The sequence below is a fragment of the Neoarius graeffei genome, chromosome 18 (genome assembly GCF_027579695.1).
Source record: "Neoarius graeffei isolate fNeoGra1 chromosome 18, fNeoGra1.pri, whole genome shotgun sequence".
NCBI lineage: Eukaryota > Metazoa > Chordata > Actinopteri > Siluriformes > Ariidae > Neoarius > Neoarius graeffei.
Window position 1 is genome coordinate 16486941 of NC_083586.1, and position 72089 is coordinate 16559029.

General features: G+C 39.9%; 1 protein-coding gene across 1 annotated transcript; it reads right to left on the reverse strand.

Moving 5' to 3' along the window:
- Window positions 1–8120: 8120 nt before the first annotated feature.
- LOC132866616 (macrophage mannose receptor 1-like) lies at window positions 8121–31347 on the reverse strand. Its single transcript, XM_060899410.1, has 6 exons — window positions 31265–31347; window positions 10548–10589; window positions 9855–10244; window positions 9343–9687; window positions 8797–9168; window positions 8121–8686 (listed from the first exon to the last, which is right to left on the reverse strand). The coding sequence occupies exons 2-5, from the start codon at window positions 10585–10587 to the stop codon at window positions 8798–8800; spliced, it is 1146 nt and encodes a 381-aa protein (XP_060755393.1). The 5' UTR covers window positions 10588–10589; window positions 31265–31347; the 3' UTR covers window positions 8121–8686; window position 8797.
- Between the last annotated feature and the right edge of the window lie 40742 nt (window positions 31348–72089).

Consider the following 72089-nt stretch of genomic DNA (forward strand, 5'->3'; position numbering starts at 1 on the left):
GTAGGGCTGAAGCGAGCTGAGTCGTGCTGCTCTGGGGTAGTCGAAACGCGAGCCGTGTCGGGCTGAAGTGAGCTGAAGTGAGCTGAAGTGAGCTGAAAAAGGGTAGTGGAAAAGGGCCAAAAGTGTCGTCTTTGAGTTTATCCCGATTGTCCTGTTAAATCTTGATGATGGGAGCAAGCAGCTCAAACCGAAGACCCAGGCCCTGAAAAATGAGCTGGGGTAAAGGTGGCAACAGGTTATGTTGTTGAAGGTTAGATTCTGAATGTGTCTTTTGGCTTGCATGTTAAAAGCTGTTAAGTCAGAATACCTCGTGGCCATTTTACTGTTGAGCATCATGTGTCTCTGAATTGCACTACGGCCCCACGCAGTCATTTTCAGTGCAGATTTCTGTGTTTAACCAGGTACTGTGCGATTTATCCGATAGGGAGCTGTTAGTTGTTTGAATTTGTAGTTTTCACTATTGTTCGATTTTATTCTGCTGTTTTTGTGGTTTTCACGTTTTCTTCATGACCATGTGAAAATAACATGGATTTCATTCAGTTATTTTGTTTATTTTTTGTTTCTACAACATGTCTTCTGAACGATGTCATTTTATAGATAATTTCTATTTGTTTAATGAACACTAAAGTGAAATGTTAGTAAGTGGAGAGAAGTGTTGTGAACAAGGATGTGTTTGAACATTGGCATGTCTTGCACTGAATTATAGGTGTTTGGTATTCAACTAAATAAGTTATTTTCAGACCTGGTTGTTTGTATTGTTACTGAAACTTAAAAGGTTTAAGGCAGTTGGTTTCCTTAAATTAACGTGTATCCACAACTAAATTTGAAGTTGTCACAACTAGAATATAGTGGGGCAATATTAATGGTTTGAGTTGAACTCAGGGCGGCACGGTGGTGTAGTGGTTAGCGCTGTCGCCTCACAGCAAGAAGGTCCTGGGTTCAAGCCCCGGGGCCGGCGAGGGCCTTTCTGTGTGGAGTTTGCATGTTCTCCCCGTGTCCGCGTGGGTTTCCTCCGGGTGCTCCGGTTTCCCCCACAGTCCAAAGACATGCAGGTTAGGTTGACTGGTGACTCTAAATTGACCGTAGGTGTGAATGTGAGTGTGAATGGTTGTCTGTGTCTATGTGTCAGCCCTGTGATGACCTGGTGACTTGTCCAGGGTGTACCCCGCCTTTCGCCCATAGTCAGCTGGGATAGGCTCCAGCTTGCCTGCGACCCTGTAGAAGGATAAAGCGGCTAGAGATAATGAGATGAGATGAGATGAGTTGAACTCACTCATCAGATTTTACAGTGTATACTCGCTTTTCAAAGAGGTATACCTAGATAAGTGTGTGTGTGTGTGTCAGAGGGGAACAATCAGTGCCTTCTACACCAGGGGTGGCCAACCAGCCAGGGACTTAGAGACAAATTTTTTACTCTGGTACTGCAAAGAGCCACATTATGTACGCACGCGCACACACACACACACACACACCCTCTCTCTCCCTCATATACGTATATACACACACACACAGAATGAAATATTAACAATTTACCATGTCACAAATGTCACACACCCCTCACTATGAAACAGGAGATTGAAAAAAAAATGGGCTTAAACTCATCCCAAGACTACAGGCTAGACTTTTGCTCAGCCAGATTCACATCACACTGCAAGTCCTGCCTACCAAGACCAGTGGCCAGTTATTTCACTCATTCATTCAATCACTCACTCACTGATATTTATATCAGCAGGACTTGGGCAAGTCCACATATAAATATAAACATTTTCAATAGCATCCAATAAACAGAATGTGTGACGTTTTTTCTTTCTTTTTTTTTACCTTATTGCTGCTTTGAACTCAGTGAGACTTCTGGCATTCTTTGCCTTCAGTAATCCTCCTCAAATCTGGCTTGTATTCCGTTGTGGCCACTCGGAGCAGTTCTTTCACGTGTGTATCAGTCAGAACAGATCGATGCTTTGATTTCACAAGTTTCAGAGTGGAAAACAAGGACTCACAGATGTATGTTGACCCAAACATTGAGAGTAGCTTGAGTGCAGCCTGTTTGACATTTGGGTATTTTTCCACTGGCACATTTTTCCAAAACTGAAGGAGCCCTTCCCTCAGTACAGCTTTCAGTCTATCATCCTCGGATAGTTCAGTCATCTCCATCTCTGTCGCAGCTTCATCAGTGACAAGCGGGGCTTTTAAGCAGTCCGTCTCCACATTAAATGGGTCAATGAGGAACGTGATCTGTGGCTTTTTTCTGCTGTACCGGTAGGTCCTCGAATCGGGCTGTAAAACTTCCCTGAAGTTTTTCAAGCAGCGCTGCGTATCCAGCTGTTGCCATTTTCAGGGTAGCAGCGGTGGCTGCTCCGCTTGCTTTGCGCAGAGTGGGAAAATGCGCTAATTCTCCTTTTCGAAGATGCGTGTTGAAGAGCTTCGGTTTCTTGGTAAACGCAAACACACTTTGCACCAGGTCAGGCAGCATTTTGAATTTCCCCTGCAGATCCAGGTTCAATTTGTCCAGATGTGACAGTATGTCGACCAAAAAGGCCAAATCTATAAGCCACTTGGGGTCTGAAAGTTAAGGATAGTCTCTTTTTTTTTCTCCTCCATAAACATTTTCACCGCATCCAAAAGCTCAAAGAAGCGAGAAAGCACTTTACCTTTAGAAAGCCACCTCACAGTACAGTGGAGCGGCAGGTCACCTGGCAGCTCTTGCTCCAGTTCAGCGATGAGATTCATGAATTGCGTGTGATTAAGAGCATGCGTGTGGATGTACAGTAGTTGACGATTTCCATCACTGGCTTCATGACGTGGTCTAAATTCAGCGTTTTAGACATGAGCAGCTCCCGATGGATGATGCAGTGGAAATTCCAAAACTCAGGAAATGAGTCATCAGCCTTGCAGAGCCCCACAAGTCCATTCATAGATCCAATCATTGAGGGAGCCCCATCCGTGGCTATTGCTGTTAGCTTCTGTAATGGCAGATTGGCTTTCTCAAAAACATCAGACATTTTTTCTTTCACATCAATGCCATGGGTTCTGTCCTTTAATGGTACGATGTCAAGGAGTTCTTCTTTAACCACACAATCTTCTGACACTGACTGTGCAAATATAGCCAACTGCGGCTTGTCTTGACTGTCGCAAGACTCGTCCAATGCCACACTGAAATATGCACATTTTTGAAGATCAGAGTGTAACTCTGATTCAATTGCCGTATTTATGTCAGATATTCTGTGTTCAGCAGTATGGCGTGACAGTTGGAGGTCTTGGATTGAATCTTTCAGTTTTTTATTTTCTGGAGCCAAGGTTTCAATCACGTCAGTGAGGCTCTGTTTAATAAAATTTCCTTCGTCGTATGTTTTTTTAGCACGGGCAATGTTCCACGCCACTTTGTAGGATGCAAGAGTCACTGTCTCAGCATGCTTGGCATATTGTTGGAACATCTGGGTCTGTTTTTTGCCTGACTTTTCAGCGTGTTAATTTGTGCTTGCGAAGTTCAGTACCTTTGGGGAATTCCTTGTCGATGTTTGAATGGAGCTGAAATGGCTTTGAAGTTTTGAAATGTGCTAACGATGTATCACATATCAGACAGAAAGGCTTGCCTTTCCATTCAACAAAAAAGTAAGAGTCCTCCCAGTCCTCGAGAAATGTCCTGTGCTTGTCTTCATATTTGCGTCTAGCTTTGCATTTAGCCATTTTTGTGAATGAATCACAGCTTGCCGGGAAAACGTCGGAAAACTTGTGTGCACGCACAGGAGTATGCAGTGCAGGTTGTTTCCCCCCTTCCACTCCCCACCCCAAGATAATTGGTTCCATGGCATGTTTGTGGCTCTTTTAAGCAGTAATAGCCCAATACGCACAAGCATAACAATAATTAAAAGGACAGGGAAGACACACAAAAAATGATGAAAGGTTTTTTTTTTTTTTTAAAGTTGGAGAGCAACATTCTTATTGGCCAAGAGCTGCATGCGGCTCCTGAGCCACGGGTTGGCCACCCCTGTTCTAGATCTTCAGAGAAGGCCCAAACATATTAGCATTTCAAATGTTATATTTCATCTCATCTCATTATCTCTAGCTGCTTTATCCTGTTCTACAGGGTCGCAGGCAAGCTGGAGCCTATCCCAGCTGACTACGGGCGAAAGGCAGGGTACACCCTGGATAAGTCGCCAGGTCATCATAGGGCTGACACATAGACAACCATTCACACTCACATTCACACCTACGGTCAATTTAGAGTCACCAGTTAACCTAACCTGCATGTCTTTGGACTGTGGGGGAAACCGGAGCACCCGGAGGAAACCCACGCGGAGAACATGCAAGCTCTGCACAGAAAGGCCCTCGCCGGCCACGGGGCTCGAACCCAGACCTTCTTGCTGTGAGGCGACAGCGCTAACCACTACACCACCGTGCCGCCCCATGTTATATTTAATTTATTTAATTTATTTCATTATAATCTCATCTCATCTCATTATCTCTAGCCGCTTTATCCTGTCCTACAGGGTCGCAGGCAAGCAAGCCTATCCCAGCTGACTACGGGCGAAAGGCAGGGTACACCCTGGACAAGTCGCCAGGTCATCACAGGGCTGACACATAGACACAGACAATCATTCACACTCACATTCACACCTACGGTCAATTTAGAGTCACCAGTTAACCTAACCTGCATGTCTTTGGACTGTGGGGGAAAACGGAGCACCCGGAGGAAACCCACGCGGACACGGGGAGAACATGCAAACTCCACACAGAAAGGCCCTCGCCGGCCACGGGGCTCGAACCCGGACCTTCTTGCTGTGAGGCGACAGCGCTAACCACTGCACCACCGTGCCGCCTTCATTATAATTATTCTCTAATTTTAATTTGGCCTCATTTAGAAACGAAAGGGTTACTGTCCTGAAAACATTAAAATTGAGGTATCCAATAAGATTTTTTGTTTGTTGTCTCTTGGTTGAGAAGAGTTTAGAGCCAGTTCACTCATCAGTGAGTTCACTGCCGGGACAGAAGGCCAGTGCAGTGCATGTTTATGTAGGAAGTGACAGATGAATTAACCAATCAGATTTTAATTTATTGTGGGAAGGATAAAAAAATTCATTGCCCTTGGCCCTTCTCAAAGGCCAATGCGAGCTTAACCGCGAGTCAGCGTGGCAGTGAAGTCACCTTTCAGCCAGTGTAGCGTTCATCAGTAGTGTAAGCGAATGCTAATAAATCAGTCAAGCCAGTGGTATCAAAAGCAAGTAGCACAGGCTAACAACCGAGAAACTAAGATTTCTGCCTCCAGACTCTTCTTCCACGCACATGTAGCAATGTCATAATTTCATATGTATAAAGATTTCGGGGTTTTTTTGTGAACTTCCCCAAATCGCTCTATTGTAAAATATGTTAATTTGTTGGGTTCTGTTAATGATTCCACTAATGTTTCTGATGGGGCGTTAATTAGTGTAATACACCTGTGGACATTATCGTGCTTGGGATGTCTGGAAAGGGGTAAACTGGCTTCGTGAATCCTGCATGGACAATATTCATGAATACAATATTTATTTTTTCCCCAAGATATGATGTTTATTGTTTGATGTAAGAATGTTTTGACACACATCTGCTGTTTGTATCGGCTCAAATATGTAAACTGGTGTCATAAAATTCCATGTGAAAAAGTGGAGTGTTTATCTGAGTAACAATTTGGCTGGGTGCTAACTGGTGTATTATGCTGTAGGGATGGCAGAATTATTTCCTGTCTCTGTGTGTTGATCGCCCTGTCATTCATTGTTTTCCAGAATAAATGCTAACAGATCAACTCTTCACCTCCTCTGCATCATCTATTAGCCACACAAAGACTTCCAGTTATTATTAGAGTAACTGAGTGGTTACAGTCTGTTACACACACTCTCCCCAGTATTTTTCACTCAGGTTTAAGTATTCATTTCCAGATGTAATTTGCTTAGTGATTTTTAAAATCAACATGGACAACTACACACAACGGAGCTACCTGGCACCCTGCCGCTAATCCCTTGCCCTGTTGCTTTTTTGGTGTGTCTGGCTAAGTTTTGGCTAAGCTGAAGTCCCAGCTCGAATAGTAACAGTTCGCCACTGGTGTGTGCGTGCGCACGTTTGTGCATGTAGACTCACATATTTCTTCATAATAACTGTAGTACTGCTCATTTTCTTTTCCTAAGGAGGAAAAAAATGAGCCATTAATAACACTGAGTCGAGTTTAGCAAGGCATCTCCCTGAAGTCTCAAGTATGACTCCTGTTGCTAATTATCCTCTCTCACCTATTTCTCCTCGTGAATTTTAGGAGAAAAAAATCAGAAAAGGATCATACAAAATAGAAACTAAAATGAGAAGCTCAATTTTGTCTCCCAAGCTGTAGAAGAACAAGCTTTGAGCAGCAAAAGTTCCCTCTGGGCTGGCTTTATTATTTTGGTGCTTTTGTATGTTTTTGAATGTAACATGGATGTGTGTAGCCATCATGTGAACATGCGCACGTCAAGATCTTTCCATAGTTGCCATCGTCTTTTGACCAGTATTTTTGTTATAAAATACCGTCATGATGAACAACCGTCATTTCTTGGAATCCTTTCACTGAGTTCCTGTCATTCGGTGTTTGTTCCATGTGACGGGGAACCACTCAGGATGGATGGTTCAGGCAGTTCCCCTGTCATGGAACTCGAGGCACTTTCTGGCCAAACACTTCCAGAAACTAAAACGCTGGAAAGCTCCCTGAGAACTACTTACCTTCAAGGGTTTTTTTTCTGTTTGCATTCACACCACCAGTACGAACACTGAAGTGACATAATCCGGCTTGCGAGATTGATGTGAGAAGGAAAGAGTAGAGGAGATTTTTATATTTCGTTGAGAAGTGTCAATCATGCTGTAATTCCTCTGTCGTATATACTGTAGACTCAATAAAGCCTGGACTTCACTTTTGGTCCATTTGTCTGTATTTTTCCTTTTTTAATGCTAACATTAAGAGCTGTTGTTTACAAGGCTAATTATTTTAACACAGATTTTTAAAAATGGTGTTTGCCTGTGCTGCACTGGCTCGTGTTTGACCAGTCAACATACACTTACATCACTCATTGTTCCTCTTGTGCTGGAAGAGAACCTACCCTGAAGTAGGAGCCAAAAAAGTCCCTGAAAATGGCGTTCTAAAAATTATGATCGTTCTCGGTTCCTGTAGTGCTGAGTAATTGCAAGCAAGTATGTAGTTTTCAGAGAAATCCATTCCGATTTGACTTCCTGTATGGGCTCGTAAGGGACATCGTGACTCAAAGACAAGTGTGAGTCCCCAGGCTGGATTATTTTTGCAAAATTACAGAGACAACATATCACAAGGTTTTGACTTTGGCATCTGTGCTGTAGATGCTTCACAACCTGTGCTCGGTGTGTACAGCATGGAGTCAAATGGCATTATGGGTAATGTAGGAAACTATTAGCTAAACTGAAAACAGGCTAACATGTTAATGGAATAATTTTAAACTAGTAAACCAATGAAAATAATTCTCAAATAAAATCTTTTCACACAACTGAAGATGCCATTGTTTATAAACGGGTATAAATCTGCTGTAATTGGTTCAGGATGGATTTTTTATGCACATGCTGCTTTAGCACTGGTGTTGGGATTAATGCTTCATTCGGCCCAGTAGTCTGGAGAAAAGTTCAGCTAGTTATACTGCACAGATTGGAACGCACTCTTTCAAGTAGGAACAGAAAGTTTCAGCAATTGATTGGCTGTTTCACCTCAACAAGGTTCTACGATTGGTGCTACAATAAAACAACCAGCTCTGAGGACAAACACCTTCCACTCTCCAAGTATGACGGCTGATTCAGTGGATTTAGATGTTATTTGGTGTTGGAGGCCAAAAGAAACTATGAGGAATTCTAACTAGTAGAAATAATCTCATTTATAAATCATAACCAACACTACCATTATTTCCTTAACCCTAATCTGAACTGTTTATAACAGTGTTTGCAGTATTTACAGAAAATTTAAACAGGTGTAGACAGGTACTTATAAATATTAAATTAAAAAATAAAAACAAACCCCCAACAGAATACTTGAAATTAATTTTATTTGAGAAATTCATTCCAAAAAGACACAACACTCAATATTTTAATGTTAAAAAAATTAAATGATCTGACAGGTATAGAGAAAGTCCAACAAGCCCTGATTAAAAATACAGTTTTAAAGGCACACATTCATCTGTTCGTATATAAAACATAGACTTTTTGAGGTGAATGAATAACAGCGGAGAATCATCCAGTCAATAACAAACTGCATAGCTTTCTTCCAGCAGAAAAATCTCTCATCAAGGTATTTAATTGTAACAAGCGTCCTGTATTTATGGCTTTATGGTGTTTAAGCTGAAATATTACGTAGCTGCTTCGACTTTAATTATCCAGAAAACATAATAAAAGAAACGTATACATCAAATAGACTGTAGTGCAATACAAGTAAATGCCTTCACCTTGATTCCCCTAAAAACCCGATATTACGATGGAAAACATTATCAGAGTGAGTATCATCTGCATGAAGAACATCATGCTTGGAAAATATGAAAGGAGTAAGTGTGCCATAAAGATTACATACAGGACCAAAGATTTTGATAAAAAGAAGAGATTATTTTAAAAGCTGTATGGGAAAAGGAGATGAGGATTCGCTGATGCTGCACACAAATGATGAGAGCCACAGATTGTCTTCAGCCTTCATGTGTGAACGTATACAGGGTATTATAAATGTGTTAGATCAAATATATCCTGTCGAAAATGTCCATGACATCATCAATAACAACAACAAACAGCACACTGACTAACCTTAATACGTTGAGCAGATGAAGTTGAGTGTGTTGCTCTGAGGCAGGCTGATCCACTGCTGCTCTCCTCCAGACTGCACTGCTCCGGTTCTCTCCTCATGGCTGCAGTCTTCGAACCCTGTCCCATTCCCCAGAGCCCAGTCCTGGTAGCACATCATCTCTCCAGTCACCCAGTACCAGAAGCCCAGAGCGCAGGTGTGACGCAGGCCGAGCCACACGTGTTCAGTGGAGGCGTTTTGAGCCACTTCCTTCACCCAGTGCTGCGTCTCTTCAGTGTGCACTGAGACCAGGTCATGATGATGGTTCCTGCAGTATCTCAGAGCTTTTTTCCAGGTCAGATTCTGCTTAACCAGGATGAGATTTTCTGGAAATTCTAGGGAAGAAAAATCATAAAAATATGCATTCCAACATCTTCACAGTCGATAATATACAGTGTGAAATTCTTCAGTCAGTGTTTTATATATATTTAACATCCCTAAAAAGGTTTCAGTTCATCCTGTGTCCTAATAAATAAACATACATGTTGAATAAGTGTAATGTAACTCACTCTCATGACAGATGAATGGGAGTTTTTCTGTGCAGTTCACATCACTCCAGTCGTGTGGCTCAGACACAGACACTGCAGCACAGTTCAAACCTCCACTGGGTTTGTTAGACCTCCAGTATCTGAATGAGGAATTACTCTGATCTGACCATTTCCAGGAGTCATAAAACAGACCAATCCAAGCAGGCTCATTTCCTGAACTTTGAATCTTTCCCCAGATCTCCTCATTCTCAGTTTGGTTCCTCACACTGACCAGGTCGGTGTGATTCTCTCGGCAGTAGGTCTGAGCATCACGCCAGGTCTTTTTCTTATCAATCAATATGTATCTATCAGTGTTTATGTTCTTTTCTGAAAGACATTTAATTTACATCATGAATAACTTGTTCATGACTCAATCAGATTGATATCTTTTCTGCCATCAGATGAAAAATACCATGGAAAGAAAATTAAAAAAATGTATTACTGTAAAGCCATTGATTTTTTTCTTTTATTCACATCTATTTGCAATTTCTTACCTTCATAACACACAAAAGGTAATAGCTTGTCACAGCAGAAATCATTCCACTTGCCATTCCCTTTTATCATGTGAACACAGAACTCATTTTCCTCGGAATTGTCTGGTTGTCCACTTCTCCAGTTTCTGTAAGTGTCTCCGTCTCTGTAGAAAGTTTGGTCTGCCAGAGACCACTGCCATTTCCCAGTGCCATTTCTCTGTAGACCGATCCAAGCTTGCTTTGGAGTTTCCTTCTTCAGTGTGTGATTCAGCTTCATCATCTCTTCCATGTTGTTGATGGAGGCCAAATCAGTGTATTTCTCTCTGCAGTAAGTCTGAGCTTCACTCCAGGTTTTATTCTCATTCACAAAGTGATAGCGGTGAGGAACATCTGCCCTGATACCACACACAACTGTGTACAACATAAAATGGATATAATATTAAAAAAATGAACATTATAGATGGTGTATCATGAAAGAACAAAAGCACAAATGCCAGAAACGTGCATCTCGATTCTCATAAATAAAACACACATTAAATCATAATCACACATGAATATAATTGGATCTAGATGAAACACACGATGTTGGTATGTGCTTCAACAGCTTTATGCACAAACGCCGATTAAACATTGTCTTAAGAACCGAAGAAAACCAGACTGTCAGTCGTGATTCTCTAATAAACACACACAGTTTATAGTGCACACAACACTGACCTGAGAAGAATAGGAGAACAAAAACCCATTCAGGATTCATGCCTGTAAGCAAGTAAATAAATGTATTTACATGTGTAAATCATTATTACTTATTAAAAGTAATACACATGCACCATCACTCATATCGAAAATGTCAATAAAAATTGGTGAGTAGATGTGAAAAGCTCATCAAAATACATTGATTTTTTTCTAAATAAATACCTTTTATTTTAACCCAATTATTTCTGCATGATTATACATTACATATTCATACAGGTTCCGCATTTCACTTTGTCTGACTAAGAATACACACACACACACACACACAAACCAAAAAACAACAACAACAACAACAACATCAGGATGGTTCCATGTGTGCTGGAGATATTTGTGGGGGGGAAAAACAAACCAACAAAGATTGAAGAATAATAACTAGACTGCATTTCCACAGAGAAAATGCAAAGTGTGTGCAGAGGGTCTCCAACAGAAACTGGATCGGACACGAGACCTCACACTCTAAAATCTGCATTTTAAATGGCTGAGCTCACAGTGTCATTGCACCAATGCAGCAAAGTGTTAGCATGCTAACTGCTAATGTGCCAATGCACTAATGCTAACATGCAAACTGCTACCATGCAGGAATATTAACTGCTAGCATGTTAACAGCTAACATGCTAAGGCAAAAATACTAACAGTTAATATGTTATAATGGTATGGCTAACATGCTAACTGTTAGTATGCTAATATGCAAACGGCTAACATGCCAACACCCATCACGTTAAAAGCTAGCATGCTATCATTAACATGTTGACTGTTAGCATGTTAATAGCTACTATGCTAACGGCTAGCATGCTAATATGCTAACAGCAACAATGTTAACAGGTAGCATGCTAACATGTGAACAGTTAACATGCTAATAAGCTTTTTTTAATTTATTCGTATACAATACAATTATACAAAACAATGACAATACAACTACACAAAAAAACAGAATTCAAAACACAACACCGAATTTAAAGTTGAGTGAAAAACCAAAATTAACAGTGAGGAATAATGTGTATATGGAGATGTCCGTGTGTGTGTGTATAAGGAGTAGTACTGATTTACTGTTGGACCGGGGAGATGGAGGCTAGATCGCAGAGAAGGAGGGTTACAAAGGAAATGAGTAATATTAACTTTATGTAGGATAATAATAAGAGAAATAAGAATAGGGATAAGAAGAAGAAAGAATTGATTAACTGACTGATTATAAGGATTGCCTGGGCACCCAAGTATGACCATGGTGTCTTCCCGCCCCTGCACAAGATATACCACAATGAGACGGCAGAGGGAAGGCCCTGTGTGCTAACCAGCCCACGGCCCTTAGCCCAGGGCCCCCAGCACCTCCGCCCCACCACACCTCAACTCCAGACCATCACGCAACATGCCGTATTTGTCCTATATAAGAATGTAAATGGCTATATTGTGGGCTTTCTCTAATGTATTGCATTAAAAGAAGTGTGCGCTCAGGGTGAGTCTCTGCCCAGATTTCGCCCTGCACGCCACAACAACCCTGTGTACTCATGGATATATGCCTCCTCTAAATTGTGTAAGCATTAAAAGAAGCGAGGCATGCAGTGAAACACCTGCAGAGGCATCTGCATGCACGCCTCGCTTGCCCTAGTCTGTTGTTCTTGTTATTGGTAGATGTATGATGTATGCAAACTAATATGTAGAGCTTTTAAAAGAGAATAAGGCATGTTGCGTATTGCCAGGAAGAGGTATGCGTGTGTGCGCAAAGGGCGAGTGCGCGACGGGGGCCCAGAACCCACGAATACCCCACAGCACCGACCAACACTGGTCCCATGTTGCAACCTGACAGGACTGGGTCGCCCAAGCCACCCATGGGGCCCAGGCAGAACAGGGATGAGTGAAGTAGAGAGAGGCAGAGAGAAAGAGAAAGGAGGAAAGGAGAGGGAAAAAATAAACAAAAAAAGGAGGGGGGGAAAGAGAGATTATATAGGCTAGAGATAATGAGATGATATATACACACACAAAAAAATAATAATAGTAAAAATAATAGGACGGCACGGTGGTGTAGTGGTTAGCGCTGTCGCCTCACAGCAAGAAGGTCCAGGTTCGAGCCCTGTGGCTAGCGAGGGCCTTTCTGTGCAGAGTTTGCATGTTGTCCGCGTGGGTTTCCTCCGGGTGCTCCGGTTTCTCCCACAGTCCAAAGACATGCAGGTTAGGTTAACTGGTGACAGGGGCGTATCAAGCTTTCCAAAAGTGGGGGTGTTCTGGAATGGGGAAGCCATATCATTAGAAATCGGTTTATGGTTATATACACGCCCGGCGTGTACACTGTGATGTACTGTCAATGACCGATATGGAACTTTTTCATACCCATGGTCCATGGATGCAAATGAAAGGGAGGACAGCAGAAAGCCTATAAATCCAGTTGACTCCAGCCAAGTTCTGCATTTCATGCAGAGATCTGTCATGTTGGGTTTTGGTGTTGTTACTGCCAGGGCTATGTAATTATTCAGTAAGTGAAGGCAAAAAGTATTGAGTGATAATTCTAGGTAACAGGATACTGTTCTATAACAGAGATGTCAGTATTGCTGCCTACACTGGTATACACTGATATAACCAAAACCAAAAACTTCACATAGCCCAAGAAGTCATACACAGTGTATAGATCATACACCATCATGCATAACAGTTTGGACTGGGATCGCTTTGTGTGAGCAGGAGGCATGGCTAATCAGTTCATGTTGGAGAAGCGCAGCATCCTGGAAGGACCTCTTTTAGTATAGCATTCAAATAAGACGGGGCAGTTCCTGCTTTTAATGTATTTAATTATTCAAATTTGTGTACAAAACTTGTTTGCATCATGCATTACATCAGGTTTAATGCATAAAATTTGAAAATGATGCAATAGACTACACATACAACAAACACTTAATGGCCAAATAACATTACTGTACAACAATTATTGAACATTCATTCGATTTGAAATGCTTTTAAATCTCAATTAACACAATCTTTTAGGGCATGGCACCTGGGACAACTGTTTGAACGACGGCATCGCAAGCGCTTTGAGAAGGGTCTGTCTGCAGAGCCGCAGAGCTAGGCACAGTAAGCACCGCATGCGACGTCAAACCTGGAACGGTGAATCAGGAGCGGTAAAACTGGTGTTGGCTCTGCAGCTCTGCAGACAGATACTGTATTACTGAGCGCTTTCGGCACGCTACGCAAACTGGCTATTATATTCACGCAACTGCTGATTGGTCGGGTGAGAAAAACTGTTTTGAGTCCGTTGCGTGGCTGTTTTTTGTCTAGCGTTATGGCATAGACCACGGAACGCATTTGAACGGGGGGGGCGGCACAATCACAAGAGGGTGTCACCGAAATGTTAGGTCGGACATGATGCATATAGGCTACATTATACACGGACACGCACGTAATGCTATCAGTCATGACAGCCAGCACAGAACCGCGCAGATTAAAATGCACAAGAAAAGCACCTTGGTGGTCGGTGGTAACTCAACTTAAACTGCTTGCTTGTACCAGTACTAAAGCACTATAGAGAGAAACACTGAACACAGAGAAGTGCACTCGGCGGTGCTCGGTCAGAGGAAAGTATGGGAATATGCCTGCAGTTTTGTCAGAGCTGCGTGTGTGTGTGCGCGCGTTTCCACAATATGCCAGCACATAACTGCGCAGAATAAAATGCCAAAACAGCCAACACTAATAACCCCAGCATCAGTTATGACTTTAGTCCACAATATGCCAGCACAGAAGTGCACAAACTGCCAAAACAGCCAACAGCACAGAAGGCTATACATAGATTAATCCATCGGTCATGACTTTAGCCCACAACATGCCAGCACATAACTGCGCAGAATAAAATGCTAAAACAGCCAACAGTACACAACAAAAGCACCTCGGTAGTAGGCTAACTCAACTTAAACAACTTGCTTGTATCAGTACCAATGCAGTCTAGAAACACTGAAAACAGAGGAAGCAATGCACTCGGCGGTGCTAATAGAAGTAACCAATGACTTACGCTTAAAACTTCCCAAAGGCCTGCCTGCGTCTGTCATTGGCCTGCACGAACTCCTTTGCGATGGCTGTCATGTCAGTTTGTTCCAGAATGTCACGGTGAATATGGCAGTTCATCAAGTCATTCAGTCTCTTTTGTGTCATTGTGGATCGGAGGTATGATTTCAGTCGACGAAGTGTGGAAAACGAATGCTCTGCTGATGCCGAGGGCACGAAGGCCAAAAGCCAGGGCACCGAGGCCATAAAATAAAACAATGATTTTAAGTTCATGTCTATAATGAATTTAATTTAAGGACTAATGACTCTTCTGAGGAAGATTGGAGTCCCGGTCAAAACTATCAAGCAGGTAAAGAAACATCTACAATATTATGTCTGAAGATAAGAAAATACTGAACACATCTAAACTTATCAATCCATCACTCACTTCAAAAATTGTAAAACTTATTAAACCTATATCCTCCCATAATTTTTGTTCAATTGACACCGAATGTGCAAGAGCATCTTCAGACTGTACTACTACGCAGATTTTTGATTAATCAAAATTGAGCCTGGAGTTCATCAAAATGTTTGACTGTAAATGGAACATATACTAGCATGCAGGCTACTGATTAACCCATAAGACCGAGTTCTCAATCAAGGAAAATTATTGAGGAAATAAAATGAACCGAATAGACGACAAAGAAAACATCTCTGACCTTTTATTTTTTAAAATAGCACTTTCATGTCTCAAGATCTGAAATATTAAATTGCAAATTTGCAGAACACTGCAACACTATTACACTGTTAACCCAAAAGTTCATTCTATGCAAACAGTTTGAGTAAATACCACTTTTAAAGATTAGTTTTATTGCATTACTTAAACAGTATGAGTATATGAAGAGTATACTGTATGAGACAGTCATTGGGTGTACTCATTTTTGTAATTTAAACAAACTAAAACTATCATGTTTTACCTCAGGCCACAGTGCTGCCCTGTTGTGATTGGCTCAAAACTCAAGACAAGTTGAGTTGACGGCTACAGAGGAAGTTGCGCCATTTTCTAATTTACACAGAGCAATTTAAGGTCTTTGCACTTTTGACAGCAAGCTAATTAGCATTTGTTAGCGGCTACAGTCGGTACTCGGCATGTTAAAAGTGGGTCAACGTTGTTACGACATAACGTTACTGTAGGGTATTAGGCAGAAAAAGAAATTTACCAGTCAAAAATAATATTTTATATAATCCTGATAAGCGCCGCAGGTGCGAAGACGAGCGCCGCAGGCGCGAAGTCCCTCTAGGGGGGTCTGGGGGCATGCCCCCCCAGAAAATTTTTGAAATTTAGACTTCATTTCCTGCATTCTAGGACATTTTCAGGGTGAAATGGCGTGTAATTTTTGATCAGAAATATTGCATATTTTTACTTTGTATTTTTTTCAGTTTCACTCCTAAATGTATCAGATGTATGTATGGTGTTTGATTTGGTAACAAAAGTGAAAAGAAAATAAACAACAATGAATTGTATATAATCTTTTGATCTAGTTACAGTATTTAATAAAAAAAAAACCCAACAGTATTCTATTTTACCATACCCCAATGAACCCCCCTTGTTAATCAATGTATCACACATACCTTTTCTGTCTTTTTGTGGAAAAACGAATCAGTTTTTGTCACATTCAATTTGGGGCGTTTGTTGGGATTCATCTTGATCCAGAAGAGTGAGTCAGCAAAAAAAAATGCGGTTCTCCCGCCAAGAAAGAGGAAACTACAACGCAGGGTGTTTGGCAATTTTCGACCAATCAGAATTCGCGATTTATTCAGTCCTCATGTTACAAGATTCAGTGCGGGCCAAAATGGCGGAAACGATGAAATATTCTGATTTTTCATTTCAAGTTTTCAGTATTTTTCGTATTAAACTGTGTTTCTTACGATTTGTAAATGATGGCGGAACCACACACGGACTGGCCATCGGGAGTAGCGGGAGTTTTCCCGGTGGGCCGGTGGTTCAGTGTGGGCCAGCGGAGAAAAAAAAAAAAAAAAAAAAAACAGTTGCGCGCTGGCCTTTAATATGATAAGCAATGTTAACAGTTTCTTTAAGAAACTGTTAACATTGCTTATCATATTAAAGGCCAGCGCGCAACTGTAATAAGCAATGTTAACAGTTTGTTAAAGAAACTGTTAACATTGCTTATCATATTAAAGGCCAGCGCGCAACTGTTTTTTTTTTTTTCCTCCGCCGGCCCACGCTGAACCACCAGCCCACCGGGAAAACTCCCGCTACTCCCGATGGCCAGTCCGTGTGTGGGCGGAACATAACTGGATTTATCGGATGACATGTGGGAGTATTCATGTGCGAAAATTTTCGGCATTATCGTCCGTTTGAGTATCCGTCTGTGTGTATACTTGCCCGTTGAAATCGGCAATCGCCCGTCAAATTTACGGGTGGACGGGTCTCTGCCTAATACCTTACGTTACTGTACAAGCAATGCTTATTTAACGGTAACAAACTTAAGCCCTATATGTTGAAATTCCTCTCTTATTCGTTCGTTAATTTATCACACAGTCTTACCTCAGTCAACTTCTTCCCTCCTTCTGTGAAAATTCAACGTCTCAGACGCGGACACAAGTGGGCGGGAGATGCGTTTGATTAAGTCTTCTGATTGGCTGGTGATAGATTGGTGGGTGGGGGATGCGTTTGATTAAGTCTCCTGATTGGCTGGTGATAGATTGGTGGGCGGGGAATGCGTTTGATTAAGTCTCCTGATTGGCTGGTGATAGATTGGTGTGATTATAGCACGTCGGAGCGGTTCATGCCAGGCTCGAGTCCGCTCAACATCAAAAAATATTAGTTTAGCCTATTTTTTTAATAATTTTCAAAAAGTTACCCGGTTATGGCAATAGTTTACTTCCTTGTTACACATTTTATAGTAGCTGTATAATTTTCATAATGATGTCATTTTAATCTGACAAAAGTGCGGGGGATGAAATTGTGTTTCAACAAAAGTGGGGGGGATGAAACGTACGCATCCCCCGCGGGTGATACGCCCCTGACTGGTGACTCTAAATTGACCGTAGGTGTGAATGTGAGTGTGAATGGTTGTCTGTGTCTATGTGTCAGCCCTGTGATGACCTGGCGACTTGTCCAGGGTGTACCCCGCCTTTCGCCCGTAGTCAGCTGGGATAGGCTCCAGCTTGCCCGCGACCCTGTAGAACAGGATAAAGCGGCTAGAGATAATGAGATGAGATGAGTAAAAATAATTGTTCCAGCTACCATCCGCCACCCTATTTTATATAGCTATTTACATGTGGATGTAAAGTTGTGAGTTGGATCTCAGGCACAGAGGGTCAGGTCATAACTGTAAGAAGGTGATGAAGGGTGTCCAAGGGGAGGGTGTATCCTGAGTGTTGTTTAAGTTTGGAGTGGATATATTGTCCAATGATATATAATCCGATAACAAATTTTTCCAATGAGTGATGTGTACAGTATTCCTTGATTTCCAGTTCATAAGGATTGTTTTCTTGGCGATAGTCAGCGCTACAGTGTCCAGCAGTATTTTATTCAGTGCCCCCAGGATTCTGCAGGCTTTTTTTGTGATTGTTGCGGGCTAAAATGTCTGATGTTGCGGGGGGTTTTCCAAAAAATTGCGATGAAAGTTGCGGTGTTTTTTAGGTTTTTGTTGCGATTACATTGCAGGAGGAAGTGAAAGTTGCGAGAAATTGTTGCGATTTTCTCTTTTTGTGATTAAAATTGAGTGATATGTTAAATATTAAGTTATTAAGTAAGTAAAAAACTATTAATACTAGTACTGTGTGCAGGCAGTCTCTCCTGAAGACTAAATTAAACAATAATTATAAACTAATAAAATAAATGGCTCAGGCTTCATAGAAGAAAAAAAAAACAATTTGAAAAGAATCTCACAGTATGATGCTGAAGCTGCCTAAACAATGGAAAATAAAATACCATTTTGGCAAAAATGTTGGCATCCATTAATTTCTTGTATTAAGTAAAAAAAAATAATAAAGTGCACACAGTCCTTCACCGTAAACATAACACACTTTCAGTAACAGAATTTAAGCCTATATAAACACTGACTCGCACATGCTGCTTCTCTTGAATGTATACATGGAAGTAAGGCGGAAGGTAGTTTGTCGACGTCACCTCAAGACGACGCCAACGATTGGTCAAATTTGCGGGAAAGTTGCGGTGATTGGATATAATTGCAACACCGCCCTGAATTCGCGGGGATTGGTTGAATTTGTGTCGATATTGCAAATCGCAACATCGCGAAATCCTGGAGGGTCTGTTTATTGCATGAGGTGCTTATATTGATTGTGGTTGTATCAATAAGTATACATAGGGAAGGGGTTGCTGGGATGTGACAGCCAAGAATGGTAGAGAGTGATTCTGTGACACTTATCCAAAACCTGTTGTTTGGAGTGCAATGCCAGACAGCATGAATGTATGTGTCTGGGTTATTTTGCATGCAGTGAGAACACAAATCAGAGTCAAAGCTTATTTTATATAGTTTCTGTGCAGTGAAGTGAAATCTGTGAAGAACCTTCTTCTGTATTAATTGTAGATTGCTATTTTTTGTCATGAGGTTGATGTTTTTACAGATTTGGGTCCAGAAGTCGGCACCAGGAGTAATGGACAAATCTGATTCCCATTTGTGATATGGCAGGCTTAAAGTTTTTTCTAAACGAGATATAATTTTGTATATTTTGGAAATAATTTTTTTGGGGGAGGGAATGTTGATCAACTCCATGATTGGTGAGGGGATGTCTCGGTTAGCTGTCTGGATATTAATTTTAGCTTGTATAGATGATTTAATTTGTAGGTATTCTAAAAAGTGTTTACTTTCAATGACGTGCTTCTGGACCAAACAAGGGAATGAAGCCAGATTTTTGTCTTGAATAATGTGATGAAGTTGAGTGATGCCCTTGCCTATCCATGTGAGAAAACTGAGTGTTTTTTTGTTGACAGTGAAATCGGGGTTATTCCAGATCGGGGTGCGATTTGACGGTGCTACAGGTAAATCAGTGATGTGATAGAATTTCCACCAAGCTGTCAGATTAGATGATATTGTTAGTGCTTTGAAGGATGGATGTTTTTTTAACTGACTGACTACAGAAAGGAAGGTCTGAGATCTGAATATCCTTGCAAATGATTTGTTCTATGTCTAACCAGGTGTTGTCTGAGGGGGTGGGATGTAACCATTTGTATATGTAACGAAGCTGGTTGGGCAGGGCATAATGTTGGAAGTGTGGAGCCTCTAGTCCTCCAAGTATTTTAGGTTTTTGTAGAGTGGTCAGTTTGATTCTTGGTGTCTTATTTTTCCAGTAGAATTTAATAATTGTTGAGTCTAGTGATTTAAATCAGGAAGGGGAGGGCTGTATCAGAATCATTGAGAATAAATAATTTATTTTAAACGAATTTGGCAATCCACAAAAACAATAAAACAGTTCATGAGCGATTTTGGCCTTGTTGATAGTTGGCGGCTTCAGCACCCAGACTCTAAAGGAGCAATTCCAGCGTTATGGATGTGACATTTGGACTCAAAATGGCAACAACTGACCTAGTTAATTTTTATTCCTTTCCAGTATTTTAAAATTTGTTGTATATTTTTAAGACCTCTCATATTGGAGAAGTCATGGGGAAAAAAATAATTCCCATAGTACATTTAGAACTCTAGAAAATGCCAAAAAAGACATGCGTTATGGATGTGACGGAAAAAATACCCCATTTCCAGGGTGACTACACATATTCATCAAACTCTGTGAAACTGCAAACATAATATCCAAATGCAGGCATGCATTTAATAAAGGAGTCTTAGCTGAAAATAAAAAAAAGCCTTTGTTTAAAATATTTTCTATTTCAAGCAGAATCTAGGAAGAAAAAAATCAGCGTTATGGATGTGACATAATTCCGTTATGGATGTGACGCATCTGAAATAGACATGGCATATGTTTAGAAAATCAGCAATTTAACCACCATAACCCTTTGAAAAACACTCTAAATATCAGCTAAAACTATCAAAGTTCTTAAATAATATTTAGGATGGCTATTGTTTTGCTGTTTTTTGGATTTTAGCATACATTTCTGTGGCTTGTGGCAATAATATAGAATTGTACATGATCAAAGTTGATTTTAGCTTGGGTTTTACATTATAAGAAAGAAAGACTGACAGTGACATTAGGTTGGTTACAAATTGGTTCAACTTATTCACATGTGTAAAATACAGGCCTAGGTGAGATCTCTGGGAGTGGTTTTGATGTATTACATGTTGCTTTATTTTTGCATGGTGAGGTTGACATTTACATGGAATTGCCCACAGACTACTCTTTTTTTTCTCACCAGTCCACCACTCTTATTCCCGCATTGACTATTTTCTCACTAGCAATTCTATCATGCCAAATATCTCTGATTCAACAATTCATCCCATAGTCATTAGTGATCATGCCCCTGTAACAATCAAATGGAACAGAACCCCCCCCCGAAATATAGTAATAGATGGCGCTTCAATACTTCCCTCTTGTAAGACCCCAAATTTAACAGTTTTATTAGGAAAGAGTGGGCATACTTTCTAGAAATGATTCAAAAAAATGATTCCTCTGGATCATCTCCTTCCCTTCTGTGGGAAACAGGAAAGGCAGTGCTTAGAGGAAGAATAATCTCATTTTCAGTATACAAAAAAAGAAAGAAAAAGAACAGGAAGTAGAACTAAATAAAATTAAACAATTGGAAGAGATTGACGCAAGTAACCCAACAGAAGAAACACAGATTGAACTAAGGAAATGTAAATTCAAAATCATTGAAATACTTAATAAACAAACTCAATTGATGATCCATCATTTAAGGCAGGGGTCATCAAACTATGGCCCGCGGGCTGACTACGGCCCGCCACCCCCCTTTGACCGGTCTCGATTTATTTGACCTTTATTAAGTGCTGCACACAATTATTATTAATATTAATAATATCAACAGGCCTACCTACAATTTATAATTTTCCACTCACCTTTGCCAGTGTCAATCACCTCAACTAGGCAGATGTTTCTTACCTTGACAGCTTTGTTATTTTTATTAGAAAATAAATAAATGGAATATCTGTGGTATTTCAAATTAAAACAAAGTGTGAAGACTCGATTACTACTTTTGCAAACCACTAGTAAAGATAAACAAATATGTGCCAGGAATCAAGTGTTGATATAGTAGTGTGGGTATAGTAGTGGGGATGGCTGTGCCAGGCTAGTAATCTCTACTACACAATGAGGCCTGCTGGTGGTCATATTTGTCTGGGTCATACAATTCTATGTTATATAGCTGACCCGACCCCAGCCCCCCCATCACAGTCAGGAACGACAATGTGGCCCCCAGAGAAAAAAGTTTGGTGATCCCTGGTTTAAGCCAAGAAAATTTCCACTATAGCAATAAATCAGGTAAATACTTAGCAAACCAAATCAGACGGAACATAGAAAAAGCAACAATCCCAGTCATAAAGAAGTCAGCAAGGAAGCTAACCAGCTTACCTGAAGAAATAAATCAGGTTTTCTACAATTTTTACAATAAACTATACAAGTACTCTTCAGAAATAAACCCCAACCAGGACGCCATTGACTCATTTCTTAACAGCATCAACTTACCACAACTTAATGAAAACTAAACAAATAAACTAGAGTCACCTATAACTCAACAAGAACTGTTCGAGGCTCTTAAGCGTATGCCTAATAACAAAGCACCAGGTCCAGATGGCTTCCCTGCTGAGTTCTACAAACAATTTTGGTCCATTTTGGCTCCACTTTTTATCAGGATGATCAGTGAATCAAAAAAAAAAAAAAAAAGACTTCCAGCTAGTATCACCACAGCGTCAATTTCACTCCTCCTTAAGCCCAATAAGGATCCAACAATGCCATCCAGCTACAGGCCAATCTCCCTACTCAATGATGACAATAAAATAATCACCAAAACATTGGCGCACAGATTAGAAGAGGTCTCCCCATCCATTATCCACCCAGATCAGACTGGCTTCATCAAAGGCAGAATTTCTTCCTCCAACACCCGCAGATTGTTTAACATAATGTATCACTCCTCAACTTTACAAGAAAAAAACATTATAGCAACTCTTGATGCGGAAAAAGCTTTTGATAGGGTCAACTGGAATTTCCTGTTTTCCACATTAGGGTGGTTTGGTTTTGGGGACTCGTTTATTAATTGGATTAAGATTCTCTACACTTCACCCTCAGCCACAGTGATCACCAATGGACTAACATCACACAGTTTCAGTCTGCACCAGGGAACAAGACAGGGATGCCCACTCTCCCCTTTATTGTTTATCATCTTCATTGAGCCTCTAGCTACTGCCATCCGTCAGAACCCCCACATTAAGGGAGTTCAGACTCTAAACATGCATCATAAAATCAGCCTCTATGCCGACAACATCCTACTTTTTCTTCAAGACCCCACAGTATCAGTAAAAGAAACCATTAAACTTATTGACACATTCTCTAATATTTCTGAATACTCAATCAATTGGAATAAGTCTGCAATTCTTCCATTACACTCCAACAGCTGGGATGTGACAGCCCATTCATCACCTATCCCACTATGTACTAATTATATTACATATTTAAGGATAAAGGTTTCCCCCAGGCTGTCAGATTTATTTAGTCTAAATTTTACCCCCCTGCTCAATTCAATAGATGTTGATCTCCAGCGATGGATGAACCTTCCACTATCCATCATGGGCAGGATATCAGTCGTCAAAATGTCAATATTACCCAAAATAAATTATTAATAAACAAAGCAAACATGTTATGACATGTTCACTGTTAGCATGCTAACATGTGAAGACTAATGTGCTAAATGCTAATGGTTAATGTGGTGTATGTGTGTGTGCACACATATTCCTAATAAAGTGGCCACTGAGTTGAAGTGCTTTTAGTTGAAGTGCTTCACACACTAATTATTTTTCCCATATAGAATTTTAAAAGGGCGGCATGGTGGCGTAGTGGTTAGCGCTGTCACCACAGCAAGAAGGTTCGGGTTCGAACCCCGTGGCCGGCGAGGGCCTTTCTGTGCGGAGTTTGCATGTTCTCCCCGTGTCCGCGTGGGTTTCCTCCGGGTGCTCCGGTTTCCCCCACAGTCCAAAGACATGCAGGTTAGGTTAATGGTGACTCTAAATTGACCGTAGGTGTGAATGTGAATGGTTGTCTGTGTCTATGTGTCAGCCCTGTGATGACCTGGCGGCTTGTCCAGGGTGTACCCCGCCTTTCGCCCGTAGTCAGCTGGGATAGGCAAGGCAAGTTTATTTATATAGCACATTTCATACACAGTGGCAGTTCAATGTGCTTTACAGAAGTAAAAGCAAAACAGTAAACAATAGAAAATAAAATTACATAAAATTAATGGGGAAGAAAAATAAGAATTAAACAATAGTAGAAATAAAATAATAAAATGAAGTAAAAGTTCAGTAAAAATAACAGCAGAATAAAATAGAATAAAAGTTAAGTAAAGTTTAAAACATGCAGAGACTGTTAAAGTTAAGAAAGTTTAAAACATGTAAAGATGACAATATTAATCAGTTAGCAGAAAGCATCTGAAAACAGCTTGGTCTTTAGTCTAGATTTGAAGCTGCCAACAGCAGGAGCATTTTTAATGTCCTCTGGGAGTTGGTTCCATAGCTGTACTGCATAGTAGCTAAAAGCTGCTTCACCACACTTTGTTTTAACAACAGGTTTTACCTAGTCTGGCTAACACGACTTCAAAGCTCTACGAGCTATTGGTCTGGCCAAGATATTCAGCCCAACTGTTTCCCAGAGCCCGTGGTTGATCCGTCTCCCTGAAATGCCTCAGTTTGCTACTGGTCGAAGCCAGAAAAGGCTGTGACGAAGCTTAAACCAATCACATCACTCTTTCCTCTGACGTATGTGACGCCACGATAGGATTCTCGCTGAGCCCCATTGATTTGGCTACTAGCGGGGCTAACTGGTAGATTAAACTCTTACCGAAGCCGGTCGGGAGCAAGGCGAAAACGTCCTTCCTTTCAATAAATACCTCCAGGGCTGCTCTTTGCTCCGTTTTCAATGAGAACTTCCCGTTGAATGCTTTCAATACAGCATGATTCTGTAAACAATCTATGGCTTCCGGTCACAGTTCTACTACGTCACTGCCTTGAACACGCCTCTACCCAGGGCCGTTGGAGATGCTCAAAGTTGATTGGCTCCCGATTTTTCCAGAGCTTGGAAGAGCTGGAGATGGCTTGCCTGGCCAGACTAAGCTCGCAACAGGCCCTCGTGTTGCGTCACGCTTAGGATGGGCGGGCCCAGGCTAGGTTTTACCAGTAAATTTTGCTGCTGCGATCTGGTAGATCTGATTGGGTTAGGCCACTGCAACATATCAGAGAGGTAATTGGGCCCTGTACCATTTAGAGATTTGTACACCAGCAGCAATGCTTTAAAGTCAATTCTGTAGCTTACTGGAAGCCAGTGAAGGGACCTTAGAATTGGAATAATGTGCTCTGTTCTTTTTGTTCGTGTGAGAACCCTAGCCGCTGCATTTTGAATCACCTGAAGTCGTTTGATGGTCTTTTTTGGCAGGCCTGTGAAAAGGCCATTGCAGTAATCAACCCTACTAGAGATGAAGGCATGTATAAGTTTTTCCAGATCATTTTTTGACATAAGTCCTCTTAGTTTGGAAATGTTTTTTAGGTGATAAAATGCCGATTTAGTGATTGCTTTCATGTGACTGTCAAAGTTTAGCTCGCTGTCAATGAAAACACCAATATTTTTAACCATATATTTTGTTTTAATCCCCTTTGTGTCAAGAATAGTGGTAATCCTGAGTCTTTCATCTTTTTTCCCCCAAATAGAATTACTTCTGTTTTATCTGTGTTCAGCTGAAGAAAATTTTGTGACATCCAGTTGTTGATTTGGTCGATACACTGGTAGAGACATTCAAGGGGGGCATAATCATTAGGTGATAGAGCAAAATAAATTTGGGTGTCATCTGCATAGCAGTGATACAAAATTGAGTTGTTCTTGATAATTTGTCCAAGTGGGAGCATATAAAGGTTGAATAGTAATGGTCCAAGAATCGACCCCCGGGGGACACCACAGGTCAAAGACATTGATGTTGAGGTACAATTTCCCATGGTAACAAAGAAGCTTCTATCTTTTAAGTATGATTTTAACCAATCGATAACTTTACCAGTCAACCCAACTCAGTGTTCAAGTCGATATAGCAGTATGTTGTGATCAACAGTATCAAAAGCTGCACTGAGGTCCAGTAACACCAGGACCGATGTTTTGCCTGCATCAGTATTAAGACGTATGTCATTTATAACTTTAATCAGCGCTGTTTCAGTGCTATGTCAGTGCTATGTAACTTTCAGTCACGAAATCCTGACTGAAAGTTATCAAAACAGCTGTTTGATATCAAGGCGGCAGTTAATTGATTGAAGACAATTTTTTCAAGGATTTTCCCGATGAATGGTAGATTTGATATTGGCCTGTAGTTCTTCAATACTGAAGCATCCAGATTATTCTTTTTAATTAGGGGCTTTACAACGGCTTTTTTCAGGGACACAGGAAAAATGCCAGTCTCTAGGGATGTATTTATGATCTGAAGCACATCTGTAATTATTAGGTGAAGAACAGACTTAAAAAAGTTGGTGGGCAGAATGTCCAATTCAGATGTTGAGGAACTGAGATTTTGTACAGTTTTTTCAAGAGTCTCGTAATCAATTAAACAAAATTCTGACATTGTGTTGAAATTGTCTGTGTCACTGGTGATTGCAGCTTTTCAATTATTTGCAACTGAGATATATTATGAGCAATATTCTGCCGTATTTTATCAATTTTACCTTTGAAGAAGGATGCAAACTCATTGCATTTATTAACTGAGAGAAGTTCAGGTACTAATTGTGGTGGGGGATTAGTTAGCTTCTCTACTGTTGAAAATAGCACACGGGCATTATTCATATTCCTGTTGATGATGTTGGAGAAGAAAGACTGTCTTGCTTTGTGAATTTCATAATTATATTTACAAAGCATCTCTTTATGGATTTGATAATGGATGTGAAGTTTAGATTTGTGCCATTTTCTTTCAGTCTTTCTACATCCTCTCTTTAACAGTTTAACAGCTGGGTATTGCTTCCATGGTGCTTTCTGCTTGTCATTGACTCTTTTGATTTTGAATGGAGCAATATCATCCATAATTTGGGTCATATTTAAATTAAAAATTTCCAGTAAATCATCTACAGAGTCTGACATTTTGGTTGAGATCCGAGAGAGAGCTTGTTCAAAGAGAACACGTGTTGTCGTTTATGACTCTCCTACCCATAGTCGTTGAGCTGTTCTGAATGTGAGGGGACATAGAAACATCAGAGAAAACACAGAAATGATCAGATAAGGCCAGGTCAACAACAGTAGTAGAAACAGTAAGACCCTTTGCGATAACGAGGTCAAGGGTATGACTACAAGAGTGGGTCGGCCCCTGTACATGTTGTACTAGGTTGAAGTTGTCAATAAGTGCAAGTAGTTCTCTGGAATAAGTGTTTTCAGGATTATCTACATGCAAGTTAAAATCCCCAGATATAATAAGACAGTCAAACTCTAAGCAAATGACTGACAACAGTTCACCAAACTCTTCCAGAAAAACTTTGGCTGAATGTCTCGGAGGCCTGTAAATAGTTAATAACAATATGTTAGGAGAGCATGTAACAAGTGCACATAAGTGTTCAAAGGATGTAAAATCACCAAGTGAAGATAGGCTCCAGCTTGCCTGCGACCCTGTAGAACAGGATAAAGCAGCTAGAAATAATGAGATGAGATGAGAATTTAAAAAAAAAGATAAAGTTATTTTTCCTCACATGTTCAAAAACTGAAGTGTGTGAGTTTGTGCAGGCTGCGTCAGAAAGACTGTCAGACACCATGGGTGCAGCCTGCTGTATAATTGTAACATGTTTCTGAGGCTCTCAGACTGTTCAGAGTCACTAAGGACAACAACACTGAGACTGAACGGTATCCATAGTAACCATCTACCATACCATAGTAATCATGCTGACTATGATAGAGCAAAACAACTGAAATGGAAAATGAATGAAAACAAACTAAATAAAAAAAGTCTTTCCAGCTCTGCACAGTCAGTCAATGATAAAACATCTTTAAATTGTACCAAAAATCTTTACTGTTATAATCGTGCTTTGGAGACCTTTCAGTAAAACGAGGAGACGCACTAAAATTACATTCATATGAAGTCCATGTTTCCAAAACACCACATATTCTCACTTCAGGTTTTTATTATAGCAGTCACAGCTGAGCAGAACTTTCAACATGGTTAAACACTAAAACCGACAGAAAGAGCTTGAAAAACCCTTTAAAATGACACCAAGAACAAGTTTATAAGTTGAGAAATAAAACACTGGTCATTTGAAACTTGCAAATTATCAACATAATTGTCTCATTTGTTTTTCACTGAAATTCAGACAAAAGTTGTGGCCTGAAGAATAAAAATAAGGATTTATTGTCATAACCTTAATTTTTGAGATCCTGACCCACCTAATACACTGCTTTATGTAAGAAAGTGACATTTCTTTGGAAGTTGTGGTGTGAAATGTTCAGGAATCAAATTTCCTTGTAATCTTTCATGATTATTTATGTTCTTGGGCCATGGAACCAAATTTTACAGGCAACAAAACTCATGTGGTCTTCATTCAAATTCACTGAGATTTCGTTCACTTGTAGTTCAGTATATAAGCTAAAAGTCTATTACAGTTTAAAGACTGTTTTTAGTCGCCTTCAGCAAAAACACTGATGATCAGTCCCCCCAGGATTCCGCGGGCCTTTTTTGTGATTGTTGCGGGCTAAAATGTCTGATGTTGCGGGGGTTTTTCCAAAAAACTGCGATGAAAGTTGCGGTGTTTTTTAGGTTTTTGTTGCGATTACATTGCAGGAGGAAGTGAAAGTTGCGAGAAATTGATGCAATTTTCTCTTTTTGTGATTAAAATTGAGTGATATGTTAAATATTAAGTTATTACTGAAAAACTATTGATTAAAAAAAACAAAAAAGACACTGAGAAATGGTCCTATAAACAACTTTACCAATATAAAAGATTACCAGGACTACAAAAATGCAGAAAAATAGGCTTTACTTATCCAAATGCACCTGTTGGTTCAAAAGTTAAAGTGCATAGAACCTCACAGCACAACATGAAGTTACCTTAAAATATAATATAAATGCCTCAGCTTTCATGTAAGAAAAAAAAACTATTAATACTAGTACTGTGTGCAGGCAGTCTCTCCTGAAGAATAACTTAAACAATAATTATAAACTAATAAAATAAATGGCTCAGGTTTCATAGAAGAAAAAAAAGCAATTTGAACATAATCTCACAGTATGATGCTGAAGCTGCCAAACAATGGAAAATAAAATACCATTTTGGCAAAAATGTTGGCATCCATTAATTTCTTGTATTAAGTAAAAAAATAATGTTAAGTGCACACAGTCCTTCACTGTAAACATAATACACTTTCAGTAACAGAATTTAAGCCTACATAAACACTGACTCGCACATGCTGCTTCTCTTGAACGTATACGCGGAAGTAAGCAGTGTTGCCAGATACTGCTGATGTTTTCCCGCCCAAAATATGTTCAAGACCCGCCAAAATGCACTTGAAACCGCCCAATCTGGCAACACTGAAAGTAAGGCAGAAGGTAGTTTGTCGACGTCACCTCAAGACGATGCCAACGATTGGTCAAATTTGCGGGAAAGTTGCGGTGATTGGATATAACCGCCCCGAATTTGCAGGGATTGGTTGAATTTGCAAATCACAACATCACGAAATCCTGGAGGGTCTGGATGATTTTATGAGCCGCAAAACAGGCGGAAAATGAAGCAATCAGCAGAACAGGGCAAAAACCAGAGAAACAAAGGTTTAAAGGATAAATGAAGGTTTGATATGTCAAGCTAAGAGACACTGGAGCGTACTTTACATTGAGTATGGCTTCTGAAAATCCTCAGCTAGAGTTGATGTGAGTGTGTGAACCTGTCCGTGTGTGACAGAGTCCAGGTGGAGGTGATCAGTATGTGACGTGGTCGAGATGTTCCTGGAGGCCATGTTTGTAGGCTGCAATGTGTTCTGCGAAGTTGAGTTTGATGTTGATTCTGGTCCTGACGTGATGGTAAAACACACAATCTCGAGCAAAGCTATTTTTTTTTTAAACAAACGTCTCTATATCCCAGGAGAATTAAACAGACCCTCCAGGATTTCGCGATGTTGCGATTTGCAAATTCAACCAATCCCTGCAAATTCAGGGCGGTGTTGCAATTATATCCAATCACCGCAACTTTCCCGCAAATTTGACCAATCGTTGGCGTCGTCTTGAGGTGACGTCGACAAACTACCTTCTGCCTTACTTCTGTGTATACGTTCAAGAGAAGCAGCATGCGCAAGTCAGTGTTTATATAGGCTTAAATTCTGTTACTGAAAGTGTGTTATGTTTACAGTGAAGGACTGTGTGCACTTTACATTATTTTTTTTTTACTTAATACAAGAAATTAATGGATGCCAACATTTTTGCCAAAATGGTATTTTATTTTCCATTGTTTAGGCAGCTTCAGCATCATACTGTGAGATTCTGTTCAAATTGTTTTTTTTTCTTCTATGAAGCCTGAGCCATTTATTTTATTAGTTTATAATTATTGTTTAATTTAGTCTTCAGGAGAGACTGCCTGCACACAGTACTAGTATTAATAGTTTTTTTTTTTCTTACATGAAAGCTGAGGCATTTATATTATATTTTAAGGTAACTTCATATTGTGCTGTGAGGTTCTATGCACTTTAACTATTGAACCAACAGGTGCATTTGGATAAGTAAAGCCTATTTTTCTGCATTTTTGTAGTCCTGGTAATCTTTTATATTGGTAAAGTTGTTTATAGGACCATTTCTCAGTGTCTTTGTTTTTTTTAATCAATAGTTTTTCCAGTAATAACTTAATATTTAACATATCACTCAATTTTAATCACAAAAAGAGAAAATCGCAACAATTTCTCGCAACTTTCACTTCCTCCTGCAATGTAATCACAACAAAAACCTAAAAAACACCGCAACTTTCATCGCAATTTTTTGGAAAAACCCCTGCAACATCAGACATTTTTGCCCGCAACAATCACAAAAAAGGCCCGCGGAATCCTGGGGGGACTGAATAAAAAGCCCAATCCTGGAGAGTTTTATCTAAATATTATGGTTAGAGTCAGAGAAAGACTGAACTTTTATTAGAGGGGTGAAGATAAACACTCTGCAATCTATGGATGAGAATCACTGATGCCTCTGTGCCTGTGAATATCGAACGGCACACCCCATGGTCCATTCTTACAATGCCTTCATTTGTGACCATGGAAATAGCAAAATCACGCAGATAGGCTTGGACTCTAACATAATCGCAACACACACTCATGCTGGCATGAAAACAAAACCCAAAAACAGCTGTTCTTCGCAAACTCTCTCGAGAAAAGCCGTACAACTGAAATAAGCTGATCCATTTTGGTAAGAAACAATGATTTCAAACAATACTTCACTTATTTGTATAGACTACACATTATTTCTTATGATATGTGTTATAGTTAGAGAGTATTGTACCTCTGATATTATATCGATATTAATGGTACTATTTGATTCTTACTAAACTATACACACAAAAAAAATGATAAGATATCCATACCTGTAATATTTCTGATGGACTTTACTGGAGCAGTGAATACAAATCCTCCCAGGATGCGTGTTAACGTGTGTTCATTTGTCTTCTTCTCACCTTCTGCTCCTGAACTGGACAGATATGTCATTATATCTCTGTCCTCCTTCATTAACCCCACCCATCCCTTTGCCTTCAGGGCTTTATTTTCCATCAGCAACAACATCCACAACATGCAGGCTCTCAGTTCTGGTGAAGAGGAAACACCAAACACTTTGCATAAGCTGGCACCAGATGACAGAAACCTTACTGTTTCAATATCTCAGCAGTGATGAACTCCATTAACCCCTGAAAGTACAGAATATTATGATGTGTGTATTTTATGGTAGGTATCATGAGGAATTTGTTTGCATAAAGTACAGCTATGTGCCATGAAAGTCATTACAGAATGGAGTCTTTTTTCTTCTTTTACTTGTGTTTGCATGTACAACACAGCTTAACAGAGAGAGCTGAATTAATGACATGCAGCTTATCTTCATTTGTAGCAAAGTATCCCAGAAAGTAAATGTACATCAGACTGTACTTCTAAATGTGAATTTACTGAACAATGTACCTCAGAATGGAGCTGCTGGGCCTCTTATATAGTGTATGTAATAACACTCAATTTCGTTGCAACTCTAAAGCTTCGGAGACCTTTCACTAAAAACAATATGTAATCCTAGCTAAATGAAACCACACATGCTCTGAGATGGGAGTGCACGATGGCTGAGCACTGGTGGAAAAAAGACAGACTACATGCATCTTGTGCAATTTTCCTAGAATTCTTGAAACAAAATGAATCCACTGCAAAAAAAATTTCTGGATTAATCTCACACACACACACACACACACACAAAAAAAATAAATAAATAAAAAATAAATAAATAAATAAAATAAATAAATGCTCCTGGACCACCATCAACTCCATCCTCAATCCTTTAATCAATACTTTCCTGGAAGCTTCACCTGACATGTGCGAGTTCTTCATAAATTTCTTCATCAATAAAATCCAGGATATCAGGTAAAGCGTTCCATCTCCATCAGAAGATTATCTGCTCCAATACTACCATTCAGCCACCTTAATCACTTCAAGCTGTCAGGGAAGACTTGGAGATGGATGTAATTGCAGAAGTAGTTTTATTAAGAAAAAGGACACAGGCAAACAATCCAAAATGGCGAGCAGGAATCATAAACATGATAAAAAGTGAATGGTCAAGCAAGGCACAAACAAAGTATCACAGGCAAGGACAAAAGCGTAAACAGGAATCAGGAAACCAGATTGCAAACAAAGAACTAAGGCTTGGTAAAGCATCCGCAATGTAACTCAATACTTCGCAGTGAGCGTGTGTTTCATGGGCGTCGCCACCACTGAATGTGAAGGGGACGTGTCCCCTGGCTAAATGAAACCTGTAAACCAATTACGAGGATAACCAAAAATCTTCCCATGCCTCTACACGAGGATAACCAAAAAAAAAAAAACCTCTTCCCGTGGCTCTTCCACGACGATAACCAAAAAAAAAAATCTTATAAATAGATAACTGGGTTTTTCTGATACTACCAACCAGGCAGAAGTCCCCCCCAACTAATAACTAATCAATTAAAAGAGACCCCTTACCTGATTGGAAGTATCCCCGTACGGGCCACCAAATTGTTAGTTTTTTTTTTTCCATCTCTGGCCCTCACCATCTCGAGATCGGTCCCTTCGTGTCACCCAGATGTCTGGGGGTGAGTCGCAGAAAAAAGAAAGGAACCCCACAATCCAGTTCGCAATCTTTATTCGCAAGTCCCCCAATACAACGAGAGAATACAGGGATTTTTTTATGTGTCTTATCTGTGTGGATGAAATGACATCACTGTTTGTTATCTGTCTATGTGTGTGTGTGTGTGTGTGTGTGGATATGCAGCTATGCTATGTGTGTGTGTTATGTGTGTGCGTCATAGGATGTCAGACTATGACAACAGTGACTAGGTCAGTAAACCTTGGACTGAGCAAAACACATCTTAATAAGCAATATATTTCATATTAGCAGATGTTCTAACAGATATCAACATTTACGCACAACCTTAGGTCAGAGATAGAATGTTCCAAAAGATATCAGTATTATGTCTCGAGCAATGTGTCTAGCTTAGACAGAAGGTCACACAGTAACTTGGTCAAGTTACACAGAATTCAATGCCTTCTAGCTGAAATAGTAAAATAGAACAGAACAATATTAAAAATAAATCCTTACAATTTTGTCACAAAATAAATTACTGCCTTCTTGGTCAAGAATAAATACTTACAATTATTTATCCTTACAAAGGAATTAAACCTTACAATTTCACATTTTATAATTCTTCGTTTGGATCCCCCCATGCTTAACATAAAATATTAGTTCACCCAGCGCCGTTTCTATTGCTTCGTGAAAGAATCCATTCCACTTGATTGATAAGAGAATACACATAGCACTGAAAATCCACTCTGGGTTTTCCGGGCGTTACCTACAACAACTCACCGCATGCAAGTGAAGTGAATCTCAGTGCAAGCAGAGAAATGTTGGTGCAGCTGCTCGAAAGTGGAGGAGGTAACGTCAGCCCCATTGCCACCTCACAATGTCTAGCTTTTGCTAAAACTTTATTCTTTTGTTATATGCCCTGAATGTACATCAGACTGTACCTCTGAATGTGAATTTACTGAACAATGTACCTCAGAATGGAGCTGCTGGGCCTCATATATATTGTATGTAATAACACTCGATTTCGTTGCAACTCTCAAGCTTCAGAGACCTTTTGCTAAAACCAATATGTAATCCTGGCTAAATGAAACCACACATGCTCCGAGATGGGAGTGCACGATGGCTGAGCATTGGTGGAAAAAAGACAGGCTACATGTATCTTATGCAATTTTCCTAGAATTCTTGAAACAAAATGAATCCACTGTAAAGACCATTAAAAAAAAAAACCCACCATCAACTCCATCCTCAAGCCTGTCATCACTACTTTTCTGGAAGCTTCACCTGACACGTGTGAGTTTTTCATAAATTTCTTCATCAGTAAAATCCAGGATATCAGGTCAAGCGTTCCACCTCCATCAAAGATCATCTGCTCCAATACTACCATTCAGTCATCTTAATCACTTCCAGCCAATATCTCTTTCTCAGCTCACTACGATCATTGTTCTATATTTGAAGCCAACAGACTGCACATTGGACACCGTCCCCACATGCCTTTTTATGGAGGTTTTTGCTACAGTTGCTCCCCTGGTTCTAGCCATAATAAACAGTTATTTAATAAATGGTAGTGTACCCCCACATCTCAAAACACACCATCGTCCAACATTTACTCAAGAAGCCCAATCTCAGTCCCTCTGTTCATCATGACTAAAGGCCTATTTCTAACCTCTCATTTCTTTCCAAAGTCATGGAAAATGTTTTCACTCAGCTCTTCTCTTATCTACACTAATTTAACTGAGCACTACTCAGAACTGTTAAAAGTCACAAATGACATTTCAGTGAACACTGATTGTGGTCTATGTGCAGTTTTAGTCCAACTGGATCTCAGTGCGGCATTCAATACTACTGACCAAAACATCTTGCTTTAATGTCATGGTTCTTCTCTGAACTGGTTCACCCCTGACCTCAAGGGCAGAACCTTTTCTGTTAACATTGGCAGTTCCTTCTCATCATCTGCACCCATTTCAAGGTTCCATTTTGAGCTCCCTTTTATATTCCCTTTACATGCTTCCTGTAGGTTCTATCTTTCAGAAATATTGTATTCCTTACCACGGTTAACAATACACGGTTCTACGTCCTTATTAAACTTGACAAAATCTGTGCCATAAGCGACCTGTTAAACTGCCAAATTGACATGAACTGCTGCATGGCAAATAACTTCTTTCAACTGAATGAAAATAAAACAGAAGTCATTATCTTGGACCCTGCACCCTCTCTCACTGTTGTTGGTAATCAGCTTGGTTCACTATCTATCAATCATAAAGACTGTGTCAGAATGACTATCTATTCTACGTTCTTTTATTATTGGTTCACTGTGCAGAACCTTTGGGGCAGCTCTTCTTGTTTGTTAAATGTGCCGTAGAAATCAAGTTTACTTGACAATGTACCTTGGAATATGAAATTACCTCAAAAATGTACCTCAGATTGTAGCTACTTCCCAATGTGAATATACAGTGGGGCAAAAAAGTATTTAGTCAGCCACCAATTGTGCAAGTTCTCCCACTTAAAAAGATGAGAGAGGCCTGTAATTTTCATCATAGGTACACTTCAACTATGAGAGACAGAATGGGGGAAAGAATCCAGGAAATCACATTGTAGGATTTTTAATTAATTAATTGGTAAATTCCTCGGTAAAATAAGTATTTGGTCACCTACAAACAAGCAAGATTTCTGGCTCTCACAGACCTGTAACAACTTCTTTAAGAGGCTCCTCTGTCCTCCACTCGTTACCTGTATTAATGGCACCTGTTTGAACTCGTTATCAGTATAAAAGACACCTGTCCACAACCTCAAACAGTCACACTCCAAACTCCACTATGGCCAAGACCAAAGAGCTGTCAAAGGACACCGGAAACAAAATTGTAGACCTGCACCAGGCTGGGAAGACTGAATCTGCAATAGGTAAGCAGCTTGGTGTGAAGAAATCAATTGTGGGAGCAATTATTAAAAAATGGAAGACATATAAGACCACTGATAATTTCCCTCGATCTGGGGCTCCACACAAGATCTCACCCCGTGGGGTCAAAATGATCACAAGAATGGTGAGCAAAAATCCCAAAACCACACGGGGGGACCTAGTGAATGACCTGCAGAGCTGGGACCAAAGTAACAAAGGCTACCATCAGTAACACACTACGCCGCCAGGGACTCAAATCCTGCAGTGCCAGACGTGTCCCCCTGCTTAAGCCAGTACATGTCCAGGCCCATCTGAAGTTTGCTAGAGAGCATTTGGATGATCCAGAAGAGGATTGGGAGAATGTCATATGGTCAGATGAAACCAAAATAGAACTTTTTGGTAAAAACTCAACTTGTCGTGTTTGGAGGAGAAAGAATGCTGAGTTGCATCCAAAGAACATCATACCTACTGTGAAGCATGGGGTTGGAAACATCATGCTTTGGGGCTGTTTTTCTGCAAAGGGCCAGACGTGTCCCCCTGCTTAAGCCAGTACATGTCCAGGCCCATCTGAAGTTTGCTAGAGAGCATTTGGATGATCCAGAAGAGGATTGGGAGAATGTCATATGGTCAGATGAAACCAAAATAGAACTTTTTGGTAAAAACTCAACTTGTCGTGTTTGGAGGAGAAAGAATGCTGAGTTGCATCCAAAGAACATCATACCTACTGTGAAGCATGGGGTTGGAAACATCATGCTTTGGGGCTGTTTTTCTGCAAAGGGACCAGGACGACTGATCCGTGTAAAGGAAAGAATGAATGGGGCCATGTATCATGAGATTTTGAGTGAAAACCTTCTTCCATCAGCAAGGGCATTGAAGATGAAACGTGGCTGGGTCTTTCAGCATGACAATGATCACAAACACACCGCCTGGGCAACGATGGAGTGGCTTCGTAAGAAGCATTTCAAGGTCCTGGAATGGCCTAGCCAGTCTCCAGATCTCAACCCCATAGAAAATCTTTGGAGGGAGTTGAAAGTCCGTGTTGCCCAGCAACAGCCCCAAAACATCACTGCTCTAGAGGAGATCTGCATGGAGGAATGGGCCAAAATACCAGCAACAGTGTGTGAAAACCTTGTGACTACTTACAGAAAATGTTTAACCTCTGTCATTGCCAACAAAGGGTATATAACAAAGTATTGAGATGAACTTTGTTATTGACCAAATACTTATTTTCCATCGTAATTTGCAAATAAATTCTTTAAAAATCAGACAGACAATGTGATTTTCTGGATTTTTTTTTTCTCATTTTGTCTCTCATAGTCGAGGTATACCTATGATAGAAATTACAGGCCTCTCTCATCTTTTTAAGTACGAGAACTTGCACAATTGGTGACTGACTAAATACTTTTTTGCCCCACTGTACCTAAGCATGTAAATGTACCTTTGAATGTGAATTTAGCTCAAAAACATCCTTCAGAATACACCTCAGATGTAAATATATCTCAGAATGTGAATTTACTTTACAATGCATCTCGGAATATGAACGTGCCTCAGATTATACATGCTTCACAATGTGAATATACGTCAGAATGTACCTCAAAATGTGAATGAATCTTAGTAAAATTTACCAGCAGAAAGCTTACACAAGGCAATTTGGTTAGGATGAGTGATGGGGCCTGGTTTTCCCCCAGCTAATTTAGTCTTATCCTGTGAGTGAAATACTTCAAAAACAAACCAAACCCTTATGCTTGTGTTTAAGTCTTACCAATTTGATATGGAACATAAAGTCTCGTGGGGGCAGCACGGTGGTGTAGTGGTTAGCGCTGTCGCCTCACAGCAAGAAGGTCCTGGGTTCGAGCCCCGGGGCCGGCGAGGGCCTTTCTGTATGGAGTTTGCATGTTCTCCCCGTGTCCGCGTGGGTTTCCTCCTGGTGCTCCGGTTTCCCCCACAGTCCAAAGACATGCAGGTTAGGTTAACTGGTGACTCTAAATTGACCGTAGGTGTGAATGTGAGTGTGAATGGTTGTCTGTGTCTATGTGTCAGCCCTGTGATGACCTGGCGACTTGTCCAGGGTGTACCCTGCCTTTCGCCCGTAGTCAGCTGGGATAGGCTCCAGCTTGCCTGCGACCCTGTAGAAGGATAAAGCAGCTAGAGATAATGAGATGAGACAGAAAGTCTCGTCTGTCTGTGTTGTACTTCCCACATCAATAGTTCAAAATTTGCAAATTAATGCTAATAACTCTCAAACATACGAGTCCTGTTTCATAGCTGCTGCTCCTGACTGCCATCAGCCATGAGGACTGACAATCACACTGTTTATGCCTAGTTTTTTGGAAGTGACTGACACAGAGGCCAAACCTCTCTCATTGTGACTGACAGGTGCAGCAGCCTTGCCTCCTTCACTATGATTAGTAGACACCGAGCCCACGCCTCCTCCACTGGAGCTGACGAACACAGGCTACACCTCCTTCTGTGGGATGGAATGTTCCAGCCAACACAATTTCATTGGATTTCCAATGAATAAAGCTTTAAGAAACACTATAAGCTCTAATTCTGCCTCTCACGCTAATCACAAATTATGAAGTTGCAACATCTATTACTGTCCTCCTATCATCCATCAAAACCATTTTTAATCATTATATTTTCTCAGTACTCCTATTTTATGTACGTAATGAACTGCTTTATAGAAATGATTGTTCAGTTTATCGAATGAAACAGACTGGCCTTGTCAAAATGTTTCAAAGGCACCATTTACTTCACCAAGAAATGTGCTGACAATAAAAGCTCTAAATTTCTCACATGAACCCTCCACTATAACAGGAGCAGCAATAATAAATGACCTCATACATCGTTTCTATCGATTCCGTCATTGCAGGCTTGTAAAATACCCCTTTTCCTTTATTGAATCCTTGTGTTGCAACCCTGGTGACTACACACAGGAGACCCAAACAAAAACTTCAGTGACTGAAAATATTGCAATATTGTATAAGACTACTTTACTTTATTTATGCAGCATTTAGGCATCAGTTTAACTGTAACCCTACATTCACACAAGAAAGTACCAAAATTACTCATGTCACCTGAAGTTTGTCTTTTCATTGTTGCTCTTGCAGGTGTTGGTCAGATGAGTGACAGTTGTAGCTATAGCTTCTAAAAGGAACTAGGGATCAGTGTGAAACCTGGCTGTTTGATTTGAATACTCCATGCTTGGGTTCATACTACCAATGTTGGTAGATTTCCAAAACAACCTGCATTAGCTCCATCCCCTCACCAGAGAAATGCAGTACAGTAGGAGTGAAGGCTCCTTTCAGTGTAGGAGAATGAGAATAATACCTTTGGTGTATGAAATATAAAAAACTTCAATACAGTGAACAGCTTCTCAACATGACACAAGCTTCCTAATACAAGTACCTATTAATACAGATTTTAAAAGTACATTGTTTTACTTCTAAGGCATTCCCAAGGTTATGGATGTTATTTTGAATGTGATGTCATAGTTTGATATATGCTGAAAATTAACAAACTGCTACAACCCAAGATGTCAACACATTTCCTACCTCATGCCACAGTCATGTTTAAAAACCACACACATCTTAACAGCAAGACATTATTGCCCAGTTATGCAATATATATATATATATATATATATATATATATATATTTTTTTTTTTTTTTTTTTTTTTTTTTTTGCTAATGGGCTCCCCCTAGAATTGTGGAGTGTAACTTTTACACTACTGTCCTAATCCCAAATCACGGACAACTGTACACATGCATTTATTGATGAGCTGAAGGATATGCCACCAGCAAAGTTGACATCAGAAGCCAGAGAACATATATTACTCTACCTTGTGAGTCGACATCACAGGATTTTACGCAAATAAGTTTTATTTCATGTAATATCAGAAATGACCACTAACATAAAAAAGAACAGTGTTAGTTTTGCTGAAATACTGTGCTTGCAAGGCAGCTGCATAATATTACTTGCTAGTCCACCAATAAGGTGGCCAGCTCAGGAGCTGTCTTGCATCCTTTTATCTCCTTTAGCTCTCAGCAACAAGTAAAAGCCAGTCCAAGATTTATTCTCAGTTACCCACCCTTTCTTCCAGTTTTGTTCTGACAGCATCTTCTTTGGTCTCTTTGCCTCTGCCATGATATCCGTACTGAGAATACCAAGCTAGCTTCTTCAATGTAGTTGCTGATGTGTTATGTGGTACTGTAAAGCACTACGCAGTTCTCACAAGAGGTCTCTGGGACACTCCACCATAATTACATGGTGGATGGAAGACAAGCCGTTCTCCCTATTACAAGTCAGTGTACCATCAAAATGACTTTAAAGCTGATATTTTAAGGTAAAATTTCTACGTCTTTCATCCAATTTTACGAGGCAAATCATTCTGAGCGAACATGGAGTGTAACAGGAGCTTGTGATTCACAGCGCGTCCCAAAAATTAATACTAAACTCGAGTGAGGTGCAAGATTGTATTTAATCAGGTCTAACCAGTGGCAGATCAGGCTCATAAACTACAACGGAGGAGATCTGGAGTTGTTTAATCAAGTAACATGCTTGAACATGCATATGCATGCTTTCATAATAGGAACTTCAGGGGGTGCAAAGCCAAAACAAGGTATGTAGACTTCTCTTAGACAGATTTAGCCAAATCAGATTTACGGTCAATGAACCAGAGCCATGAAGATGCCTGTGGCTGTAATAATGGAGCCTGCACAACAACCTCCAGGTGTAGAAATATATTAAATGGAGCTTCTTGTACATTTTGTATTTCATCCTAGATTTGTACATTTAATCTCATTTGTAGCTCAGGATTTATAAATAGTTCAAATATCCCAAACCGTTCCTTATTTTGGGGAAAATGCTAAAGAAGAAGGGGGGGGGGGGGGATTGGTTCAGCCAAGCAGTCACATGACAGGGGAAATAAATAAGTTTTAAAAATAAAAAAACGTATTTCTAGGAAAGCCCGCTTGTCCTTTTTTTGCCCTGTTGTCGGAGTGTAAAAGAGCAGGAAATAAACTGCATGTTTTACGCCTGGAGGCAGCTCCATTTCCCTTTCTGATGACAGCAGTTTAATTCCCCATCGTGACATTAATATCACAGATCAGAGCACAGCTTCAGGCAAAATGCTCTGCTTTGGACTGTATAATTTATTTAATGGAAGGGGGAAATGATTATTGTTCATGCTGGGGCTGGATGGATTTCATTACCACAAAATTCCTGTTAATTTTGTTATTCACATTATAAAAATGATCCTCTGATATATAACAAAGATTAATAATTACATCATTTATAATAGTATAAAATAGCATTAAAAATAGTTCTGCTCAACACTGCTTCTTTAGAGATTATTTAAACCTCCGTTTCATTGTCTGTAGTTTAATAAAGCTTAAACTACATTTCAAATGACATTTAAATAAGAACTTGCTTAAAGGTGAACAGACATACTGTGAACAAAACTGCTAAAATGAACGATAAGACCAGGACAGAATCAGTGCTGAGAAAAAAGAAAACCCCCACCCCAACCCAAGGAGAATATACAAAGTATATATAGGTTATATTTTTGAACTAGCAGGCTAGGTCGTGAACATATGCAATATAGCCAAACTAACTTGCCCAGCTTTACCTCTGGGTTAAACTTACACTGATTTGTTAAAAATAATGGGAGCTACAGTATGCTTATTTCAATCAAAATGTAGAAATGAAGAACTGAAAAGTTGAAAAACTTCCTGGGATTGGCTCCAGTTCCACAGCTACCTGAGACAGAATAAAAATGTTACTGAAGATGAATGACTGACTGAATGATGAATAAGAGAGACTGCATATAATACACAAATTGTTCTTATTGTGATACAGTAATAGTGATATTCTTATGCAGTGTTTGAGTCCAAAAGTTACGTCAGGGAAAAGTTCCTCATATTCAGAGTTGGTTTATGCACAACTTAAATCAGCTGCAAGATACAAAATAGAGTTCATGAAAGTGTTGAGTGAGTGTGTGTGTGTGTGTGTGTGTGTGTGTGTGTGAGATGCAGCCAATTTGATGACACTTTTAATAAAGTAGTAAAGAAAACTTTTCCATGTTTTGAAGGATAATCTGATCAAGCACTCATCTGTTACACACAGCTCACTTTAATTCACAACTTTATCCATAAAAAAATTTGACCCATGAGATAAATAGCTTCTCTAATTAAAATGTGTCGCCTCTGTACAAAAGAGAAATGTTAGCAGACTTTATTAATTCATAAACCATCCCTTTAAAGTCATGTTTTTGTATTTGTTTGCTTTGAAAGAGAGTTAAGTGTACTATTTACAGTTAATAAATAAATAAATAAGAAATCCCTGACTTGCCATTTCAAGGGTGTTATTTTTGAAATATTCAAATAAAATTTAATAGCAAGGCTGCGAGTGAAGAATCTGCTCCCAAAACAGTCTCTGAAACCAATATTGAAAAAAGCAGTGTTCTGCTCACTGGCCTGGTAATTACTTACAAGATAAACCTGGATCAATGTGTCATAACTTGAATCAATAATCATTTGCTTGAACAGCATGAGGAGAGGTGTAAAGCAAGAATGTGACATTAGAACTGCACGGTTTTATTTCTACACCCTGTCAATATAATTGACAGAATGAGAATCGGCATTATATTGTAATCTATAATCTTATTAAGGAATGTGCCACAGTGCATCAGAATTTATCATGTGCAACGTTTTATGGAGGTGCTGAAGTGGTCCATGGTTCTCTCTCTGGCTGGCATTCACGTACAACTTATTTGCAGCACTGTAATGTTCTGAGACAAGCTTATGATGTACATGAACGTATCAAATTTTCACACACCAACTTAGTAAGCCACCTTATCAACATAATGAAGATGGGCGTGGTTACATTGTTATTTGGATACGATTAAATGTGCAGTGTGGGAAATGAGGAATTTTAAGCAGACAGTCACCAGACAGACAAGTCTGAAATCATGTCGGTCTGTCCGTCCAAATTTCAGCCTGTCTGAATGACAGGCCAAAGGCCCGGAACAATGTGGCTGGGGGTCCAGGCGCTGAATGGCTTTAGATGCCTGGAGATGGCTTCTCAGTTATTTCCAGGCACATTTTTTGTGATCTTCAAACGGCAAATTACATGAGACATTAATTGCTAATTACGCTACAAATTGAATATAATTTCTAAGAAAATGTCAGAAGATTCAAGAAAGACATGCTTAAAGTTATACCCAAGAAAACAGTAGCACACACAGGTCAGTTCCATGTATACAGTTGGAGAATGAGGGGAAGGAAAAAAAAAAGTATGGGGGGCAAGGATGTTCCAGTTGGTTACAACTTACTGGTACTCATGTATAGGTACTATAATAATAAACACTCGTGAAACATTGTGTCAACAATGACTTATACCATGTTTATAATAAGTCTATAAGAAATTTAGTAATTAACAATACAACTATTCTTACATATGGGTTAAAATTGAGTACGAGATTCCAAGCAACTTTGTAACAAAATTACTTTTAAAATGACTCAAAAATAGACATGGTAATATCATTTGACATTCGGACTAATCTGCTGGACTAGAACTTAGAAAACAGAAGAAAACACCGCGAAAGAGAAACCAATCGAAAACGAAAGCGTGAACGTGATCATCATGCCGTTACCATGTGAAGTCTTTTATGAATGCATAAAGTGGGTGCTCAGTACTCTGACTCTGGTGTGATTAGTAAGGTGGCGAGTTTTAGGTTTCATCCAATTTAGGTAATAAAATATTATACATTATATGAAAAAAGAAGGAATCCAAGGCACTCTTCGTATCCAACTGTTGGATATGAAGAGTGCCTTGGATTCCTTTTTTCAAAGGTTTTTGCATTCCCTATACCAAAGGGCACCTTCAATTTTTTAATTTTTTTTTTTTTTATCAATTTCTGAGCATTTTGGATTTTTTCCTCATTATATATATATATATATATATATATATATATATATATATATATATATATATATATATATATATATATTAGTGCTGTCAAGCGATTAAAATATTTAATCACGATTAATGTCGCGACTGTCATAGTTAACTCGCGATTAATCGCAATTTAATCGCACATTTTTGTCACATAAAAAAACATTGCAATTCTCTTATCAGCGTAAAAAAAAAATAATAGGCTTGCTTTGTACCAATTTTTTTTTTTTATTGCAAAGCATAGCACATCTTGACACAGCCACTGCAAAGTGAAACCTAAGTCGAGCACCGGCGCGGGGCTAGCAAGAGAACCAAGAGTGAAGTGATCTATTGCTTGAGTTAGTCTACAATTCTAATCAGAGAGACAGGTTACACAGTGACGGTAGCCTTGACATGCTTGATTATAATATAAAGTACACTATTATATTAACTTTAAGTTGTTCGTTGATAAATATTGCATTGAATCTGATCTTTACTGTTTCAGCTCACTTAACACATTTTGTACTTTTACACTTTCTGCCTGTTGATGCGTCGCGCTGTCCAATCAGAGGCGGCCAAATTTGCATATTACAGGAAGGATTTCTGGGATAGCATTGAGTTTACAGTTCAGAGGGATCTGGCTTCTTTAGACGCTGTCTTCTTAAAACTGAATAAATATTTAAAAAGAGCCAAATTAGCCAGTCTTTTGAACGGCTCTTTTCAAAGAACGGATCACAAAGATGCGGATCCCATCAAAGAGCCATAAATCCCATCTCTACCTGCCCGCGCTGGTTCTTTGGGGGGAGGGCAGAGGACTCTGGCTGTGTGGGGCGCGGCATTACAGTCTAGCTGCTATCGGTTTTCTAAGCAAAGTCTCTGTTCCAAGTTCCTGGCAGTTTCAAAAGCTTATGAAAAACCTACATCATGTCACAAAGCGTTAATCTCGCGATAAAAAAAATTATCGCCGTTAAAATTGAGTCAAGTTAACGCGTTAATAATGCGACATTTTTGACAGCACTAATATATATATATATATATATATATATATATATATATATATATATACACACACACACACACAGTGGGGCAAAAAAGTATTTAGTCAGTCACCAATTGTGCAAGTTCTCCCACTTAAAAAGATGAGAGAGGCCTGTAATTTTCATCATAGGTACACTTCAACTATGAGAGTCAAAATGAGAAAAAGAATCCAGGAAATCACATTGTCTGATTTTTAAAGAATTTATTTGCAAATTATGGTGGAAAATAAGTATTTGGTCAATAACAAAAGTTCATCTCAATACTTTGTTATATACCCTTTGTTGGCAATGACAGAGGTCAAACGTTTTCTATAAGTCTTCACAAGGTTTTCCCACACTGTTGCTGGTACTTTGGCCCATTCCTCCATGCAGATCTCCTCTAGAGCAGTGATGTTTTGGGGCTGTCGCTGGGGAACACGGACTTTCAACTCCCTCCAAAGATTTTCTATGGGGTTGAGATCTGGAGACTGGCTAGGCCACTCCAGGACCTTGAAATGCTTCTTACAAAGCCACTCCATCGTTGCCCGGGCGGTGTGTTTGGAATCAGTCATGCTGAAAGACCCAGCCACATTTCTTCAATGCCCTTGCTGATGGAAGGAGGGTTTCACTCAATCTCATGATACATGGCCCCATTCATTCTTTCCTTTACACGGATCAGTCGTCCTGGTCCCTTTGCAGAAAAACAGCCCCAAAGCATGATGTTTCCACCCCCATGCTTCACAGTAGGTATGGTGTTCTTTGGATGCAACTCAGCATTCTTTCTCCTCCAAACACGACAAGTTGAGTTTTTACCAAAAAGTTCTATTTTGGTTTCATCTGACCATATGACATTCTCCCAATCCTCTTCTGGATCATCCAAATGCTCTCTAGCAAACTTCAGACAGGCCTGGACATATACTGGCTTAAGCAGGGGGACACGTCTGGCACTGCAGGATTTGAGTCCCTGGCGGCATAGTGTGTTACTGATGGTAGCCTTTGTTACTTTGGTCCCAGCTCTCTGCAGGTCATTCACTAGGTCCCCCCGTGTGGTTCTGGGATTTTTGCTCATCGTTCTTGTGATCATTTTGACCCCACGGGGTGAGATCTTGCATGGAGCCCCAGATCGAGGGAGATTATCAGTGGTCTTGTATGTCTTCAATTTTCTAATAATTGCTCCCACAATTGATTTCTTCACACCAAGCTGCTTACCTATTGCAGATTCAGTCTTCCCAGCCTGGTGCAGGTCTACAATTTTGTTTCCGGTGTCCTTTGACAGCTCTTTGGTCTTGGCCATAGTGGAGTTTGGAGTGTGACTGTTTGAGGTTGTGGACAGGTGTTCTTTTATACTGATAACGAGTTCAAACAGGTGCTATTAATACAGGTAACGAGTGGAGGACAGAGGAGCCTCTTAAAGAAGTTGTTACAGGTCTGTGAGAGCCAGAAATCTTGCTTGTTTGTAGGTAACCAAATACTTATTTTACCGAGGAATTTACCAATTAATTCATTAAAAATCCTACAGTGTGATTTCCTGGATTCTTTCCCCCCCCATTCTGTCTCTCATAGTTGAAGTGTACCTATGATGAAAATTACAGGCCTCTCTCATCTTTTTAAGTGGGAGAACTTGCACAATTGGTGGCTGACTAAATACTTTTTTGCCCCACTGTATGTGTATATATTTGGCAGTGGGCACATAGGAAAGTGTAAAGTTTGTCAATATGTTTATCATGCTTGTATTGACAATGACAGGCCATTTTTTTAAAGCAGTTGTCAGTGTTGTGTAATGCATCAGATTAAAGGGTGTGAAGATCTGAAATGAAAACTTGTTTAATTTTGTAAATGTCTTAAAAAAAAGGGGGATTATGAACATTTGAAAATCCAGTGTTTGATAAAATTTCCAGTTCTGTCTGTTGACCTGGTCACAAACCAGCAATCATTTTCCATTGGTTTAATTTTCCATTCATTGTGGGGGGGGGGGGCCCTCAATCAGAAATTAATCGACCAAAAAGCCAAAAATAGATATTTGGAATCTTGAGTATCAGGGTAAGAATTAAAGAGAAAGGTTTCTTTTTGTATGCCACAATTATGCACCTAGAAGGCTTAAAAGTAATTCATCAGTGAAATTGGTCCATCCTTCATGTTTAAACATAAAAGCCAGAATTTATCGGGTATGTTCACTTTAAATTGTGGACACCAAGCATGACTGATGATGGTGGTGTTCAAATGCGCTGTGTATAAGAGGATCAAACTATTGTTAATTCTCTTCAAAGCAGTATCACCGATTTATCCACCTCGTTTTTTTCTTCATGAAAAACATATGAGGAAAATCACTGATTTTTAGAAAGGATACAAAATTTCAGTGATCGGATCTTTCGCGGGCACTAGATAGCAAAGTGTTCAGCCAATTTTATTGGAAAAATCAAGTCAACATGAGAGCTTCAACCACTAGGTGGGAATCATGAGTTTCAAGCTGATTGAACCAACAGTGAGCAAGCTGGAAGCAACAACAAAAACACACAGACCAGTGACGAATATCTCATCTCATCTCATTATGTCTAGCCGCTTTATCCTTCTGCAGGGTCGCAGGCAAGCTGGAGCCTATCCCAGCTGACTACGGGCGAAAGGCGGGGTACACCCTGGACAAGTCGCCAGGTCATCACAGGGCTGACACATAGACACAGACAACCATTCACATTCACACCTACGGTCAATTTAGAGTCACCAGTTAACCTAACCTGCATGTCTTTGGACTGTGGGGGAAACCGGAGTACCCGGAGGAAACCCACGCGGACACGGGGAGAACATGCAAACTCCACACAGAAAGGCCCTCGCCGGCCCCGGGGCTCGAACCCAGGACCTTCTTGCTGTGAGGCGACAGCGCTAACCACTACACCACCGTGCCGCCCCGTGACGAATATCACTTAAAAAAAAACAAACAAACAAAAACCCCAAGATGGTGGCGCCTAGGAGTTTGGTATATTGCATTACACAACGTTAAAAAATGCTAAAAAGTAAAAACTCCTCACAACAGCGCACAAAATTAACAAATGTATTCCGTAAATGTTATTTATTCTTGACTCAATGCTAGTTTTATGTAGATTAAACACTTAAACATCTTTTAAGGCCAAATAAAAACATGCTGTTCTCCCATACAAATGTATAGGAGGTTCATCAGCACAGCAGCACACCATCAAGCCTACTTGTATAATAAAAACTCAAAGATATTTATCCAAATACATGACCTACTCATTCTAAACCTACCGAGCTTCTCTGGAGAAGCTCTCGACCCCAGAGGGTTAAAATACGATGGAAAAAACGCTTTGTCAGGGTCCAAAACCTGTAGTAGTCCATTTTCTTTTAATGTTAGTGGTAAACCTACCTAGCTGATAACAGCGTTGTGTGATGTCATGCCTGAATGCACTCCTACTCGCTGATGAGAGGCAACTTGTCATTCATCGAGAGTGTCCACGATCGGCCAATCACAGGCCGTGTTACAACAATGTATATTTAGTGCATATTTGGAAGAAAATTAGACCTATATCTTTACAATTTTTCACGGGTCATCCAGTTTGATGCGTTCGAAATACAGACGGACAAATGCAAAAAATTACTGGTCAATGTCCGCTGGTCCATCCTTATTTCCCATACTGATGTGTTATATACATTTACACCACAATACTGTTGCATCTCAGGTTTCTATTAATGCGCTCATTGTAATACATTTGATTCTTAGAATTATGGCAGAATACGACAAACAAATAAATGCTTTGCAGCATACTGTTACAGGAAAATCAACTCCAGAGTGTTATTTAACAGCACAATACTGTTTTATTGCTTACCTACCTCATTTTAAAAACATATAGAGCCACATTTAGGCTCAGCAACTTAAATCAGTATTTACTCAATGAAAGTTACATGTATTCAGAGTCATGTACATGCATAAGTCAATTTAGTCTTTGAACAAATCACCTCAACAGATTTCTACTGAGTAGAAACATTGAAGCATATTCAAAACCCAGAACGTCAAACCCATCTTTCTCTGTTGCTGGGTTGAATATAGCACAAGTTAAAAGAGGATGTATGAGAAAACATTTGTATTTGACAGCAAACATTTGGTTGAGTAATGTGATGGAAACAGATGGTTGAAATGGATATAGTCACACTGATTTGCTCTCCCAGCGTCAGTCTACCCCTCAGGGAATTGAATACAGCATCCTTTCAAAGAAAAGGGTGTTCACCTCAAGAATGATAACAGTGAGTGAATATGCTGGAAACTGAACCTCTCTCTGCAACTTCATCACTCCATTTCCATGAAACAGTCACGCCCAGAACAGCACTGAATCCATCAATGCCATGAGGATGCATCTTTGCTCATAATCATCATTTTAACCACAGATGGAAATGCTGTGTACATCATAAAGAGGCATAATAAAACGGACGAGCCTGCAAACTTGTTCTCACATAAACATCAAGCATATTACATTTGCATGAGACAATAACTGAAATGAGAAAATGGAAAAAAAAAGAGCACAGTTCAGTTTGAGAATTTAACTCAAACTGGAATATATACACATCTAAGGAATGAGATCTCTGAACACTGAATCAGTTCTTGAATGTGGCTCAAAACTCTGAACTATGCACATTTAATTAAAAAAAACTAAAAAAAAAAAAAAAAACCACACAACCCTTTTATGAAGCAAAAAGCTGTTTGGAGTTCCGTGTGTGCCATGAGGATTTAATACTGAAATTGTGCACACCAGTATTCAGACATCAGATATAACAGATTTGAGCACTCTTCAGAGTGTTATACACAGGGTTCCCGCGGGGTCTAAAAAAGTAAAATTCAGAAAGTTAAATTTTAGGCCTTAAAATGTCTAAAAAACACACATTTTCATCCCAGGTCTAAAATTTAATTTATCCAAGTCTAAAATTCTTACATCCGCTCAGTCCGTTCCTAGAAGTGCCTGCAAAACATTAATACAAAATGTGCCGGTTGCGTTGTTGTCTGCCTGCTAAAAAACTTCAATCACCGATGATCGCAGCAAGTATGCAACGGTCCAGTTTGTCCACTACGCCTACCGTAGTTCTACCTTCTAAGTTCCCGCCGAGTTTATGCAGTCTGTGGCAGTCAGAGAAGGTTAGCGGTTGTGTTGGCAGTGCGATGAAGAGTGTGGATAGCGCGTCGAATAATAGTGAGTAAAGAGGTTCGCATACTTTTGCCACTCACAGATATGTAATACTGGATCATTTTCCTCAATAAATAAATGACCAAGTATAATATTTTTGTCTCATTTGTTTAACTGGGTTCTCTTTATCTACTTTTCGGACTTATGTGAAAATCTGATGTTTTAGGTCATATTTATGCAGAAATATAGAAAATTCTAAAGGGTTCACAAACCTTCAAGCACCGCCCTAAGTATGAAAAACGAGAATGTTCTGCGAGCAATAGGCTGAAGCACACTATCGCTAAAAGGAGCTGTGTTGGGCTGGAACGGTGGGTTAAATAGCTGCTCACATTAGCGCAGAGAGCTTTCACACGGTCAGCGGTCTCAAAAGTAGCCGATCACCGGTGGCAAATCGCCGTCTGTGGCTTGTTATGCCACCAGCTATTGTCAGTCGAGTTGCAAAATTTAATATTAAATATTTCTGACGGCAAAAAAAGTTGTGAACGTAAATTACATCCACTATGTCATGCATGTCCGTTGCCGCGTCAACTTTGTTTACATCCTCGACATGAGTGCAGCCATTACTGCCCTGTGTTGCCAGATTGGGCGGTTTTAAGTGTATTTTGGCAGGTTTTGAACATATTTTGGGCTGTAAAACGTCAGCAGTATCTGGCAACATATTTTTTTTTTACTTAATACAAGAAATTAATGGCTGCCAACGTTTTTGCCAAAATGGTATTTTATTTTCCATTGTTTAGGCAGCTTCAGCATCATACTGTGAGATTCTGTTCAAATTGTTTTTTTTTTTCTATGAAGCCTGAGCCATTTATTTTATTAGTTTATAATTTTGTTTAATTTAGTCTTCAGGAGAAACTGCCTGCACACAGTACTAGTATTAATAGTTTTTTTTCTTACATGAAAGCTGAGGCATTTATATTATATTTTAAGGTAACTTCATATTGTGCTGTGAGGTTCTCTGCACTTTAACTTTTGAGCCAACAGGTGCATTTGGATAAGTAAAGCCTATTTTTCTGCATTTTTGTAGTCCTGGTAATCTTTTATATTGGTAAAGTTGTTTATAGGACCATTTCTCAGTGTCTTTGTTTTTTTAATCAATAGTTTTTCAGTAATAACTTAATATTTAACATATCACTCAATTTTAAACAACCCCCCCATGGGCTGACCCCATAGTCTCCAAAATTTCTGTGGGAAACACTGGCGTGCGTAACAACGCTAAATCAAGCTTAAGCTAGATGACCCGCCTCAAATACCCATCCCGGGTAAATGTTATCCCAATTTTAGACGACCTGTTCCAAACCATCCCGCCCCATGAAAAATTCGTACTTGCAGCTCTCTCATATATATATATATATATATATATATATATATATATATCCCTGCACGCTTTGCGTGCATTATGTCTGCCGCTGGCAGACATTTTACCATTTTGCACCCTGCTGTAAATTATTTGTACCCTGCTATTCTCCCAAGCTTTGAAGCCCCTGCACTGTAGACAATCTTAGCATGCACATTACATGTCAACGTTACCATGACATGGAACGCATGAGTCCAGTCAGCGTATTCAGCTTTCTAACAGTGCTCTTTTTTTTTTAAATATATTATTCTCTCCCCAATGGTGTGTCTTTCCTGGCTTTATTATTTCGTATTTATTAATTTTGCATTCATATTTTGCAATGATTACACCTCTGTCTCAAATGGCCCGTTTGCTCCGCTACTGCTTAAAAACCTGCTGTCTCCCTTGTATACCTCTCGCAAGGTATGACTTGATTTCATTGGTAAATCGCTGCCGCCTTGCGTGAGTTTGCTGTTTAACTGGAAGCAAGTGTGCTACGGGGCTACTACGTATGTTTTAACTATTAGTTTTAAAAGATGTGTATGCATTTTTACTGTTAATATGGTTGAAATGGTTGCTACAGCAAGTGGAGGTCTGCGATGCTGTGGTTTGCAGCATGGGGTTCACATGAGCAATCAAGAAAAGTCATCATCTGACAACAGTGCATTATATAATAATGCTGTTTTATTACCAGAACACCACTAATCAAAAGTTTAAATGAGTTCTGTTGCAGTTAGGGGAAAAAAACCAAACCCCTGCAGACTGCATTTACTGCACAAATGCCCTTTATCACTCTATTGTCTTGTACTTTTGTTGCTATGTGACATAATGTACTAATGTTGCCATATGACATAAATAAGCACACAATCAGTTTGTATCCCTGAAAGTCAGTTTATCAATACAAATGACTTTGTTTTGAGAATTGAACTAGATTGTCTTTTTTTGGGAAGGGCGGGGGTAGGGCAGGTTGTAATGCTTCGTGTTGGTCTAAAAAATTTTTCATAATGGTCTTAAAAAGTCTAAAAAAGGTCTAAAATTTAACTTACTGAATCCTGCAAGAACCCTGTATACAAGATCTGCTCGTGTGTCACAGTTTTTTTTTTGTTTTTGGTCATTTGCCAAATCCAGCCACCTCTCTCACATGAAGCCAAACTTTTCAAACTGCTAATCATACTGCGTCACAGGGCAGAGCAACATGCGGAGCATTATTTGCCCCCTTCTACATACAGGAGTTCACAGATGCCCATAATAGGGTAGCGTTGCTGTGATTGATAGGGGAGAGAAAGTAATGCTATCCCTACCTTTGAGAATACAGACAATTTTTGGGTGACTGAAGTTGGGATTACCTGTTCTTACCTCCACCACATCAACAATTGAAGCATGGATAGAACCCTTTAGCATCACGCTACGTACACAAAAGTGTGCCTTTGACATCACTATACTGATGCACGCCGTAATCCTGTGGTTATTAGTGAAACCACATTTGCTTCATCTCTCCAATGCAAAAAATAAACACTTTTACAGGCTTGTTGGACAAATCATGGCCTTCAACGGCCTAACCCGAAAAAGGTGAACGAATGAACAAACAGTCCACGATACAGTTCTGGATATCTCCAGTTCAACAAATGAATGAGAAAATTACCAAAATGTCTAAAAACAAAATGTTCCTCAAAGAAAGATCAGAAGGGATTTGGATATTTCACCCTCTATGGTACGTATCATTAAATGATTCTAGGAATCTGGAGGAATTTCGGTGCATAAGGGAAAAGGCCCAAGCCTAATCTGAACACCCGTGATCTCCAATCCCTCAGACAGCACTGCATCAAGAACCGACATGCATCTATAACTGATAACCACATGGGCTCAGGATTACTTTGGCAAACCTTTGTCAAGCACTACAATACAGAGTTACATCCACAAATACCAGTTAAAACTTTACTGTGGAAAAAAGAAAGCCTATGTTAACTGTGTTCAGAAGCACCATCAACTTCTCTGGGCTCGGAGGCATCTGGGATGGACTAGAGGTCTGCACGGGTCGGATTTTTCAGTCCCGCTCCCGCCCGCATTGTGCAGTCCCACTCCTGCCCGCCCGCGCAAAGAATTATGATTTTCAGTCCCGTTCCTGCCTGCGCCCACAAAAAATTATGATTTTCAGTCCCGCTCCCACCCACGCCTGCCATATTTTGTCCCGCTCCTGCCCGCAAATCCCGCCTGATGCAGACGTTCACGTTATTTCTCAGGAAAGTTCTTGTCTTGACACAGCGTGATGGTGCCCCGCCCCCTACTTTGAGTGGATTTGAGCATAAATATCTACAGCTCATGTTTGTTATTGTTTACCTTGTTTCTGAATTCAGCATGTAGTCTCTCTAATAATAATAATAATTGCTGTCAAGCGATTAAAATATTTAATCGCAAATCACATTTTTATCTCATGAGAAACCATTGTAATTCTCTGATCAGCATAAAAAAAGTGAATGGGCTTGCTTTGTACCAATGTGTTTTTTTTTTTTTTATTGCAAAGCAGAGCTAGTAAGAGAAGTGAATTGATTTACTGCTTGAGTTAGTCTACAACTTTAATCAGAGAGACAGGTTACACAGTGACGGTAGGCTTGACTCAATGCTATCCCAGAAATCCTTCCTGTAATATGCAAATTTGGCCGCCTCTGATTGGACAGCCAAATTTGCATATTACAGGAAGGATTTCTGGGATAGCATTCAGTCAAGCCTACCGTCACTGTGTAACCTGTCTCTCTGATTTAAGTTGTAGACTAATGCAAGCAGTAAATCACTTCACTCATGGTTCTCTTGCTAGCTGGGTGTGAACTGCGAGTCATTAAAGTGATCAAAGGATTTCCCATGGCAAGTTTAAGATGCCATTCCTCACTCAATCTGGCAATCTGACTCTCTCTGCAAATTCAGGCATCTTAAAATGTTTTTATTAATGCCAAATAAAATATCCAGCACAAATTATACATGATAGACATAAATTAATAATTTATACATTTTATTTTAAACACATTTTTAGTTAGCGGGACTGCAGCTTATCACTGCTCCTGCCCGTGCCGCATATGTGCACTTCCAGTCCCGCCCGCGCCCGCAATGAGCTTTCAAAATTTGTCCCGTGCCGCACTGCTTTGCAGCGGGTCCCGCGAGTCCCACAGGACTCCCGCGGGAGTGCAGGGCTCTAGGATGGACCATCACACAGTGGAAACATGTATTGTGGTCAGATGAATCAGTATGCCAGTTTTTTTTTTTTTTAAGAAATGGATGCCATGTGCTCTGGACCAAAGGTGAAAAGGCTCATGCAGACTGTTACCAGGAACAAGTCCAAAAGCCAGGATCTGTCATGGTATGGGGCTATACCATGACATACCTTTGTGCCCTTGACAAAGGTAACTTACACTTCTGTGATGGAGCATTAATGCAGAAAAGTACACTGAGATTTTGGAGCAACATATGCTGCCTTCAAGACGACATCTTTTCCAAGGAGATTTCAACAAGACAACGCAAAACCACATCCTGCACATATTACAAAGGCATGGTTGCGGAAGAAGAGGGCCTGTCCCCTCTGTCCCCAATAGAGAACATGTGGAGAATTTTGAAATGAAAAATATGACAATGACCACCCCGTACTGTTGCACATCTTAACTCTTTACTCCTCAATGACAACATATGACGACTGCGTGTATATCCCATAATGACGACATATGACACCGGCGTGTATGCACCATAATGATATTTGACTACTCTGAATTTGCCTCTACATACCGTACGTAGAGTGAAACAAGCTCTGATTGAAAGTTGCAGCAATCATTTATTGTACACCATTTGACATGAATTCTTCATGTAAAATGTGAAGATTGGTTTTCATACAGGTATTACTCACCTTTCAGACACTACCTGCGAGTTGGTGAATGTTGAAACATAACTGAGTGATTTTTGTATTCTGTCATGCCCTCTTTTCAAAAATGTATGATATGTCATGATTGTTTCAACATAATGGAGAAAACTGATATGAACAAAACCTTGTCTTTAGACTTTTTTTCTTGTAAATATGTTCTAAGGGTGGACAGTATATACACATACTAGTGCATCTCAAAAAATTAGAATACCATGAAAAAGTTCCTTTTTTTCATAATTTAATTCAAAAAGGTAAACTTTCATATAGTCTATATTCATTACATGTAAAGTGAAATATTTAAAGCCTTTTTTGTTTTAATTTTGATGATTATGGCTTATAGCTCATGAAAATCAGAAATCCAGTATCTCAAATTATTAGAATATTCCCTAAGATCAATCAAAAAAAGGATTTACAATACAGAAATGTCCAACTTCTGAAAAGTATATTCATTTATACACTCAATACTTGGTTGGGGCTCCTTTACCATGAATTACTGTATCAATGCAGTGTGGCATGGAGGTGATCAGTCTGTGGCACTGCTGAGGTGTTATTGAAGCCCAGGTTGCTTTAATAGTGGCCTTTAGCGTATCTGTATTTTTGGGTCGGGTGTTTCTCATCTTCCTCTTGACAATACCCCATAGATTCTCTATGGGGTTCAGGTCAGGCAAGTTGGCTGGCCAATCAAACACAGTAATATCATGGTCAGCAAACCATTTGGTAGTAGTTTTGGCACTGTGGGTAGGTGCTAAGTCCTGCTGGAAAAGGAAATCAGCATCTCCAAAAAGCTCGTCAGCAGATGGAAGCATGAAGTGCTCTAAAATCTCCTGGTAGATGGCTGTGTTGACTTTGGACTTGATAAAATACAGTGGACTAACACCAGCAGATGACATGGCACCCCAAATCATCACAGACTGTGGAAACTTCATACTGGGCTTCAAAACACCTTGGATTCTGTGCCTCTCCACTCTTCCTCCAGACTCTAGAACCGTGATTTCCAAATTAAATGCAAAATGTACTTTCATCTGAAAAGAGGACTTTGGACCACTGAGCAACAGTCCATTTCTTTCTCTCCTTAGCCCAGATAAGACACTTCTGACATTGTCTCTGGCTCAGGAGTAGCTTGATATTAGGAATGCGAAAGTTGTATCCCCTTTCTTGAAGATGTCTGTTCGTGATGGGTCTTGATACACTGACACCAGCCTCAGTCCACTCCTTGTGAAGCTCTCCCAAGTTCTTGAATCAACTTTTCTTAACAATCCTCTCAAGACTGCGGCCATCCCTGTTGCTTGTGCACCTTTTCCAGCCACCCTTTTCAGCAATGACCTTTTGTGGCTTACCCTCCTTGTGGAGGGCATCAGTGATCATCTTCTGGACAACAGTCAAGTCAGCAGTCTTCCCCATGATTGTGTGTACTGAACTAGACCGAGAGATACACTGTGTTCATACTGTTTTACTCAAACTCAATGAAATATTCTAATATTTTGAGATTTTTTTATGTTTTTGTACTGTATGCCATAGTGATTAAAATTAAAATAGAAAAATGCTTGAAACATTTTAGTTTATGTGTAATGAGTCTATAATATATAACTTTCACTTTCTTAAATAACTGATGGAAAATATTTAACTTTTTCACAATATTCTAATTTTTTGAGATGCACTAGTACAAGGGTGGCTATAGCAACTGCTTTAAGGGGTAAAGAGTTAAGACCCATTTGCAAGAAGAATGGGACAAAAGAACACATGAAACACTTCATCACTTGGTGTCTTTAATCTCTAAACATCTTAAATGTTTTGACAAGGAATGGCAACGTTACAAAGTGGCAAATGCTTTACCGTTCCAACTTTTTTTGAAAATGTATTGCAAGAATCAGAATTAAAAAATTTTTTCCCCAAAAAACAATAAAATTCATGGAGGTTAAATATCAAATGTCCTGTTGTATTAAGTGTATAATACAGGTCAAAGATTATTTACAAATCATGTTTCATTTAATTATCTATACTGCTTATCCACTGCTGGTGGTGAAGAAGCTGGAGCCAATCCCAGCTGGCATCAGGCAAGAGGCAGGGTACACCAATCCATCGCAGGACCAACACAGACAGACAGCCATTCTCTCTCTCTCACACACACATGCAATTTAGAGGAGCCAATTGAACTAATCTGCATCTCTTTGTTTTGTGGGAGGAAACCCACATACGCACAAGGAAAACACGCAAGGCCCCAGTCAGCCGCGTGCTCGAACCCAGAACCTTCCTGCTGTGAGGTGACAGTGCTAACCACTGCATCACTGTGCCCTTTTGTGCATGAGCAAAAAGGAAGAAATATGCATCTTTCAGACATGTGCATTGTTGAAGTATTTCATTTGCTACCATTTAGAAATGCCAAATGTACCAAAAATTCCCACAGCCTCTAATTTCACAGCTTTAAAGCTGTTAATAATTTTGCTAAGCTTTTCCTAAATTATTTACATAAGCATCCAATTTACACAATTTTCCTGTCAAAATGCGTTCAACTCAGATTACACAGACATTATTTTTCGGCTTATCTGTTCATTAGTCTTTTAATCAAATGAAAAAAAAAACCTGTGGAATATTCTTTTGATTCCATGATCTGTCAGTTTAATTTATTCTGATTAATGAGAACACTCCAGTTTACAAGATCAGTGTCATTACTGATTGATGATTAGGCTACACGTTAATCTCGTCTAGTGTGCTATTTTAAGTATAACGCATTAAACCGATTTTTAAAAAAATAATTAAATGACTGATTAATTAAAGATTTGCTTTGCCAAGATGATGGCTGGTGATTGCATTATGGAAAGAGCTCCATCCATCTGTTATTGGTAACCGCTTATCCTGTGCAGGGTCGCGGGCAAGCTGGAGCCCATGCCAGCTGACTATGGGTGAGAGGTGGGGTACACCCTAGACAAGTCACCAGTTCATCACAGGGCTATGGAAAGTGCTGTTTATTTTAACATCAGCATTAGAAATAACCCTTTCACAAAAAAGTGACGAAATTCATGCATTTACCGTATCAGGAATAATTCAGCACTACATGTGCATTGTTGAAGTATTTCATTTGCTACCATTTAGAAATGCCAAATGTGCCAAGAATTCAGCCCATTCAAACCTTAAACACACTTCTATTGACATCACAATTCCCTGTTTACAGACTCAATAGAACTCACTGCAAAGCCTAATCGTCACAGTGAGTTTTGACTATTCTTTGGTTTCGAGGACTTTGGATAATGTGCAAGACAATAAGTCCTCTGATTCTTTCCTGTGGACTATTATTAAACCTTATGCACATGGATTCTCAAACACCTCCCAAGTCCTGTTCATTAAAACTGTGCATTTCTGTGCTGGAAAGCTGCTGGAATCAACTCGGTGTTATAATCCTGTGCCTACTGCCTTTTAATTAAACCTGATGAGATGGGGGTCTTTAATAAAGCCTGCGTGAAGTGGAATTGGCTTTTAATCACAGTCCAGACCCAAATATCCATAAATCTTCGCCTCCGGGCTAAACACAGGGTGTGGGTATACAGCAGGTGGAAGAGTCGGGGCAAATTCAGGCCTGTCAAAGCAGCAGCTCCAACACACAGACCACTTACATATAGCATAGTTTAATTTATATTATATATTTGTTTATTTATTTGTGTGCGCACATATGGATGGATGCAAAGGGGGGAGAGAAAAAACAAGCATCCCCCCCAAAAAAAAATTGCTTGAGAAGAGATCAAGCCAAAGAACATTCTGTTCGTATTCTGTTCATGCGTACGTGCATATTGATCTACAGGATTATGTTGACATGGTGCTCTGGGGTAGATCTACTACTTCCATCCATATTAGCCACTGGCCATGGACAGACCAAATAATGTCCTGTAGTTCAACACCTCTATGACTTTGCAGGCAGAAACTGCATCATGACATTGTGAGAGGGCGGCACGGTGGTGTAGTGGTTAGCGCTGTCGCCTCACAGCAAGAAGGTCCGGGTTCGAGCCCCATGGCCGACAAGGGCCTTTCTGTGCGGAGTTTGCATGTTCTCTCTGTGTCTGCATGGGTTTCCTCCGGGTGCTCCGGTTTCCCCCACAGTCCAAAGACATGCAGGTTAGGTTAACTGGTGACTCTAAATTGACCATAGGTGTGAATGTGAGTGTGAATGGTTGTCTATGTGTCAGCCCTGTGATGACCTGGCGACTTCTCCAGGGTGTACCCCACCTTTCGCCCGTAGTCAGCTGGGATAGGCTCCAGCTTGCCTGCGACCCTGTAGAACAGGATAAAGCGGCTAGAGATAATGAGATGAGACATTGTGAGATCATGTTACTGTATTTAGTTGTCTAGCACACATTAATACAAAACTTTCTCTTGAAATGAAGTTCCAAAGAGCGTGACCTCACAAGCTGAAGAAAGGGGTGATTATAATGTCAAATGTGGATATAAAACCACGTTATATTCCTGTGTCACAATATCATTTGATGTTGGATGCTGACAAATTTAATCAAAATTATCAAACTATGACGTCAACTTAAAAAAAAAAAAGTGGAAACTCACTCATGTCAATTCCCCCTAGATACAAGAGTTTTATTATTTCAGCAAAGATGTGTTAAATTTACAGCTGTCACCCAGTGAAAGAAACCCTGTCCAAATCAGATTTGTGTTTAAAAATCACTTTCGGGGGGGGGGGGGGGGGGGGGGTCCAAAAAACAAGTTATCAGCACTAGCCAGAAAGAGAGTAACACAAGCAAGTCTCTGCCTGTCTGAGTAACAAATGTGGAACAAAACATGTCACTGCACTGGAACACTGTAATTCTGAGTTACATTTAAATGTAGCATGTGTACCAATAAGGCAAACATGGCACTGAGCAATCCACGAACCATACTCAGAAGTGAAAACTGGGTGTTAGAGCAAGGTTGGACAAGGGGATCGTATGCATATCCAAAAATGTATGTCAAATAGACAAGCATGAGTCAAAACAAAGTAAAGCTTGGAAACAAAAGGCTAAGGAGTTTGCACGTTCTCCCTGTGTCTGCATGGGCTTCCTCCGGGTGCCCCACAGTCCCAAAAACATGCAGTTAGGTTAACATGGGGCAGCCATGGGCTGAAGTGCCCTTAAGCAAGGCACCTAACCCCCAACTGCTCCCCAGGTGCTGTAGCATAGCTGCCCACTGCTCTGGGTATGTGTGTGTGCTCATTACTCAGTTGTGTGCGCGCAGGTGTGTGTTCACTGCTTCAGATGGGTTAAATGCAGAAGACGAATTTCACTGTGCTTGAGTGTGCATGTGACAAAGGCGTCTTCTTCTGCTTCTTCAAAAGGTTAAGAAACGTATGACAACAACTGGCAATACTTTGTAACAACAGAAGCAAACACTAGGGTATAAGCAGACAAACTAATCAAGCACCAACACAAAACGTGCGAAATCAACGTCTGGACATTGGGCAAAAACAAACCCAAAACGGAACAAAAAACAGACACATGGTGCTTGTTGCCATGGGAACAGTGATGAATCTGCAGAATCCATGTCAGGTAATTTCTTTCTTGTTACACACAGATTTGTAATTGTTTAATATGTCAGTACAGACGGTAATAAATCGACATTAATGAATTTCCCTTAAAAAAAATACTTGTTGCAAAAGATTAAAGTAGTTTGGTTAGTGTAGGGTCAACCCTTGTATGAACTTGAAAGAATAAAAGACGTAGTAAAATGGCATGGCTCACCAAGTCATCATTAATTATGAGTTATGGTTTATGTTTCATGAGAAAAATGTCAGCAGCAAATTGTAAGCACTCAAATTCACCTCTTTTTCCTTTAACTGGGGGGGGGGGGGGGGGGGCACACCTACAAAACAGATGATCCGCTGTGCTCATAATAAACATACACAGACTTTTCTCTCTGCCTGAGGCTGAAATATCAGACAAAGATGCTCCTGGTGGACTGCAACAGCAAACAGCATGTTGCAACATCTGTCCTGTTTTTGGTTCAGTGGATCAGCTGAATCTCCTCACATCGGAGTGACAGGTTTCACCTTGCTTCAGCCCGTCTTATACACAATTCTCCTTTTGTTTCCATTTTTTAAAACATCTTTTATATATGAACTGGAGTTTGCACTCACAGCTGCGAACAGCAGCATTTTAAAATGTCGAAGTAGGAGGTTACCTGGGCAGATTATTTGAACCTGCAAGAACGCAGTAAGGTCTGAAAGTCTGAAATCGAAATTTCCTTGATTTGTACATTCCTTAATGCACCATTTGCTTCTATTTAACTCCCTCAAATATTAAAAAAATGCATGTTTCTAACACGCAGATGGTTCATAGCAATCTGTTATGTTTAACTGGTGAACTGGAAACAGGAAAGAACTTGTTTTGTGGACGTGTAGCTGTGTGTACACACACACACACACACAAGATAAGAGTGGACTCCCTGGCAAGTACAAAGTCATGGATTTATCAGCACAATATTCTGACAAGACTGCTATAGCCACTCCTAGTGTATGATGCTGCTGTGACGTGTTGAGAAGTTGGAGAGAATAAGTACCCAACATCAGACGTTGGCTAGGAGTGCCAAAGAGCTTTTCATCAATCGGCTTGTACAGTACAGGCAGCGAACTTCAACTTCCGCTGTCTGTCATGGAGGAGTACAAAGTTACAAAGATAAGTCAAGTCATGATGCACGTGGTCATGGTTGTAATGTAGCGATGAAGACAGGCCACAAATGGAAACCAGACACCGCCTTGGAAGAAGCAGAGGCAAGGCTTAGATATAGTGACTTAGTTGGCACTACAACAAGAGGAAGGATGGGACCGAGTTGTGTGACCAGGTCTAAGCGGAGGTCAGCTACACCACAAAAGAAGCGGCAGTTGGTTCAGGAGGTGATCAGAGAGGCGGAAGAGGAGGAGACAGGTCAAAGCTGTAGGAATGAAGAAACAAGGCAGCTGGCTGAACTAGGAGGGAGCAAGGTCCAGATCCTTGAAGTGTAATGACATCTGAAAGATGGAAGACTACAGAATAAGATTCTTGCTCCGCTCAGTGTACGACTCACTTCCTACACCAACCAACCTGGCATCCTGGGGCCTTATAGCAAATCCAGCCTGTAAACTGTGTGGTAGACCAGCCAACCTAGAACACATTCCATCATCCTGTAGTGTTGCCCTTTCAGAAGGAAGGTGCCACTGGCAGCATGACAAGATCTTGGAAAAGATCGCAGAAACACTTGACATTGCCCACAGAAAGAACCATCATGTGACAAGCAGACCAACATTTATTCCTTTTGTCCAGGCAGGAGAGACATCAGCAAAGCAAGACAGATCCCTGGAAGTCCTTCCTACATCAGATGACTGGCAAATCCAGGTTGATCAAGAAGCAGCTGAAGTTTCCCACCAAAATAGCAGTCACAAGGTTAAGACCAGATGTGGTTTTATACTCCAGGAAGACCAAACAACTGGTACTGATTGAGCGGACAGTACCTTGGGAGAAGCAGATGGAGGAAGCCCATGAGAGGAAATTGACCAAGTATTAGCCATTGGTAGAAGAGAGTGCCTGCAGCACAGATGGAGGATATGGAACCTGCCCGTAGAAGTTGGTTGCAGAGGCTTTGCTGGTCAGTCTCTCTGGATAGCATTGAGCATCCTTGGGATAACTGGTCAGGTCAGGGAGAAGATAATAAGCAACATCAACAGGTAGGCAAAGTCAGCCTCTTTGTGGCTTTGGCTGAAGAGAGAGCAGCGATGGGCTAGTAACTAGTTCCAGGCTGAGACTGATCCCCTCGATCAATCATCTTCTTGAAGATGATGTGGGTAGGGTTGAAACATCTGATGACAGAGGACACCCATCTGATGATGGTACTAGTGGCAGTGAAGCCCACCTCACTGCATTCTGTGTGTGTGCAACTCTACTGTAACTAACCATTACAAACTGCTCACACTGGAGAGACTCCAATCTCCAAATTCATATCAACAACTTATGTAGAGTCAGTCACATGTTTGTTGTACAAGTTGTTACGATAGAAACAACATTTGAAGTGTGCATGAACATAAAGCTGTTATTTACAGCTGCACTACTGTCAGAGCTGCCATTAAAGAAAATTAACTAACACCTTATGACTAATATGAAAAAACAGAGCTGTGGGATAAGCATCAACAAAAAGTTGGGTTTAAATAAATAAATAAATCAGACCCTCCAGGATTTCGCGATGTTGCGATTTGCAACTTCAATGCAAATTCAACCAATCCCCGCGAATTCAGGGCGGTGTTGCAATTATATCCAATCACCGCAACTTTCCCGCAAATTTGACCAATCGTTGGCGTCGTCTTGAGGTGACATCGACAAACTACCTTCCGCCTTACTTCCAGTGTTGCCAGATTGGGCGGTTTCAAGTGAATTTTGGTGGGTTTTGAACATATTTTGGGCTGGAAAACATCAGCAGTATCTGGCAACACTGCTTACTTCCGCGTATACGTTCAACAGAAGCAGCATGTGCGAGTTAGTGTTTATATAGGCTTAAATTCTGTTACTGAAAGTGTGTTATGTTTACAGTGAAGGACTGTGTGCACTTTACATTATTATTTTTTTTACTTAATACAAGAAATTAATGGATGCCAACATTTTTGCCAAAATGGTATTTTATTTTCCATTGTTTAGGCAGCTTCAGCATCATACTGTGAGATTCTGTTCAAATTGTTTTTTTTTTCTTCTATGAAGCCTGAGCCATTTATTTTATTAGTTTATAATTATTGTTTAATTTAGTCTTCAGGAGAGACTGCCTGCACACAGTACTAGTATTAATAGTTTTTTTTTTTTCTTACATGAAAGCTGAGGCATTTATATTATATTTTAAGGTAACTTCATGTTGTGCTGTGAGGTTCTCTGCACTTTAACTTTTGAACCAACAGGTGCATTTGGATAAGTAAAGCCTATTTTTCTGCATTTTTGTAGTCCTGGTAATCTTTTATATTGGTAAAGATGTTTATAGGACCATTTCTCAGTGTCTTTGTTTTAATCAATAGTTTTTCAGTAATAACTTTAATATTTAACATATCACTCAATTTTAAATCACAAAAAGAGAAAATCGCAACAATTTCTCGCAACTTTCACTTCCTCCCGCAATGTAATCGCAACAAAAACCTAAAATACACCGCAACTTTCATTGCAATTTTTTGGAAAAACCCCCCGCAACATCAGACATTTTAGCCCGCAACAATCACAAAAAAGACCCGCGGAATCCTGGGGGGACTGATAAATAAATAGGATGCTCCATGGCAGATCAATGAGCATTTGACATATGAAACCTGTGTTCATGATGGAGACCAATGAACAAAGACCAAAATTTGACAGAGCACTGATTTTGACATCACTGAAAGAGAACCATTTTGATCAGAATGTTAAAAATAATCATTTACAAAGAACAGCAAATGAAATTGAAGCTGGAAAATTAATTCCAGATAAAATGGTTAAAAACATACATAGGAATGAAAATTCTCATTCAAGCGCCATTCAGCGTACAAGTATTTATCCATTATTTCCAGAGGGAGCGGAGGTGAAATAATCCATAATGTGATACTCGTGTCCTCCACAACTGCTCATGCGTGTCCAGGGAATCTGAGTGGAACAGCAGTGAGATGATAGATGAAACTGGCATCTCATTCTGTTCCCTGGACTCTGTCCCGTTGATGAATATACGCATTTGTCCAGGCCACGTGGACGACTGCTTTAGGACTTGAACACAATCTGCTCATGTTCCAGCACCTCAGAATTATTCATGCTGAGTCTCACACTTACGACGCATGATAATGAAGCAATTATGTAGAAATATGTTCAATTAAGTGGTGTCTTTGTTCAGTATGGATATTGTCCCCCCCATTCGATGGAAGATAAACTGGAATTGCAAGTGTGTTTAAACCCGATTACTCTTGGACTCCTGGACACGCGATCAATACACACACTGATTACAACAACCCTGAAGGACACGCAAACACTTCTGTTTTTATCACAATGAACAGAAGTGAACAGAGGGTATTTAGATGATTAGGTCTAGAAGTGAATTAGGTCTTTTGAAGGTATAAACGTGTCAGTCTTGTCAGAGCTGCTGTTTAATTAGAAAAATCAACAATCAACAACAACAACAACAACTACTTATGACCAGATTTGTAATTCAATGACACCATGTTAATTCATGCAGGTCAAAGAACAGGATTATCTTTTGACATCTATGGTTCAGAAACACACATTCTCCAAACCTCCCTTCACACAGCCTGCTGAAATGTCACCATTCACTTCATTAAATGCTACCTTTTTGTGGAATTTACATAAAATGTCAATTACTCTGCATGTGTCCACAACAAATAAGCAAGAAATAAATTCAGAAAAGTCTCTTTTACCTCTCTTGTAGATAAAGGAGAATGGGGAAAAATAAATAAATAAATAAATAAATAAATAAATAAATAAAACACCCCACCATGTTTTATAGCCATACCTCAGACACAGGAGACTCTTTCCATAAACAAATGTTTTCTTACAGAAAAGTTTACACAATTATCAAATTTTCCTTGTTAAATAACATGCTTTACAACCCCAATTACAAAAACGTTGAGATGCTGTGTAAAACAAATAACTAGGACTCAGTAGAGTTCATACCTCTGCCAAGCCACACATCAAAATCACTTGAATGTAGGATAACACTAAAGCTGTACACCAAATTTCATCCAAATCTGTTCACTACTTTGAGTTACATTGGGAACAGCTAGATTTTTAAAAATAAATAAATAAATAAATAAATAAATAAATAAAATAAAATAAAATCCTGGATCCACATACATATCTGGATGTGCATCAAAATCTACTGTTACTTGACCCATAGTGCACCTTTACTCAAAATGCATTCACTACATTTTGAGTTATGTTGGGAGCAGACACAACTCCAACAAAATTGGAGGTGAAAAAGATTATTTTGAAAATCAATTAATCATCGCTGTAATATACACCTTACAGTGCAACCCAGACACATCAGTGATGTAACCTGGAATCATCGGATATTTCGGGTCTTTCAACATCATACCCCCTTGCCCAGGCGACCCAGCCAGGGGTGATCAGTCCCTGACTTGTGTTTGGGCAGCTTGTCCACGGATCACCCCATTTGATCCACAGCCATCTGGATGCTTTCTCTGCAGCATCTGTGATGTTCTTGATGACTTTCTTGGTGTGCAGTCCTCTAATCCCCAACAGCTTCAGGGCTCTGGAGAGTGACTGGCCAGTGAATCCACAGCAGCTGACCTCAATGGGGTAGCAGTAGGTTCTCCATCCCCTGCTATGGCATTCGGCTGCAAGCTCCTGGCATTTGGCCCTCTTCCTCTCGAAGGCCTCTACCATTCAGTCCTCCCAGGGCAGAGTCAGTTCCAGCAGAACCACTTAGTTTGAGGATTCGAACATGAGAACAATGTCCGGCCTGAGTGTGGTCACTGCAATGGTGTCAGGAAACTTGCTGTCTCCCCAGGTTGACCTTGAGTTGCCAGTCATGGGCTGTCACCAAGAGCCCCCCCCTCCACTGGATTCTTGTGCTGTTGGGGCTTCTCTCTGGCTTTGACAAAGGCAATAGTGTGCTCGGCTGGTTCTTGATGTCTACTCAAAGAGATCCCTGTGCTGATGTCCTCTGCTATTGCCCTCAGCACCTGGTCATACTGCCAGCGATAATGGCCCTCTCCCAGGGCTTTTGGGCAACTGCTGAGTATGTGCTCCAAGGATTCTCTTCCGTGGCACAGTGGGCATGCTGGGTTTTCTGCCAGGCCTTGTACATCAGTGAAACTAGCACAAAGATGACAGTTTGAATGTTGAAACTGATAAATCTTTTTTTTTTTTTTTTAAATATGCACTTGATTTGAAATTAGTGCCAGCAACAGGTTTTTAAAAAGTTGGAACAGGGGCCATGCAGGCACAAGAAGAACATGCAAACTCCACAGAGAAAGACCCCAGTTGGCCATGAGTTTCAAACCCAGAACCTTCTTGCAATGAGGTGACAGTGCTGACCACTGCACCCTCGTGTCACCCTACTAAAATAAATGCTTAGAATTTACCATTAGTTGCATTCACTTTAAAAAGGCCTTCTAGAAATGACAGATGGATTTAATTTATATTCATGGCATAGCAACAGAGGCGCATGAACAAAGAAAAGCCTGCAAGGTTTGTTAAAGCAAAAGGAGGAGAGGAGCACCGAGGCTGGAGTCTTTAGCATATACCACCACTTTTACAGCCTCTGGAGAAATTAATTAGTCAACAGATTGAATTGTATGACGTGCAAAGATTAGCTGATCAAAACTGTGCTGGATTTTCAAGCACAAAAAGTAACAGGTCAGCATGAAGATTAAAACGGACATGATTCCTGTAGAATATGCTGTAATAAGGAATTTTAGGCAACAACTCCGTCACCTAAGGCTCATCATCAATTTCACACGGTGATCATATTACGAACAGCAGGAATTCACTTCCAAGTGAAACTGAGGAGTCCACATCTCAGAATTAATCCGCTATGAATATCATCCTGCATTTCATTAATCTCAGTTTTGTGCTTCAGAGGTCACTTCAATACGTGTGTGTTTTTTTTTTTTTGGGGGGGGGGGGGGGATTGAAAACCAAGGATCAAGAAGGATTAGTGTGTGTAGTAAAGATTCCAGCAGCAAGATAATGATTAAAAGGATTCATCATTATCTGCATGCACTGCTTAATTCTGATTGGTCAGGTGTAGATTTTCTTTAACAGCAGCTCTGAGAGTAAAGTGGCAGCAAATCACAGGTTTATACTGTCGACGTTTCTCAACATATTTAAATAAGCAAACATTTCACTCTGATATAATGCCTACAGATAAAAGGGATATACTTGAACAAAACAACAAGGAAAATGAACTCTTTCAATTATTTATTCAACAAAAAGAGCAATAATATTCTTCTGTGGAGAAACTAAGTACACCATTGGCTTCAGAAGCTGGCATTGCCCCCTTTAACAGAAATAACTTTGTATTTTGCATAATTGTCCACCAGTCTCTGACATCAACTTGCTGAAATTTTTGACCACTCTTCAAAATTCCTTCAGTTGAAAGATGTTTGAGGGTTTTCTTGCATGTACTGCCCTTTTCAAATCTCCCCTCAACATTTCAATAGGGTTCAAATCTGGGCTTTGACTAGACCTTTCCATAACCCTCCATTTCTTCTTTTTGAGTCATTCCTTGGTGGATTTGCTCGTGAGCTTAGGATCCTTGTCTTGCTGAAAATCCCACCTTTGGTTCACTTCAAATTTTGAACAGATGGCTTCACATTATCTTCAAGCACTCTTTGATATGATTCAGAATCTAATCAATGAATGCAAGCTTCCCAGTCCCTGAGGCATTGAAGCAACCCAAAACCAGAACATCTGCACCACCATACTTCACAGTTGGTATGAGGTTCTTCCCCAAGCTGCCTTTGGTCTGCGTCACACGTGTTCTCTGACTGTGGCCAAACAACTCTACCTCCGATTCATCTGTCCAGAGCACATTATTCCAAAAGGACTGGTCTTTGCCTCCATGTTCATTGGCAAACTGTAATCTTACTTTAATCTTGCTTTGCTTGAACATCAAAGGCTTTTTCCTGGCATGTCTCCTATGCAGGTCAAATTTATCCAATCTCTTTCTGACTGCAAATGTCTGCACTTTCACACCAACAGTTGCAAGAGTAACCTGCAGATCCAGTGATGAAATTTTGGGGTTCTTGGAGACTTTTTAGTATCAAAACGTCTGCTCTTACTGCCAGTCCTGGATAAACTGGCACTTGTTTGAAATCTTCAGCACTTGTAGATGATTTTCCTGACAGTGGAATAATTTATTTCTAATAGAGATCTTTTTAAATCCCTTGCCAGATTCATACACATCCACAACCTTTTTTCTGAGGTCCTTAGAGAGCTCTTTAGATCTTGGCATGATGACACCACACACTTCAATAGCAAAGAGAACACCGGGCTCTAGATGTTGGGTTTAAATAAGACGAGTTCCACCGGCACCTCCACTTGCAGGAGGTTCTAATCAATGGCTCCTAATCTGGAACACCTGATTCTAATTTTATGGACTTGAAAGTGTGATAAATGTAAGTGTGCACTTTTCCTGACTGATTCTTTTTATTTAAATTATGAATGACTACAAAAATGTCAATTTTGTGTGTTTGCTGGAGCACATCACCTTTATCTGTAGGCATTGTATCAAAGAGGGTGAAATGTTTGCTTGTTTAAATATGTTGAGAAACGTTTACAATTTTCATGGGATTTCCTTATTTTTCACATGACTATACATCAGGGATGAGAGGAAACAGGAGCCACGTACTCGGCATCCATCATGTCTCCGACCTCATGCACATCCAAGGCTCTGGCAACTTTATGCAGTCGTGCCCCCGAGACAAAAAGTATCCTAAATACTCTCTAGCCCCAGAAAGTGTCTAAGCTATTAATTTAATAAACACCCAAGCTAAAAGTAGAAAACTCAATTCTTTTTGCTGAGGTAGGTTTGGTATTCTGCTACTCACCTGGATGATTCTGTATCTCTGAGGGCCTCTTCCCATGCTAACTTCCCTCTTTGAACCCAGGCTAACTGTCAACATCAATCATCTGACCTTGAACAAGGACAAAGGATCAACGAGTCACAAAGTGAAGTAGCTCCCTTCAGCAGCAAATCAGTCAATGGCAAAATCCATCAGCTCAAACATTGGGGGGGGCAATAGTGTGAAGTTGCTTGCCGATAGATTTAATTGTTATTCATCTGAGATCCATGCTCAGTTTTAAACCTGAATTAGTGAAGTGTTGACAATCTGTGCTGATCATTAATATAATCATTCAGTCCATGTTTCTACTTCACACTGTTCTGCCTCCACTGCCGATTCTAAAAGCTCACACTACAACAGTTTCTCTCAAGGAGTTTACTTTTGCGCAAGTATTCAAGCAATCAAACTGCATCACTATCTTTACATTTCTATATGGTTGTTAATGGGGCAGAGATTAGAACCATAACAGCTTGTCATATAATTATAATTAGAGTTAATTCATCTAAGCTCTCTGCAAGCGAGGTTGGATTTGACCGTGTTTGATTCAGCTGGAAAACCAAACAGTTGAAACCTCTAAGGAAACAGATGTTGCATTTAATTTTTTTACAACTGTAATGGAGGTTATATTGAGATTTCTTTTTGCTTTAACATGTATTAGTGCGAGTGTGGCTTGCCGTAAACATCCTGACCTTGTCATCATCAGCTTCAATCAGTATCAACTGAGCACAAAATCAGCTGATATGATTTGGAGATTCGACCAAAAGATTACAAGTTGATTTGGACCAACCTCCTCTCCTCCAAGAACATATAAAGGGCAGAGTCCTGAATGAATAAATAAACTAACATCCTTATAACTATCATGTTCATCATAGCTGCCCTTTTCCTTATTAGTTATTAAATGGTGATGACCTTACTAATTTTATGTAATGATAAAATTTCTTATTCTTATAGTAATCATGGGTAGAAAGCGACCTTTACCTCTCTCACCTTATGAGCACTTTTTAAAGAGTTCCCCAGGGTTCAATGTTCAGTCCTGTCAGATTACATTCTGTCTGCAGACAGGGCAAATTTCACACCTTGTTGTCCTGTTCACTTTAGTCTAACCTCTGCAGGTTTGGGCATGGTCGTAGCTGTGATTCGATTTTGGTTCTGAGAATTGTAGGCTTTCTATGCACATGTTTAAGCTCAGCCAGGCATATAACTAACCTCTCATAGGAATCATGAAAATACAGCATCAACCAACAAAAACTAGCACCAGAATAGCTGTTTCAATTAAGCAATATTACAAGGAGTGCTGTTGTACTGAGTAAAAGACTGAATCGCAACTGTGCTGACAACAACAGTACAGCCTCAAGTGTGATATTGCTTTTATACAGCAGTTCTATAAACAAGAAATGTTCCATTTATTTTTGATCCACTTGTGGAAACAGATCCTGAAGAAGCCACACTTGCTTCATTTTTATAGCATGTTGGCCAGATAATTAGCTAGTTCACATTGATTTATACATTCCTGTTAAAAGTGTTTCTGGTAAAATTGGTATCCCTTCCTTTTTATCTTCTATCGACAAACTTTCATATTTTAAGCCAAAAGTTATATTCCTGAAAAGTATTGTTTTCCCATGTCCACTGATGTTGCCAACACTACCATAGTAACCGTTTCAAACTAGGAAGTGGAATTTTGTGTGCAGGACACAGACAAGTGGAGTGATGCACACAGTGAAACATCCCACTGTCAGCACTCTTGGAATGCTGCTCCACCAATCAGATTAGTGGACCGTAACTAACTGTTGTATAAATATACAATATATAATTTAATGTTTTTCAAGATGATACCTTTCTTTAACAATTTTCCAATTCAGTTTTCATGATAATTAAATGCCATAAAATGGACGGGGGGTGTTAATAAAAACAGGTCTGAGAGTAATGCAAATCACTGGTTTCTATTAATGGCCTCATTCTAATGCATTATTGTTTCTATAGTAGGAGCTCATTCACAGGGGACACTCCAAAACCTAACCCAAGTGCAGAGCTGTTAAAGTAGCCCAAGGCGATACACGACAAAAATTTCCGCCTGATCAGAAAACACAATCTAGGGCAATTACAATCTAATTCAATGCTATAAAACATTCCACCGACCTCTAGTACACTATTTCAGAGATGGGATGGAAAGTTAAGCTGGATGACATGCAAATAAAGATGCAAATTAGAAGGAGAAATGCCATTAATTGCCATGTTTCACTTGTGGTAATTGCTGCAATTTCACAGACACGCGTGCTGTTTTTGTTCTTGTACATTTC

Excerpts from the sequence above, each read along its gene's own strand:
- LOC132866616 (XM_060899410.1), bottom strand. The coding sequence starts at position 10,587 with ATGAATCCTGAATGGGTTTTTGTTCTCCTATTCTTCTCAG. Across the intron at positions 10,245-10,547 it reads TGTTCTCCTATTCTTCTCAG|TTGTGTGTGGTATCAGGGCA; the intron begins GTCAGTGTTGTG and ends TGTTGTACACAG. Across the intron at positions 9,688-9,854 it reads ACCTTTTGTGTGTTATGAAG|AAAAGAACATAAACACTGAT; the intron begins GTAAGAAATTGC and ends AATGTCTTTCAG.